This window comes from Balaenoptera acutorostrata, chromosome 8 (genome assembly GCF_949987535.1).
Source record: "Balaenoptera acutorostrata chromosome 8, mBalAcu1.1, whole genome shotgun sequence".
Classification (NCBI taxonomy): domain Eukaryota; kingdom Metazoa; phylum Chordata; class Mammalia; order Artiodactyla; family Balaenopteridae; genus Balaenoptera; species Balaenoptera acutorostrata.
Genome location: NC_080071.1, coordinates 27,332,332 through 27,404,420, shown reverse-complemented (window position 1 = coordinate 27,404,420; position 72,089 = coordinate 27,332,332). Strand labels below are relative to the sequence as shown.

Sequence of the window (72,089 nt, the reverse complement as noted above, 5' to 3'; positions counted from 1 at the left end):
TTCATAATGTTTTCTTCCTGACCTCCTGTATTTCTGAACTATGTGTTCTTTCTTGCAATATTATCACATGCTGTTTTTGTCATGCTTACTTATGAATATTATTTACAACTAGGCTATCATTTCTTTCTTTGTCTTCTCTAAAAATACAAGTTCATATCTCTCACAACGTTTAGCACAGTGCTCTATATTTCATTTTAAAAAAGCTTACTGGGTGTCTGCTATCCGGGCAGGATGCTAATTTAATGGCTCATATTGCATCATTAAACATTTGGTAATAATAGCAAATGATCACAGGGCTTACCATGTGTAGGCACTCTTTCAAGCACTTTACATAATTAACTTATTTAATTCTCACAGCAACCATGGGAGGTAGGTTTGCTAGTATTATCATTCCCATTGTCAGATGCGGAAACTGAGGCACTGACAGGTTCAGTATCTTGCCCAAGTTCATTGCTAAGTGTTGGCACCAAACACTCTGGGTCATTATTTGAGACTGACTAGAGGCTTGAGCAGATGTTTACATTAACACTTAGAGCTAGGCATCACGATTCCTGTTTTGGAGATGAGGCTCAGAGAGGCAAAATAGCGTGTTCAAGGTCACACAGCTTGTTGGCAAAAACAGGATCAAAATTATGTTTAATTCCCAAGTCCATATATTTTCTACTGCCTGTGCTTCAACATGAATAAAAGTCCTACCTTTCCCTAGGGTAACATCTCAGATCGTATTTTTCAGCAGTAGTTTTTGCCTGCCCAGCATCCATTTTCCTTTTTTCTAGTAGCACCATGTTCTTCCTTCAAGGATCTACCCCCTCTCACCCTCAGCACATGGAGGCAACACATGAATTGCATTCCTGTTATGGTCACATGTCTTCTTCTCAGGAAGGTTTGAAGTTCCTTGAAAGCAGGAATAGTTTCTTCTTCTTCCTCTTCCTCGCCCCTCTTCTTCTTTATCTCTTTCTCCTCTTTTTCTTGTAAGTACATCTCACATGCATGATACCTAGGAGAGGCTGAAAATATTTGCTGAATGAATACCTTGCACATGGTACTTGCTTACTCAGTATTTGTGAAATTGGACTGTTCAACAAGATAGCAAATAAAATGGGCCTCACCAAAGTGTTAGAATCCCAGTAGGCAGAGAAAGGTCAAGGATATGCCCCAGGTATATTCTACTTCCTTGTACCATTCAAAGACAGAGCATTTGAGTCACTGGAGGTTTCTGAAGTGGTTTTCATGGGAGAGCCCATGTAGAATTCTTGAGCATAATCTAACCTGTTAGACATGAAGGAGCAATGAAGCTGACAAATTCCATGTCTTAGAAGAAAAAAAATCAGCATTCTCCAGATAGAGGAGTAAAGGGATCATGATACCTATATCTCAATGGCAAAAGGCAAGTCATCTCTATGCAGCATTAATCTAAATTTGATTAAGACCTTTAGAGTTTCTAAAAAAACAAAGATTATGATATCCACCTATCCTCTACCTTTCTAAAACTATAGTTCAAAACAAAACTATAAACTATAAGCCAAAAATAAACATAACAAAGTCTTACAGAATTCTAATTTTTCCCACTGATGATCCCTTTTAGGCTTTCCAAAAAGGATCAGATATCAAATTCTTTCACAAAAGTTGTTGGAGGAGTCTGCCGTGCTGTGCCTCAAGCATGTTGTTTGCTTTTCTCTGGGATAGTTGTGTGTTGCCTCTAAAGATGAAGGCAGCAGTAATACAAGTACTGATCCAGTCATGAAAAGAGAACTTCTTTGCTTTGTACGGTGACCCTAACTTGAGACCTACTGGTCTAGGTAGCCTCTCTTTTCCTTGTTCAATAGTTTGATGTGCATTATTCTTGTACAAAACCCACCATTTATTTCCCATTACCCACAGCAGTATTGCCTGAGTATTTTCTGAAGAAAATAGTTTTAATAGAGGCAATGCAAAAAACTACTTTGAGGTCACCCGTGTATGGGGCATTCTATTTCATCCATTGGGAATATCAAGATATCACATTGCCTATTAACATAAAAAGATCCTAATGAGAAAAAAAGATGAACATAGTAACAATATTGTGTCTCCAAACAGCTGGCCCTGGATACCGTAATTACTGTGGAACAAAAGAAAAGTGAAGGAGGCTAGTATAAATGCAAAAGTTAGACAAGATGCAAATAATTAAAATTAATCTTCTTGGTACTATGCTCTAGTTCCTGCTCTTGACTAAAGACCCTAATATTTCAACCAGTTATTCTCTGAACTGTCAAGTCTAGCTTCTAAAGGCTATATTTTTAACTGTACATAAACATAAAATTGTTGGAGTTCAGGGAGCGGGTTAGTATGAAAGTGGAAGTATTTGCTAAGAGAAAATGTGGCATAGATCATCATTACCTCCTTGCACAGCTATCGATACTTCTCTTTGTGCCAATTTTAGTCTAAATTTCCCGTTTTCTGTCTCTATTTACTAAAACACAACACTGAGAAGAGCTGGGTCTGGAAAGGAAGTAGCCCAAAGTACAGTTTTAATAATGGCTAATATTTCCTAAGTGTTGACAACATGTAGTCACCGTGCTAAGACTTGGATCATCCCATTAAATCAAGTCCCCCTGATGTAGGTACTATTGTTAACCTAGGTTTACAAATGAGGAAATGGAGGCTTAGAGAAGTTAAAATAAACAAACTTGTCCAAGATCCCACAGCTATGCTTTAATCACTGTCCTAAAATGACCAATGAATGAAAAGGGTCTTGTTCTAGGAATTAAAAGCCCCAGACTGTTGTCCTAGCTTTTCTTAAACTTTCTGAGCCTCAGTGCTTCATCTACTTAGGTTATGGGGTTACTGTGAAAATCAACTAAGATAATGTTTACTTTAAGGACTTTGTAAATACAAACCATACAAACACAATGCATTACTATATTACACATAAAAGAGAATGGATTGTGAGTTAGGAAGTTCCCATCAGAGGACTGAAATTGAGAGAGACCGTACTGAAATATTAGGAGAAAATTGGCTATGTGGTGAAGTATTCTGATATTTGGGAAGCTGGGGCAGACAGAGGAAGATGCACCCAAGATGCCTTCTGGGAGAGTGAAAGAGGAAGTGCCTGATGGAAGATGAGTACGGGGATCTTAGAGCAAAAAAAGCCAAAAAAATCCCCGAAAAAACAACTAAAAAAAAAAACAAAAGAGAGAGAGGAGATAGTTAAAGCCCAGCCCAAAGCTACATACAGAATAGTATGAGAGAAATAAAGATGTGGAGTCTTCTCTGGCTGCTGGGTTGTCTACTTTTGCTTATTGTGGCTGCTGGAACAGAAGGCAACATATTCTGAAGAAGAAAAAACTGTACGCTTGCTCTTCCACCTATTTGTTTTGGGGACTTGTGAGATACCTAGATTATTTCTGTGGGCTTGTTTTTTTCTTATTTTTTTTCCCTTACGGGGGAACTTACAAAGTTGAATTTGACATTTTTGCCAAATCTCTTAAACCAGTGGTCCTCAAACTTAGTAAACATCAGAATCCCTGGGATAGGTCTGCCAGATTTAGCAATTAAAAATACAGAACATGCAATTAATTTTATATTTCAGTTAAAAAATGAATAATTTTGCTATAAACATGTCCAAAATATTGCATGGGACATGCTTATACTAAAAAAAATTTACTCATTGTTTATCTGAACTTCCAAGTTAATTGAAAATTCTGTATTTTATCTGGTAGTGCTACCTGGAGCTTGTTAAAATGTAGACTCACCAATTCCATATTCTAATTTTGTCAGTAAATCTGAAATAGGGCCAAGTGACCCTCCAGATGACTCCAGTGCAGCTTATTCCTAGCCAACATTCTGAGAGATACAGGTTAAGCTTGGATAATGCCAACTCAGGAATGAGAGGTTGCAAGAGGCCAGGAGGACATCTTGGGGAGAAGAGAAAGGTATGTGTAGTGTGCTCAGAGGATGCGGGAGGACCTGGTCCTTGAGTGACAGCAGAGATAAGTCTGAGCGCTGGGACTCAGATATTTACTGAGCTCCGCTATTGTGTCATTAAGTCCTCTCAACAACCACAAGAAGAAGATAACTATTATTATCTCTATCTCTTCAGATGAGGAAATAAAAGCTCAGAGTTAAGTAACTTGCCCAAGGTCACATAGGTAGTATATAGTGGCATCAAGTTTGATCTAAGATCAGTTGTTTCCACAGCCCACATTTTGAACCAGTCCTATGCAATGATAGGAAGTTTGGACAACTTTGCCAGTGCAACAATTTTTTTCCTCCCATTTGCAGCTTTCTTCAAATTGCTAAGTTAACTAAAATATAGTCAGGAATGTGACATCTGCTCTCTAGAAGTACACAAAGATCTCCACCTTCTGATGTATAGTAGCAAAAAGGCTTGGAAGTTTGTGAAAAGCTTAAGGGTCTGAGCCAATGAAAAAACTGGAGAGCCATTCGATAAGGTATTGTTTAAGACGATTTTTTTTTTTTTTTTTTTTTTTTTTTTGGTCTAGAACGCTCAGCACTAGCCAAAACCCATCATCCTAAAGGGCAGTGTGTCAGGGCATGCTCTCCTTTGGAGCAGAAACCAATAATTTTCTCACCAGGGGACCTAAGATGGTTGAATAGGCTCTGAAGATGATGTTAGGGGAGGCCCTAAATATAGGTAGTAGGTTGATGAAGGAATTGGAGCTGATTAGACTAGAAAGGAGACAACTCAAAGAAACCCTGGCTGCAGTTTTCTAACATTTGTAGAACTGGTCGGAGGGAAAGGTAATAAGCAAGGACCAGAGGTTAGATGTTAGTAGGAAAAGGATTTTTTTTTTTTAAATAAATTTATTTATATATTTATTTATGGCTGCGTTGGGTCTTCGTTTCTGTGCAAGGGCTTTCTCTAGTTGTGGCGAGCGGGGTACACTCTTCATCGCTGTGCGCGGGCCTCTCACTGTCACGGCCTCTCCCGTTGCAGAGCACAGGCTCCAGACGCGCAGGCTCAGTAGTTGTGGCTCACGGGCCCAGTTGCTCCGCGGCATGTGGGATCTTCCCAGACCAGGGGTCAAACCCGTGTCCCCTGCATTGGCAGGCGGACTCTCAACCACTGCACCACCAGGGAAGCCCGGAAAAGGATTTTGACTCAATCTATGTGGTAGAGTGCATTATCATTCAAAATATTTGCTGCTTTTCTCTGGGGTGTCTCTCTTCCTGTCTTGTTCCTCTCTGGGGGAGGATTCCATATGATTTGTGTTGGCTAACAAAATGTGAAAACTTTAAGGTCCAGCATGGATTCCCCACTATCATCTCTTTTCCTCTGCCATGAGATCTGCAATGTCCCAGAGAGGGGCTTCTCCATCAGCCCAGATCCCAGATGGAAACTGATGAGGGGCAGAGCCGTCTGACCTGTGTTAGGCACACAGTGTAAGCAAGAAGTAAGCCTCTGTTGTTAAAAAAAAAAAAGTCACTGACATTTTTGGGCCTTTTATTACTGTGGAATACCTCACTTATGCTGACAGGCAAAATAAGAAAGCACTCTGTAGAAGTCAGAGTCGTCCAAAGATGGAAAGGACTACCTGGAGAAGTGGTGAGGTTCCTGAACTAGAAGTATTCAAATATAGCTACAGACAACTTTGAAGGATGTTTAAAAAAGGGGGGGGTTGGTGGAGGCGGGGAGAGGTGGATTGAAGTATTGGCTGAGTGGTAAAGACCTTAAGCTCCCCGTCATATCTGAGAGTCTGTGCTACAAGAATAGTAAGGTAAAAGTAGCCACGAAATGGGCAAGGCCTTTTGCATAGCCATGTTTTAAATACCCTTGAAGAGGAGGAACACATTGACATTAGGGCAGATTAATATCAGTTCGTGGTTACTGAAATTTAGAGTATTAACTTGTGCTTGTTTGAGAACAGGCTTCTGGAATGTAACTAAAAGAAGAGTTAACTATTTATGTGGTTTGAAATTAACCATAAAAGACCTTCAGGGGAGGCTTAGAACACAAGAATAGCTCCGGAAAGTGTAATTCAGTCACTAACATGGGCCTCTCCCAGAACCCTGCTAACTGTTAGATGCACAATGCCAAGCCACACGCTGGGCCAGTGATCAGAGGAAACAGGGACGTGGCCTGGGATACTGCCGTTCCATCAGTCCGCAGCCCAGAGAAATGCCAGTTAGTATTAATTCCCTTCCCTCTCCCCTTTCCTGTCTGGTCCCTTCATAATCCCAAGTTTTTCTCTTGGCTCTTCTTCTACCCTTTGATGCCCCCTCACTCTTAACATTGTCTCTCTTAATAATCTGACCTGTCATTATTTTATCATCTCTCTATAATCTGCTCTTGTTTCCACCTATCATTTATTTACCTAAGTCCCCAGTGAGAAAGCTAGAAGTGAAAAAGGGTGAAACAAAGCAACATTATAAAATGAGGAAAGCTTTCATTCATGCAATGAATTAAGCAGCATGTGGAGGTGTGTGTACACACACACACTATAGTGTGTATAGTACACACTATATGCAAGCATGGCTTTGGGGAAAAAAGACGTCTATTCCAAATTTCAGATCCATTGCTTATGACATGGGGGACCTTGAACAAGTTACTTAAACCCTCAATGTTCTCAGTTCCTAATCCTTAAAATGAGGTCAATAACCACCTAGCAGGGTTGTTGGGAAGATGAAATAAAGTAAAATGTGTTACATAATACTTATGTTGCAAATACATAATAGACACCAGGTAAAAGGCTGATATAAATTACATAACATTTTAGTTCAGCTTGGATCTTAGTTTATAGTTTGTTTATTTATTTAATCTCAGGTTAAATGCCTTAAAAGCTGGAACCATTCTCTGTTAGTATTTTTCAGTGTCTACAGTTCTGTTGGTCACAAGAATGTATAATAAGTACCCGAAGACTTGGAACCAAAATCTACATATATATGTAATATTATGTATATGTAATACTGTACATTACATATATAATACATGTTATGGAGTGAATGTTTTTAATCCCTCCCACAAAATTCATATTTTGAGCCCTAACCTCCAGTGTGATGAAATTTGGAAGTAGGGCCTTTGGGAGGTAATTAGGTTTAGGTGAGGTCATGAAATGGGGCACTCACATTGGGATCAGTGTCCTTATAAGAAGAGGAAGAGAGACCGGAGCACACTCTACCCATTACATGAGGACACAGCAAGAAGGTGGCAGGCCATCTGCAACCAGGAAATGCATTCTCACCAGGAACTGAATCCAGCAGCACCTTGATCTTGGACTTCCTGCCTCCAGGACTGTGAGAAATAAATAGCTGCTATTTAAGTCACCCAGTCTATGGTATTTTGTTATAGCAGCCTGAGCTAAGACTATATATATATATGTATACGTACACATCTATATTTAACCCTCTAGTTTTGTATAGTACCTCTCCTATTTGTACAACTGAGTGAGATTTGGAGATATTGCCTTAGTATACAGAATATAGCATATATATCATATTTACATCTATATCTAATACAGGATTTAGGTTCAGCTATTTTTGTTATGATCTAAGTCCTATACAGAAGGAAGAGAATAGACACAATCCCAGTCTTTAAGAATTTTACATTATTCCAAATGACCTAGGGCATTTAGACAGACCCTTTTTACTCCCTAACAAATATCCATTCACCCGTCTTCTTTGCTGACAGAAGTAATGATTTTCTTTAAAATGTCAGTGTATCCATTCCTGCAACAGTCTAAGTCAATCATGAGAATCTTGTTTCCTGCTTTCCCAGCCCTCTTTGAAACTTGTAGTGGCCTTGAGATGTAAGGAGAAGTCACTAAGGGGGCTTCTGGGGAAGCTTTTGCCTTTTTGACAGAAAGAGACAAGTAGCTGGGAGCCCTTCTCTTCATCCTGTCCTGGCTTAAGCATGTATATATTGCTGGCCGGCAGTGACCATTTTGTGACCCTGATAGGACAACCAGGGGAAGAAAAATCAACATGCCAAAGACAGTGGTGCAGAAAAATAGAATGAAGCTACTGATTATATTGCTGAGTAACTAATCCAAAGGCAGGAACCATGTACTTCTAGACTTGTTACATGAGAAAATAAACCTCTATTTGTTAAGTCACTATTAGTCAGATATTTTTGGTAAATTGCAACCAAAGGTATTCTTAATCGATACCAGATAAAAGTATAATGTATAGTAGAATTTCTGCTGCTGTGAAATTTCAGGACAAGTAAACAGTGGAATGAAATATCATTGGCATGGAAACAATGAAAAATGGAAGGTTTTTCTGAGGAGCTCTTTCTCTCATGAGGATACGATTTATTTGCATAAACAAAATCTTCAATACTTATACTATTCTTAAAGAAGATATAATAGGGAACATAAAACTTTATATTTTGATCCTGAAGGGAGAAAGAAAAGATATACATTTCAAAACATAAAGAATGCTAGATGTGTATGGCTATCTGATGATGAAAGAAAATTATTTGGGGGAACTTTTTTAGAGTAAATATTAGTTATATAATGTTGGCAATTACCACATACAGTTTTGCCAGCTGTCTCCACATTTGTCAGTATCATGTGTTGAGATGTTTAAAGGAAACTAAGCATCAGTATATCCCATTTCCATTTTTTCAAAGTTCGCCTGCAATCTGATTTCTTCCTCTTAACGAACCCTTCCTCACCACTGCCACCACATGTCAGTCTGAATCCCCAAGCACCTTACTGCAATTTTCTCCTGAGACATTATTACCTCAGGATAAATTCAGTAATCTTCTTTACTTTCTCAGTTTCAAAAACAACTGAGTTTTACATTTCTAAGCCTATAAAAGCTTCTAATACAAGTAGGTCTTACCATAAAATTTTTTTCATGAAGGTGTTTGATCATAGTTGGGCAGTTAGTTTATATACCTTTCCTGTGGACCTCTTTTTAAATTGACTTTCCTATATTTGTAATACATTTTTGGTCATTACAAAATTTTCCAACTCAAATGGAACCTTGTGATTTGCTATATTCAGAGGGATCAGAGTCAAATTTAAAAGTTCCAAAGACATCCCTTCAACATGTATATCTATTTAGTCACAGCAGCAGTTTGTATTGTGCAACGAACTTATCTGTAAAAAGTGGCTTTAGTCTTTCTGAAATTTATCCCACAGAGTTCTGACATGGAATGATATCCTTTAAATGATCAAATAGCAATTTTAATCGTGAAAAATAGGGATGGATTTTGAAAATCCTTTACTAGCAAAAAAAAAACCCAAAAAACCTTTATTAGAAATCATTATCAAGAAAATATTTTGCATATCTGTGAATATACTCAGTGAAGTTCAGATGAATTATATAAGCACATTTCAAAAACAGAAAAAGATCATTACATAATACTTTTTTAAAATAAATTTTAATAGAATATAAAATTATTCTAAAACTAAACTTTTTTTTAAAAAGGTGATAGTGAAAATACAAACCAAAGCATTAAAACTCGTTTCTACTCAGAGTCTTTGCTCCTGTTTTGTACACAGTCATCACTTTCTCAGTGAGAGTGAAAATTAGCCTCTTTCTCCCCCATTGGCCTGTAGGAGCTGTGGGGCAAGGAATGGGCTGGTCTTGTTCACCGTAGCATCTAGCACCGTGCCTGGCACATACTGACACTCCTAAAATATTTGTTGAATGAATGATATCCTTCCTGCTTTAAACCTTCAATGGCTCTCCCTGTCTAATAATTTAGCACAAATTCTTCACCCCAACATCTAGGTCTTCTTTATACATAACCTGTCCTAGTCCAACCAGGTTAAAATAGAACAGGGCTGGCCTACAACATGCCTTAAGCTTTTAGCTGCAGGGCCTGCTTTGTCCAAAATCCCGACTTTCTACTTCCCTGCTCCTCAAAAGATTCATATCACCTGCTTTACAAAGACACTTCTTGTCCCTTTAGCCAACAGGATTTCTTTCCTTTGTGCATCACCACAGTATGTCTCTTATGGCACTTGCCATATTTTGCTTTTGATTATATGTATTGTGTTTACATTTTATCCCCCCATCAACACTGTAAGCTCCTTGGGGAGAGGGATAGTAAGTCCTTATATCACTCCCCACAGCATAGTGTACAAAGTAGGCATTTCATTCAAACATAAGTATATACACCTAGTGTTTGGACCATCAGAGTTCTTAGCTGTGAGAAGGGAGCTACTAATGGAAAACCTCATAATATTAGAGTATTCCGAATTATACAGTGATTAAGGGCACAGGCTTCTATAACAGCCTGCATGGGCTGAATCCTTACTCTGATGCTCGATAGCTTTGTAGCCTCGGGTAGCTTACATCATCTTCTAAATATCAGTTTCCTCACCTGAAACATGGTAATACTACTACCTACCTCGTAGGGCTTTTGTGCAAATTAAATGAAATAAGGTGCATAAAATGCTTAGTACACATAATACACACTCATTACTATTCACTCTTAGTATCATTATTATTTGAGCTTAAGAAGTTTGATATTTTCATGGCTGATATGCTTGCATTGCAATATTTGATAGTAGGTTAGAAAGCATCTCTGCACTGAGTAGCCCTTGATCATCCAAGGAATAACAGTGACCAAATACTTTAGGGCCCATATATATTTCGCTTGGAAATCTCAAAAAAGTTTCTGCAGTTCTCCATTTATGTTTGTAGAGACCTGTGATATGCTTCTTATCATGATATTTAATGTCCAATTATTCTTCATTAGGTTAATAGCAATGATTTCTTATAAATAACTCTGGTTACTTAATTAGTATTTATAAAGCATATTATAAATGCTTTTTAGTGAGTACCTTAGTGAGTAATGTATATTAGTGAGTACATTGCCCCATTGGAATGAACACATCATGAAATATCTAGGCCACTGTACCTTAATTTCAAAATAGGGTTTTGCAGCTTTCTTGTCCTAGTGCAAGAGACCATCAGGGGCACACACATTAACCAGCTGAGCACAAGATCTGGGAAAGTACCACTCAAGGAATTTTCAAGATAATATTACCATTTGCTTGATTCTAATTTAAATAATTTGGAGTTCTTATAAGATTAGGAAGCTTTGAAGAGTAGAATGTTGACCAAAGAGAGTAAATAAGAAAACTTTTTTTTGGCATTTACAAAATGTTCCTTCTAAAGAACAACATGTTTTTATAGGCCTGCACTGATTAAAGAAACCTTATTAGATATAAATGAGAAGCATGTGCTTCTGGTGGTATTGTACCCAGAGGATTTTAGTTAAGTAAAGTCCAAACTTTTAGAGCATTTGAAATATACCCAGTTGGGCAGTTAATGAACACTCTTCAACTTAAAGTAGAGAACTGTTATAAAACAGACAACTGATGGGAACTTACTGTATAGCACAGGGAGCTCTACCTGATGCACTGTGGTAACCTAAATGGGAGGGAAGTCCAAAAGGGAGGGGATATCTGAATGTGTATGGCTGATTCATTTTGTTGTGCAGTGGAGGCTAACATAACATTGTAAAGGAAGCACACGCCAATAAAAATTAATGAAAAAAAAAACATAAATTACTTAGCCCTTTCCCAATAAATAAATAAATAAAAAGTAGAGAACTGTTACAAGAGAAAAAAAAATCTACCAAAAAAGTTATGGAGGAGACCAAAAGATATCGAAATCTTTTCCAGTGTTCCCATTTCGATGATTCTTAAGAGTTATAGCTAAAGAAGTACAGCTTTCCTTCCATCCCTGAAATTGGTTTCTTGTATAACACATTATTTTGAATGTCAGCAATAATCCCTTGCACTTATTTAGACCAAAGACCAAGATTGAGAATAGAGTGAATGCCTATTTCAGTCCTAGAAACGAAGACATCAGTAGTGTAATAGAAGGCAAATGAAAGATAAATACATTTGTTTTTCCATCTGTTAAGACATAACTGAAACATTCTTCTCATTTTTTCCGTAATATTTTGTTTCCTGGCAACAAATATCAAAAATTCCCAATCAACCACATCTTTCACAATTCTTGGTTCTTTGAAAAAGCAGCACTAATAGTGTTTAGATTTCTAGTATATAAAATTATTTTCAGAAAAGAAGTAATACATATATAAAAAGAGTTATTTATATATATATAATTATATGCGTATGTATAGTTCAGTAAAGGAGCATGCCATCAAAACCATGGGGATGTATTATATAACCACTTTGAGAAACAACTGGGCACTATATGGTAAATTTTCTGTAACCCAGATATTTTACTCCTGGGTGTTTATCCAAGAGCAGATCTTTCACATGTACCAGAAGGCAAGTGTAAGAATGTTTTTAGCAGCACTGTTTGTGATCTCTTTCTCTCTCACACATGCACCTGGAGATTTTTCCAGTGTTCATCAAGAGCAGAATGGATAAACCTGATACAGTGTGAAAATAAATTATTTACAGCTACATGCAAAAATACGTATGAATATTGTCTACACAGCAAAAAAGTCAAGTAGCAGAATATTACACATACATTTCCATAATATATAAAGTTCAAAAATGTATAAAATTGACCATTATTTTGTTTAGGCATACAAACATATGTGGCAAAACTAAAGAAAAGCAGGACAATAATTAGCACAAAATTCAAAGTTGAGAAGGATTAGGACCTGATAGGGTCCCATGGGGAATATCAGAGTAACATTCTTTCTCTTTAAGTAGGTGGTGGGTAGAGAGCTGTTCATTGCATTGTGATTCTTTATATTTTGCACATATTTAATAAATGTTCTTTTGAAACTGCTCAATATTTGGTAAAAACAATAAAAAGCAAAAGGTGCTACACAATTACTGCCATTATTATACCTAAGCAAAATATTTTAAAAGTAATATAATTTTCAGTCCTTTATAATTCATCTACTTGTGTGTGGTCTGGGACATTATTTCCTGATTTCTATGAGACTATGGAAGTGTTTAAATGCTATTAAGAAAAAAAAATGGCAAAACTAGTCAGTCTAGTTCATTATGTTCTGTGATGCTACAAAAGGTCAAATTCCATAAAACCAGTTGACAGGCTGTCCCAAGACTTTTGCTTTGGACAGTCTTTAAAAATGAAAAGTTGTTTTGAAAATGCACTGAGATTTTATAAAATACATTTTACGTGAGGATTTTTATTTCGTTCTACATTTTCACTGAATAGTTTTATATTACACACTTCTAGAATGATTCCTTAAACACAATCCATCACTGCAATTCCATCTATCTAGTGTGTTTGTATGGGCTCTAATACAATTAAATTACAAAACTCACAATTCCATTTTTTATATTAATGAACTTTATTGTACTTCTCACTTTATGTTTTTACTTTGTCAAGAGGTAGATTTGGACCAATGGGTCCAAAAGTCTTTATAAGTATTTCACTTTCAACTAAAGTATATGTATCACTTAAAAGTAAGAGACTCTTAATTTTTAATGTCAAAATATCAATTTGGAGGTATTTTATTTCTATTTTTCTAGTTATAATTAAATGGATAAAACTATACTATTAAATATGATGAAGAATTACTTTGGAGGATTTTGTTTATGTTTTTAAATATCATGTTACCAGTTTACAGTTTACAATTACACCAAAATGTTAACAATTCATTTTTTGGGAATCCTTGTTGTATTTAAAGTACTAAATGAACAACTCATGCTCCTATTGTTAAATGGAGCACTGTACTGAGTTAGTTTTATACCTTCTTTTATCCTCCTGAGTTATCTAGAGGATCCTGCAATCCTCAATGTTTTGATTGTAGAAATCAGTGTGTTTGCTTTTTGGTATGACATTGTTTCATAGCACCTTATATTTAAAGAAAGATTCATATGAAACAAAATTAACAATTTTGGTTTTATTATATTTGAAGATATTTTAAGATTTATATGTGAAAAAAAATCTTATTGCTTAATTTTTCCACATGTTATCATTACATGAATGGAATAGAAACTGTGAAAATAGAAATTGTCAACAAATGCTTAAAGACAAGCTGAAGATGCCAAATTATTCACCCTTGGATTCAAGGCAAAATGATTTTACAACTTCTCTGACATGATGTACTTTATAGAACACAGGTATTTGGGTCTGACAGACCTGCTTTTACATTCCAGCTCTATCAGCTGTGCATCTTTGAGCTATTTACTGAGATCTCACCTGAAAGATGACAGGGATTTTTATGGAGACTAAATTAGATAATGCAGGAATAATTCCTGGTACAAAGATATTACTCAGTAAATGTTCTCCCTGCCCCACATCACAGGTCAAAGCAGGAAGTAAAATTTTTTCAGTACAAGAATATCAAGTCATTGCAACAGATTATAAGCAAATTCCTTAACATCCAAAGCACTTACCAGTGTTTTTTGTGACATAAACAACAGACTTCTGGATTCCTGCCCTACTGTCTCCTCCCACTCACGTCATACATGTTTTCCTATCCGTCATTCTTTTTCATTTGAGGGGTTTGGGATAAGGGAGAGAAATGGTGTCTCAGGGAATGGAAAAACTTACCGTGGAGGGATGGGTTGGAACTAAAAAGGAATGTGCATCATCATTACCATCTTCACTGAAGAAAGCTTGTAGAAGACATGAGTTGTGAATAACATACTTTCTATATGAAATGGCAATGACAGAATGCGCTTTCATAAGATAAGAGACCAAAGAAAATCCCATGGAGGCTGAACATTCAATATAGATTTCTTTTGCATCATTTTGTGCTTCTTACTATGGAAGGCCTTGTAGTGGGTGCTAGTTCTGAAGACAGAATCAGATATATAACAAACAACGTAAAATTATTTCTCCATATCTATACCTAAGGGTAATTTCTTTCTCATATCTATTCTTACTTATATTGAAAAACATTTTGGGGACTCCCTGAGTCTTCCTGGGGCCCAAGAGGGCTTTGGGGCTGTACCAGGCCCGTCTGCCTCAAGATGCCTTTTAGAAGTGTTTTCTGTTCTTACTTAACGTTAGGCAAGGAATAAACTTGGGGGTCTTTCTGTTCTCCAGGTTAGGGTCTATGAAGCCAGCTTCTTTTCTGCTCTCAGAGTCGCCTCAGCAGTCTGGCTCTTAGCGTCAAGTATGCATTTCTGCACATCTTATTCTGCACAGCATTCTGTGAATGGCGGTGCACGCAGTTGTGCAATATGGCATTTCTGCTCAGCCAGGTTACAGGGCTTCTTCTCAGGCATTCTCCCAACGCCCTCACCCCCAGCCCACCTTGCCTCTCTTCTCTTTCCTCATTCTGCACACATTTGATTAAGATTTGGGGTGGGAAGAGAAAACTAGCTCCAACTGAGCACATATTCTTCAAAATATAGGGTTTATGGCATATGTTTTGTGCATTCAAAGTTTAGACTTCAAAATTCCAATAAATCCAAACTTTTGCATTTCAAAAGTTTTCTCTGTATGAACTGGGAGAGTACAAAGGGAGCAGGAATATTAAAGGCGCTTGTTCTTGTTGAGAGATCAAATTTAGATGAAACTGTTAAATAACTTAAAAAACTCCCCCAAACGTAGTGGCTTAAAACAACAACAAATTATTACTTCTCATGATTTACTGGGTTGGCCAGGTGGTTCTTCTGCTGTTATCTGCCTGGGCTCAGTCACAAAGTTGCATTCAACTGGTGGTCGGCTGTGGTCTGAGCTCAGCTGAGCATCTGGGACAGCTGGGCCTCTCTCCATGGTCTTTCACCCTGGGCTTCTTCATGGCATAGCAACATTCCAAGAGGCTAAACACAGAAGGTAAAAAGTCTCTTAAGGCCTGGCCTTGGAAGTCACATAACATCACCTCCACCATATTCTATTGGTCAACACAGGTGGCAGAACGCTCCATATTCAAAGGGTGAGGAAACAGGCTTTACCTGGTGGACACCAGGTAGTGTGTGCTGTGCCCTGCCTGCATAAAGGTATCCTGTCAAAGGACAAGTAGGGCTGAAATGCATTCTGGGCTCCATTCAGCCAACTGGATGCCTTGGAGTGAATTTATATCTACTGGGAGGATGGGGTCATCCCCTTGCCAAGCCATGAGCCCATGAACTCCCTCTGCCTATTAGTGACATTTTCTAATTCACACAAAACACTGTTTAGGCTAGTAGAGGCCCAGCTGAATATCATCTTAGTGTGAATCAAATACACACTGGATCTCGATGAAGGCTAAGGTCTTTCCCACAGGATTTAGGTAGCTATTACAAAGCTGCATAGAGTTTGCAGTGGGGGGAGAAGGGAAGAGGGAAAGAAATTGGATGTCGTTCCTAGTTTACCTCCTTTGCTCCCTATACAATCCCAGGAGTGAAGCCACGTTACCAGGCCTTGGAAGGGATGTGTTCCCAAGGCTGCTCTTAAGCCTTCAGAGGATGTCCCACATGAATGAGTCCTTTGTCCTCTACTCTTCTCCTTCTTTATCATTTCTAAACCCTTTAACCCCTTTTAGCAATATCTCCTTCCCCCCTCCCCTTTTCTCTGTGGTCCATCAACCCTTCTAACAGAAATAAGCACATTTCCTTCCCTAGCAGTGATTTTGTGTGTGTGGCTGCAAATATCAGCTGCTTGTCAGGGACTCCTATTCTTGAAGCTTTGCAGAGGGGAGGAGTGGGCTGTGGTCTGTCTGCTGTGGTCTGTCTGATGACTCCCTTGGGAATAGAGAACAGGTACATTCTTATTCTGTGATTAGATGTAGAGAAGGAGCAAATGACTTTTCTGTTAATCAACTAAAAACAAAGTCACTGAAAAATATAATTTCCTTCAAAGTTTTCCTTCTAGTATGCTTGAAAAGTCAATATTTCTCTCTTTAACTTAATTACAATGATGCTATTTCTTTTGGTATAATACCTTAGACCTATTATGCTGAAAGAGCATCCCTGTCTTCTATGATTTAAGTTATTTAACAAATTTCATAACCTATTTGGCAATAAATGATACCATGCCCAGGTAGTGTCTCTCCACAATTCTCCCTTCATGATACTGGAGTGAGGAGAGGGTAGGGACCAAGGGAGGAGGGTAGTTTATTTTATGCCATTGCACTGGAATTTAAAAGTATCAAGGTGATTTGGGCTGATCTTGGAGGCTCTGTAGGAGACTAGGGTCTTCAGCTGGGCTAAAGAGGTTTTGGAGAAGTGAAGAGAGGGAAGAATATTGTATCAAAAGATATATGGATTTTCAGAGGTGGGAAGCTGAGTGTGGCATGATCAGGAGATGGTAAAAGATCTGACTTTTCTAAAATAAGGGGGCACTCGACTTCCATATTTCTGAAGTAACAAGGTTTTAATCATAATGAACATCCTTTACATGAAGCTTTGGTAACTAAGATTCTTACAAATAGAAAATGCTAAATTGTTTATTTTTTTACTGTTTGTCTTTGTGATATGATTCTTCTAGTGATATCATCATTGTTTAGGATCTTGAATGATTGATACAAAGTGGCTTAATAAAAGTCAGAAGGAGGGCTTCCTTGGTGGCGCAGTGGTTGAGAGTCTGCCTGCTAATGCAGGGGACACGGGTTCGAGCCCTGGTCTGGGAGGATCCCACATGCCGCGGAGCAACTAGGCCCGTGAGCCACAACTACTGAGCCTGTGCGTCTGGAGCCTGTGCTCCGCAACAAGAGGCCGCGATAGTGAGAGGCCTGCGCACCGCGATGAAGAGTGGCCCCTGCTCGCCACAACTAGAGAAAGCCCTCGCACAGAAACAAAGACCCAACATAGCCAAAAATAAATAAATAAATAAATAAATAAAAATTAAAAAAAAAAACAAAAAACATGTCTCTATCTCCCTTCATATCTCACGTTCCGCTCCCCCAACTTTTTCCAATAAAAAAAGATATCTGGAAAGATATATAACAGAAAAGGGTCTGGTAGTTAGTACTGATTTATCCTCATGGGAGAAATTTTGGATGTTTCAAAATTCGTCTGCATTTTGTGATTTTTCTATAATGAACATGAATAGCTTTACAGTTTAAACAATCATTTTACAGAAAATAGATAAGTTGAGGAAAAAAGTGAGTCAGGGATACCTGGAGTACTTCTCTGAGGTCAACATCATGCAGGACTGTCCCCATCTTTTCCCACAGAATATCCTTTGGTGCCACTATCAGAATTTAGAGCTGGCTAGATTGAATATAGCCTGACTCAGCATAGTATTTTTTTTTTTTTTGCTCTTATGCTAATGCTTAAAAGCTTGAAACTCTGCACTCTATTCAATCCATTTCATCAAATATTTATTGAGCACCTACTATGTGCCAAGCATTAAGGATACAAGATTAACAAGACATAATTCTGTTGCAATTTAAGTCAATAAGTGCTGTCATAGAAATTTGTACATCTTGGAAAGTCCCAGATGGTTGTTCTGATGATAGCTTACAGGGGAAAAAAATCATAAGCAAACCTCATACAAGACAATGTCCAAGAGAGTTCATACTAAAAATAATCTATCCATGTTTTCACTCATAATATTTTAAGCACAATGTAGAATTATGCTGAATCATTATTTTAAAAAAATACCCACATATTTGTGGCTCTTCATTATGATACCAGCATCATTCTCCTTTTAAATCAATAGCCTTTCAATTCTTTTAGTAGAAATTATTTCAATCTGTTTAGTCTTTGAGCCAAAACTCTCAATTTGACTTTGAGATCCTGAACTGGAGACTCCAGTTCCCACATAAGGCAAAATTGTTTTTAAAAGTTAAATCAGGCAGTACGTTTCAAACTAAAGTTGCTAAACCCTGGGTAACCATAAATTAAACGATTAACAAATCCAAAACATTTAAAGTTGGACTTAGTGAATCTGAACAATTTCACTAGTTACATTATATATTATAATTTTTTGAATTAAAATTTCAATCTTAGTTAAGTAATTTACATATCCTCATATTTGTTTTCCATTGCTATTCCTTTATCTAGAGGTTTTTTTTTTCCCCTGACAATTATCATGGCATTTACATGAATCAGTGTGTAAAGGAATTGGCAATCACATTATACCATTATCTTATTTTGTGGAAGAGAAAATGTAAGCCCAGAAGTAACTCATAGGAGTGTTAAGTTTCTTTGCATAGCGCCTTATGAAACATAAGTATATGATAACTGGTAACTACTGTTATTAGAAGCTTGTCCCTCAGATTCCTAGTCCATTACTCTTACTTGCCCGGATTATTTCTCCATATTGTTTAAAGCATTAGACTTGTACTCTGCTCAAGACACTCTGCATTATTGGTTTTTTCATGGTATTTAATGGATCTATTTATTCATTTAACAAATATTTATTGACTACCTACTAAGTGTCAGATACTGGTCTTGGCATTAATTTACATGTTAACAGAAATGATTAAACAGTGAGTATTATTTTAAACCCATATAAACGAGCATTTGTGGTTAGTCCTCTGTGTGTGTGTGTGTGTGTGTGTGTGTGTGTGTGTGTGTGTGTGTGTTTTCCTGCGGGGGGCCGGCGGGAGAGAGAATGTCTGTTTTCCTTCCTGTATAAAATCTGTATGGTTTTCTATCTTAACTGCCATTTTATGCCAAGCATGTAGTATTAAAATAAGCTTGTTTCTGAGAAGCATGTCTACACTAAGTCTCCTGGGTTTTATTTTATGATGAAATACTTATTTCCCCTTTATAAAACAAATTCTTTATTCCATAATTTTGAATAGGATGATACTTTCAACTGATTGCATTTAGTACATTAAACATTTCAGCATGACAATATTTTTCTCTGGGCCTGCAGCATTTTAATTTTATTATTAAGTAAATAACTTTCATTAATTTTAAGACTTTGCTTTCAGAATGAAATGAAATAGTACACGTAACGCTAATAGGTATGCCAGACACAGAAATATTGTTTTCCTTATTTAAATTATCTGTCTTCATCATAAAACTGACAGTCAATTTTTAGTAATTTCTGATTTTTATATTTTTCCTGTTTTTTTTTCACTCATGCAGCATTTTGGTCCTATTTGCTTGTTCTCTCTTTTTATAGGTCTCCCCTAGCTTCTCGTTTCAGTTATTATTTGGCTTTACTAGTCTTGCTGTCAATGCATTTCAGTCCTTGGATTCCAGATTGCTATTCTATATTCATCTGCTCTGTTCTGCTCTGTCAGTGAAAATTCTGGCTCTTTGCTTGGTGGGACATCAAAAATGTGATAGGCTTTGGCTCCTGCTTCATTTAGGGATGAGTAGTACAAAACAAGAGATACAGATACTCCTTGGTTATACATTTAGGATTTCTCCCAAATTTCCCAAAGACTAACACTCTAATCTACATTTAAAAGCAAACAACAAAGAAAGTGGCAGAATTTTTTTAAGAAAGAGGAGGGTGGTGTGGAATTTAGGTAGTGTTTTTAGCTACGGCTCTACGGACAAATATTATCCAGTTGGTATGGTAATGCACATAAGTAGCTCCTGAACTTTTGGGGGGAAGAGAGGGAGAGCTTAAAAATTGCAGGTAAGTACTGATATTAAAATGTCATAAACATATAATAGTTCCTTGATGCTTGCAAAGTAACCATAATATACAAAACAAACAACTAACTAAAGTTTTAAATCCAATTCATGAGTGTAATATAAAATAGTACTGTGGATGCTAAAACCAATGTCAGACTAGCTGAGTCCTAAAGCTACACCTGTTGATACTGTACTAACCAGTATTTCCAAACCTTAACTTTAGGTCACACATAACACTAATATACCAATAAATGGGAACCATAAGAGTATGTGTCAAAATACAGGAGGAAGGCCACAGGCAAACTTTATGGAAAATCTGCCAACATGTAATTAAGCATGCCACTAAAACATTTGCAGCTCTTTTCGTATTTATATTCCTGTGAACATTGAAGATAGAGCCAAATAAATTAATAAGTTCATAGGAAAGTAGAAAGGTCATTTTAAGTCCTGGTTCCGGGTGTGTCAATGTTTGTTCAGAACAGCAGAAGGAAGACAAACAGAAAGGAATTAAATTTTTTTTTGGTCTTACAAACAACGGCAAACCCCACCATCTCCCTAGAGTCTGCGTTCTCACCTTCCCAATAGATGTTGGGTTTAAGCACACCAGCAGGAGAAGCAAGCCCTCTCTAGGAAACCACAGTGTCTTTTCAAACAAGGACCGCGGGTTTTTCTCTATTGTCGCTGCTTTCCCTCTCATCTGGGAATTGGTTTGCCTTTCGATAGCAACTCAGGAAGGGGTGGTGCCCCCCAAATTCGCGAGGCTCTGCCAAATACCAGAGGCTCTTCTTTGGACGAGGGAGGCTCCTCCTTTGGACGTGAGGCGCCCCTACCAGAGCGCGCGCTTGCAGAAACGGAAACCACTAGCTGCGCTGAAGTGAGTCAAGTGATGAAATCAAGACTGCATGGGAAGGAGGCTCACCCAATAGCTCACGAACCTAAGTGGTGACAGACGCTGCTGAACCCTGCTCGTGGAAACCCTACGAGCCAACCACTGCTGCCGTCATGAGGTGGTCCTCGGAGGCACGGGGCCCCCGGATCTCCGGGCAGCGCACCCCTTCATTTTGGCAAAACGCAGAGGAAGGGAAGTGTGTGTGAGGGAAATCTAGACCCTCTGGTTCCCTAAGGACCCAGACCGTGTTCTGGTTACAAGGTGACCCCTACCACCAGGTCAGCGCAGGACTCCCCGGGGCAGACGGGCTGAGGCTCGCCTCGCGCCGAGAACCAGCCTCGCCTCCCGCGGAGAGAGGAGCCGCGCAGCGGCCGCGCCCGGCCCGGGACGGCGCCCTTGCCCCGCGCGCGGTCCTCGGTCCTCACCTGGAGCGCTCAGGTAGGGCTTGGGCGGGGCGGGAGGCCGGCGCGCAGGCGCGGGACGGGGGCCTCGCCCCTGCCGACGTCGCAGGCTGGAGCTCACCTGGGAGACTCCGAGAGGAAGCTGAGCCTCGGTTCGGCCTCTCCCTGGCAACGCCGGAGGCCCAGCGGGAAGGCAGGAGGCGGCGGCGGAGGAGGAGCTGGACTAATCGGCAACTGTAGCGACAGACACCGGAGCCGCCGCCGCCACCTGCACCTGGCGCCCGGCCCACGTCCAGCGCCCGCCCGGCCGCCGCTTCCCGCCGCCTTGCCCTGCCCACCCGCCAGGTAACTCGGCGGGCCGGCGCTCGGGTCGGGGCGGGGGACCCGTTGCCCCTGGGCAGCGTCGGAGGTGTGTGTGTGTGTGTGTCGGGGGGGGTGTCGGACAGACGCGGAGGCTCACGTGGCGGAGAGACGGGGAAGGTCCCGGTGGCCGGTTGGAGATGGTCTCGAGAGCGATGTTTCAGTTGCCCCTCGGGAGAGGCCGAAAGGGACTCCCGAGACCGGGGAGGAGGTGGCGCTCCGGGGGTTGCCCTGTCCTGCCTGTCACTCGCAGTGCCCCCTGTCGGTCTCTGTAAGGAGGCTTCAGAAGAGCCGGACCCGGGCCGAAGTCCTGGGGGCCGCGAGCTGGTCCCTGCGAGGGTGACCGAGGTGGGGGTGGGGGGTGGGAGGGGCAGGGCCGGGCGCGAGGCTGCGGGCTTCCTCTCGGGCTCACAGGTTGCTGGTCTCCTGCCGCCCCGGTGCGGGGGCCGGAGGGGCGAGCCCGCGGCGAGAAGGGCACGGCTTGGCCAGGCAACTTTCCCAGCCGGACCCCAGACCGTCCTAGGCTGGAAACCGCAGCCGCCCGAGCCGTTCAAATGGTTTCCGAGTGGTTTGGAAGGCGCTCTGCGGTCGGGACGCGGACATCCTTCTCTCTCTCTCTCTCTTTTTTTTTTCTGGTCTCTGTACTTTTCCGGGTGCGCTCCCTAAGACAGAGCTGCGCCCACTTTCCGGTTTGATCGAGAAGTTATTTTCTTCGTGGCAGGAGGAAATCTAACTGCCACTCACCAACCGCACACCATCTCGTTGAAGGACCTGTTGACTAAACGCCCTGCCTATCGCGGCTTTGGTCTGCCTGTGGCATATGAGTCAAAGGTTCAAAAAAACTTTGTTTCAGAAACCTGCCACGTCTGAACCTGGGTGTGCCAGGCCCAAATTCCTTTCCCTGCCTAATTAGGCTTTTCTGAAGCCTAAGAATTGAGGGTGAAACTGGTGCTTACCTTAGACTTTATTTCCTTTTCTTTCAAAGCCCATCAAAGCACTTCCTTCTCTCTCAAATATTCATCCAAACACCTCACTTCAAATTTATCAAATAACTATTTCTGCTTTTAGAACTCCATGGAGCTACCAATTTTTCTGGTTTTCAGAAAACCTTATTAAGTGAACATAACTTGCTGTAAAAGTTATACCACATAATGAAGACACTTAAATTCAAATTGTATTGTTAAAAAAATCATTTATTTGAGAATTTCTGGTTGTGGGAAAACCTGTTGCTTCTTTTACTGTATATTTTTCTTTGAGTTTGTGTCTAAAATACATGAGGTTAAAGTCATACCCTACAAATAGACTTCTTTAAACTTAACTCTTAATATCTGAAGTCTAGCATACATATTAGTTAAAACATTCTGAAGAGCTTGTACCAAGCAGCTTTCTTTTTGCATTGCTTTAACTAACATTTTTACATAGAAATTTTAATAATAAATGGCAATCTCACTGCCTATATTTGTTTAGTACTACCTTTGCTAATTTTTAAAAATATATTTTAAATTGCACACTTAACATAAAATGCCTTAGGAAACACATATAGTTGTTTTTTTTAAAGGTGCAATCAAAGTTAAAAAGTCAACCGCAGCACAATAGGACATAATTATTTATGATACCTTTAACCAGTGCTTTCTGTTTTTCTGAAAAGAGCCTCACCTGTCCTCTTAACCTTGTCTCCATACGGAGAGATATATGTGCTAAATACTATTTAAAAATTAGATGTAGGTATTGCTCTCTGAGTGTAGGGTATTAATTTAATCTTCACTGATTATTGGGCCAGATGTTATTAGATTACCCTTAATTTTAGGGAGAAATGTAACATATTTGCATTAGCTAGAGTAACAGGGTGTCTCAGTTAAACTATCTGTAAAATAGGAAAAATAATACTTCCCTAGATTAAGATAATGAGGACTTAAATCAGGAATCTCTTCTAGCCCTAGCCTTCTTAGGATCCCCTTCTCACTTTGGATATCTAATCAACCCATCCAGTTTGCGATAAACTGAAGCTGAGAGAGATATTCTAACTTCAGTTCACCCAGCAACTTAGTGGTAGACATGGCATTATTATTTGAGTGGCTTGACTCATGACTCATGTTATCTGTACTTTTCACCACCTACATTCTCATTTATCATAAGATGTTTACCTTGTTGTCTTTCATATAGTTTGTAAGGCCTTTGTAATTACAGAATAGTCAATTGTTCTTTGTCCAGCTCTGATTTACCTTAATTTCTACTTGTCCAGATGATGCCTGACTCCAGGGAGATTGAGTGAGGCCATCATTCTTCACCTGTCACTGTGGATCACACGTGTATAGAAGATGCCATGTGGACTGAGATTTTTAATCCTTTCTTGGTATTTCAGAGCCACGGTTAATTTTTTTGAGTCAACTCGGACAACATAATTTAGTCTTCTGATCTTTTATTATATTGGCTTAAAATATATTTTAGGAGGCAGCAACCCAGGGTCATCCTTCCATTTGCAACACTCTAGATTTTTGGTTGGCAAGCACACTTCCTTAACATCAGTGTTTTTTAAACTGTTTTTTTTTTTGGACTGCAATCCTCAGAAATGCATTCTATTCCTCAACACAATACACTCAAGTATGTGTGTATATAAATGAAACAAGGTTTACAAAACAATACTTAATCCTACAGCATGGATGTTCTCTATTATTTACTTTTAAAAAACGTTGGTCTTAAAACACTACATTGATTTTCATCGATTTTCTGACCACAATGGGCTGGGACCTACAATAAAAATAGCGATAGCCTATTGAATTTACATTTTTTTTAAGGCTGATTTTTCTGCCAGTTTACTGTGTCTTACACACACACACACCCATGCATTCACAGGATAGAAAATCAAACTGTACTTTTAAAAATATATAAAATTATACTATAATCCTTATTAAACATTTATTGGAGGGCTTGAGACTCTAGGATCTGGTGCTAGACTAAAACTCTCAAACATTAAGAACTGTGTGAAATCTTATTGTACATTATTGTATCTTAAATGGGTTCTCAGCATATTATAGTATGTTTGGGGATAGGAAAAACTGAAAAGGTTTTTCTGAAGGGATTTTGAAGTTACCAGGTATAATCTTGATAATACCAAATATTATCAAGTGAAAGTTTGAGAGAGAAAAAATTCTGTCCAGCTCTATTATAAGTTCTAAATTTTATGGCTGAGTTATAATGCTGGGTGGAGTCTGAAAAAAATCATTAAACAGGCAAGTTTATTACTTGGTTTGTAGTCTGTTAATATATATTTTTCTTTCACTATGAAACAAATATGAGACATATTGTGGGAATCATACCACTCACCCCCCAAAAAAGATTGAGAAATTAAGACATTAGATCCCTAGGACCTGTAGGGATGTAGGCTTGGAAGCTCTGATTGGATGATTAAGCCTTCCATAGAAGCTTTTAATTTTAACATGCCTTCAGATTCCTGGTAAAAGGAATTTTTCTCCAAAAGAAAATATTGATGTATTTAATATTTTGGAAATGATCAATGCCCAAATCATCTTCAGACATATTCAATTTTCTGGTCCATAAAGTGTAAAAATACATTTGGTATGCCAGATCTTTTATGATTATAAAATCTGATTGAGAAGGAAGTATTTTCAATCACCTATCTAATTATGCATCTAGTTAGTATCAGAATAATTAGTTTTATATGATTTGGGTAATCTTAACACAATTAATATACTGCCAATAGCAACAATGAATTCAAATCAATGCCAGGAAAGGCAAAAGACCAAAGTGCATTAACTTATGGCTAAGCAGAGACAAGTAGGACTCTGAATTCTAGGTCATTAGTGACTACTGGAAATTCGATGAAGTCTCCTTCAGTCATTCTCTGGGTTGGGCTCATATTTTTTGGCACTAAATAGAGATTATTTTCCCAGCTACACTTTTTTCCCTATAATTGTTTCAAACTGCCCAAACTAGTTTGCTCATCTCATCTATCCCATTGCCTGCTGGACATCTTTAAGATGTCATAATTACCTGAGATTTTACATGTGTAAACAAGAAACTTTATCCCATCAAAACAGCAACAACAACAACAAAAAACAATGTTTTACTTCCTGTATTTTATTTATGAGTATTAGTACATTTACCATTTCTTATCCACAATTCCAAAACCAAAAAATCTCTGATAGCAAAAATTTTTTTGGTTAACTCATTTTTCAGCAAAACTTGAATGCATTTGCTGTAAAACCTGAGAGAACTGTCAGGAAGCTATTTATCATCTACTCTGCTTGGAGGATGTGTCTTGCTGCAGAAATAGTTCTGTGTTTGATTACATGGTACCGTCCCAGGCCCTGCTGGGGGGTACACTGTTATATTGGGTGTGTAAACCATATCTCCTTTCTAACATCCAAAATATTCTGAATTTTGAAACACATTAGGCTCCTGGGATGTTGGAGAATGGGTAATGGATCTGTACTATCATCCAGGTGTCATGCCAGAAATCCAGAGGTCATTTTTTACTCTTTTCTTTTTTTTTAAAATAATTTATTTATTTATTTATTTTTGGCTGCATTGGGTCTTCGTTGCTGCACGCGGGCTTTGTCTAGTTGTGGCGATCGGGCTTCTCATTGCAGTGGCTCCTCTTGTTGCGGAGCTCAGGCTCTAGGCGCATGGGCTTCAGTAGTTGTGGCATGCAGGCTCAGTAGTTGTGGCACACGGGCTTAGTTGCTCTGTGGCATGTGGGATCTTCCCAGACCAGGGCTCGAACCCATGTCCCCTGCATTGGCAGGCGGATTCTTAACCAGTGCGCCACCAGGGAAGCCCTACTCTTTTCTTAACTTCCACAACTATCAGATCACCGGGTCTGCTCAAGGTTTTCTACCTATTTTCACAAATTCCTCTCCTACTTCTACTGCCTTAGTTCAGGGTTTCATCAACTTTTGACTTTGGTACCACAGTCACCTGCTACCTGATATCTCAGTGGATAGTGTTAAGCTTAAATCCATCCTCAGCAGAACCCCTGAGGTGATGGATCTCTTTAAAAATGTAAACCTGAACTTCTCTCTCCTCTGCTTCAAGTCATGTACTGACTTTTCATAGCTCACAGGATAGAGAACCTATGGCCCTTAAAATGGTCCCACGGTATATGACCCTTGTTTAACTGCGGATTTATACTCCGTAAACCAAAATTTTTTATTCCAACAACAGATTTCATTGTTTTTTTTCTATTGTTGTTGTTGTTACTCTCCACCGCTGAGAGCTCCTTTCCTCTTATCTTTATAATTTTTTCCGGTTCTTAAGAGTCAACTGAGGTCTCACCTCATTGAGGACACTGCACAACCCAACCAACGTTCCTCCACATACACCTGAGCTGGGTGAGGTATCCTTTTATCATGTGACTTACATATGTGATATAATACAGTCTGCTTTTTCACCTGTGTACACACACACAACTTGTAGATTATTTGCGGAGCATGTAAAATTTCTCTTTCCTCTAAGACTATTGTAGAGTAAAAATATTAGAGTAAAAGTGGCACAGGAAGGGGAGAGGCATTGCGCAGCAGCATATTTGCCTTTTTTATGGGCAGCAAACTGGGAAGTAGGAGACTTGTTTCACGGTACTTAATTAATTAGGCTATTTAATTTAGGTTGCTGTTATTTCCATCTCATTCCTTTGTGATGTTATTTTTGTGCCTCTGTTCCAAGATCTGGGTTTTACCATTTAGAAGTGAAAAGTTAACTTTGTGATTGAAATGTCTTACAGCTTTTGTTTGCCAATATTCTACAATTGAGTACATTAGTATTGGTGAGAAGTTTAGGAGGTCAGCTTTTACCTGAAGAATATAATTTAATTAGACTAGACCAAAAAAAAAAAAAAAAAGGCAAAAGATTCCTTCCTAGGAGTCTCCCTTCTCCAAGTTCTGTCAGTTTTACCTCTTAATTAATATTTCTCAAATCCATTTACTTTTCTCTATTCCTAGCACTATCATCATCTTTTGCCTGGACTTTGGCAAGGTCCTCCCTGTTGCCTATCTGAACTTCTTTCTAATTGATTCTTCACACTGCACCCAGAGGGATCTTCTCAAAATATTTGGTCTTGTTACCCCCTGCTTAACAGGATAAGTCAAACTCCTTAACGTGGCCTAAAGGCCTGGCATGATTTAGTTCCTGCCCAGAGCACACCTCTCGCATCATCACTCTCTGTTCTAGTTCTATTAGCCTTTTTTTTTATTGCCAAGTTCCTCCTGCCTCTAGGTCTCTGTAAGCGTCATTCTCCCTGCCTGGAACTCTCTTCCCTCCCGTTTTGGCCAATCTAACTAAAATTTATCTTCAGATTCCAATTTAAGCTCTTACTATGACTGGAATTTTTCATGGGTCTTCTCCCCCTTCCAACTATGGATTAAAGTGAAGATTGTAGCCTAAAGAAATAAAGTCCTACTTAGTACCTGGGAGTATTAACTTAAAAAAAAAAAGTTTCCTCACAAAAGGAGCAGACTTTAATATGTGGCTTATATGTTTAAAAAATATTTTAGTTATTAACACCTTTATATTTTTATCAAGTAACAGTAGTTAATATTTATTGTCTTAAGAAGTATTAGTCCTTAGTTACTGTTTTACTACTGAGCAGTTATGTGCCAGGCATATTTTAAGCAACTTACATCAATTAATCATTTAATTTTCAAAGCTGCTCTATGAGGTGCATATTATTTTTCCCCTACTTTAGAGATAGGAAAATTGAAAGAGTAAGTAATTTGCCTCTATCTACAAGGCTAGTGAAATGTCAGAGCCAAGATTCAAATCTAAGCAGTCTCATTCCAAATCCTGTACTTCCCCCTGACTTACATGTAAATAAAATTAAGTAAGGCTATTAAACATTTTACAACAGCAACAGAAATCCACTCAACCCTCATCTCCCCCAGTCCTGCTACGTAAAGACAACCACTTTCACCTCTTTTAGATGTTTCTTTCCATATTTACCTTTTGAAATAATCTGCTTATACTGCTATTTCTTAATGTATCAATATTTGACATTACCTACTGACTGTCCATTATGGTAGATAAATATTAAGCTTTTTCACACACATACCCCTTGCCCTACCTTTCTTTTTTTTTTTTTTTTTTTAAGGATTTTCTTTTTAATTAATTAATTAATTTATTTTTGTCTGTATTGGGTCTTCGGTTCGTGCGAGGGCTTTCTCCAGTTGCGGCAAGCGGGGGCCACTCTTCATCGCGGTGCGGGGACCGCTCTTCATCGTGGTGCGCGGGCCTTTCTCCATCGCGGCCCCTCCCGTTGCGGGGCACAGGCTCCAGACGCGCAGGCTCAGCAATTGTGGCTCACGGGCCCAGCTGCTCCGTGGCATGTGGGATCTTCCCAGACCAGGGCTCGAACCCGTGTCCCCTGCATTAGCAGGCAGATTCTCAACCACTGCGCCACCAGGGAAGCCCTGCCCTACATTTCTTGACTTCCCAATAGATGTCTCAATATAATTCTCACATTTCGTTTGCATTTTAGTATGTATTTATTATTGTGTAAATCTTGTTCACTGCTGAGCCAAGCACGTGTATTATGAATATGGTTCCTTACTTGTAGAATTTTTTAAAATCTTGGAGTTAATAATAAACTCACTTAAGAAAAAAGAATGTGCTTAGTTTTTCCATATATGAATTTCTATTTCTATATAATCCAACCCTTTCTCAGTAAGATTTTTCCACATAATCAGACCTATCAGATTTATGGGTCCCTTCCTGGAGCTCTCTGTCTTCTTGTTTCTATTTGGACTATTGCTTTCTAGTCCTGTTCCACAGCAATTGTTTGGGATTTTTCTTTGCTGACATTTCTGACGGAGTTCGTATTTCTTAGATACGTTGACTTCTGGTGTTTATTTACTCCCTAATGTGTATGGAACACCGCCCCCCACCCCCCCCCCGCCCCCAGTAACCCTTTTCCTTTCGCTGTTGCCCTCTGATACACCGTTTTCCTCTCTGGAGACAGCCAATTTTTTTTTTTTAACAAAAACAATATGTATATATTTTCTCTGTTTTTGAAATGCAAATAAAGCTTGCTTTTTAAAATTTAATTATTATGGAATTAACACCATATCAGCATATAAAGTTGCTTCTTTGTTTTTAACTTGGCATACTATTCCATCATAGGACTCTATCATAATTTATTTATCTAGTTCCCTTTTGGTAGATTTGTAGGCTGTTTCAACCTTTTGATATTAACAAAAAGTGCTTTAATGTGCAAGCTTACACGTTGTCATTTCACTTGAGTACTAGCATATCAGTGGGATAAATTTCTAGAAGTTATTCTCATACCTGATTGATACCTTGACGGAGACTGGAGTAGTGTGAGACCTTGCATGTTTGATAATTCTGCGTCAAATGGGATAAGAGTAAAGGGTAAAAGAACACCTGGTAGTAAGTGGGCCCTTCTGGAGGACAATTAATAGTGCAGAGAGGGTTTCTAGTGCAAATTGTTGTCTTTGAGCTTTTGACCATGACCTTTGTTTTTTCAGAAATGACCCATCTTTTTGAACTTTGTCATCACCTCCTTTAGTGTTCATGGCTTCTTGCTCCATTATTTTAGCTCCAGGTCTACCTCTGCAGATAATCCAGAGCAGAGAGCATGTCATTAGCTGGTCTTTTTCAACAAGTCAAGAACCCATATTTAACACACTTTATAATTTAACAGCATTCCCAGCCTCCACATTGATTTATTTGTTGAGTTCAGCTAACTCTACCTTCCGAATCCTATCCCAAGCCTCCACACCCCTTCTACTTGTTTCTCACCTGGATTGCTCTTAATAGTTTCCTAATCGCCTCTAGCCTCCTCTCTGGTCTTCCCCCTGCCCCTACCCCCAGGGAAAAAAAATCCATATTCAGCACAGCTTCAAGAACAATCATTCTAAATTTCAGTTCTGATTAGGTCATCACCCTGCTTAAAATCCATTAAGGCCTCTCCCCTTTGCCTAAAGAATTAAGTACAAATCCCACAGAATTAGGTACCCCTCCCTTCCCTATGTGGAGCTTGGCATTCAGCATGTGTCTCATAGGCCTCAGTGTGTGGTAATTGTCTAGGTATGGTCCTGATGAAAATTATCCTACTTGAGGCCGGCTGTTGAAAGAAAAATTAAAGTTTAGGCTGACATTGGTTTATTTCCAACTGAAACATATATTAAAAGGGTCTTTTCATACTTTAACCATGAGAAGTGGGTAATGCAGAAATTTCAGATGGTAACTGGATCAGTGGCGGGATATTGTGTGCTTCAAATTAGGCGCATGTCTACCCTAATCTTAAAGGCAGACATTGCTTTTGTGCATAAATAAAAAATAATGTTATGGATTTGTGGAGAATATATTTTGTTCTTTTATATCTGGGGATGTGGCAGCTAATGGAGGAGGGATAAGTAAGGGAAACATATAAATGTTGAGATGGGAGTCTTTTTGAATTTCTAGACTGGGGATTGGCAACTACAGCCCTTGGGCCAAATTCAGTCTACCACCTGTTTTTGTAAACAAAATTTTATTAGAACCAGCTATGCCTTTTCACTTATGTATTGTCTATAGCTGCTTTTGCACCACAAAAATAGAGTTGAGCAGTTGCAATAGAGACCATATGGCCCACAGAGCAAAAAATATTTACTATTTGGCTCTTTACAGAAAGTTTGCTGACACTTTCTAGAGGGGAATGCAAGTTGAGAGGTGGAGAATGAGCATTTACTCAATGAGCTGTGCATAAACCTATAGAAAGGTGAATGCAAAGTGATAGCAATTTGAGCAAGCAATCTTACTCCCCTGCTCCCCTATCCCTTAATGCTGTGAGGCCTCAAAAGGAGAATAAGTGGACAGACATTGTCTACTACTAGTGAGTTTTGGGATTCCTTCAAAGAAGGAATGTTTTTTTTTTTTTTTTTTTTTTTTTTTTAATTTTTATTTATTTATTTATTTATGGCTGTGTTGGGTCTTCGTTTCTGCGTGAGGGCTTTCTCCAGTTGCGGCAAGTGGGGGCCACTCTTCATCGCGGTGCGCGGGCCTCTCACCGTCGCGGCCTCTCCTATTGCGGAGCACAGGCTCCAGACACGCAGGCTCAGCAATTGTGGCTCACGGGCCTAGTTTCTCCGCGGCATGTGGGATCTTCCCAGACCAGGGCCCGAACCCGTGTCCCCTGCATTGGCAGGCAGACTCCCAACCACTGCGCCACCAGGGAAGCCCAAAGAAGGAATGTTTGACTGGAGTTATTGTATGCAACTTGCACACCTATCTTCCAACTATATTCCATGACAAGGCCCAGTACACACTTCCTTCATTAAAGTATTGAGAAAAAACAATGAGGGAGCCCCTGTGAAAAAATTCTGTAGCTGCTCTCCTTGGTAGCCCATTGAGATTGGCTCCCTGATTTCAGTGGAGATGGTGGGATCCCATAGTAGCAGAAACCAAGTGGCAGCACTTAACTAACACAGATGAAGTAGGTTACCTGTACAATAATGGAAAGCAGGGACATAGGTGTAATCAGAAGGCATTGGCCCACAGATGGTTCTGTGGGTAAAGTCTAAGGTAAATTCATCAGCAGACTTCTCGTGGCAGGTAATTAATGAAATAGATGGCAGTCTCCAGTGTCACTTTGTGTATATAACAGGAAAAAGTCTAGGTCTGGTAGCAAAAAAGTTGACTTTAGTTGCCACAGTTGAGAGTCATGACCTTTCATCCAGTTTCCAAACCCAAGTCAGTTCACAGATCCAGAGCCATTTGATTGAAGTGGAGGCCTGTTCCCCTTGAGGAAGAACACTGCATCACTGCCTCAAGCATACACCATAAGCCCTCCGTTAAGCCTTCCTCAAAGGAACCTGTAGCCATTTGTTAGATTGCACTTTGGGGAAAAGGAAATAATCAGACCTTTCATACTTTATTCCTGAGGACCCAAAATATCCTTGTGGTCCACCAGTCAAAATGGGGACTTAGAGTGGCCAAGGAATAGATGGAGTCTTAGCTCAAGCCTGACTCACAGTGTGCCCAGGCGGTCAGAAGATCCACTCTGTGCTTATTTCCCCAGTTCCTTAAAGTATATTTGGAATAGACATACAAGATAACTGGCAGAATCCCTGTATTTGCTCTCTAAATCATGGATCTAGGACCACTGTGGAAGGAGAGCTAAGTGGAAGACCTTAGAACTTCTCCCTTCTAAGACAGTAGATCAGAAGTAATGCCATATCTTGGAGGGAATTGATGAGATTAATGCCACCATCAAAGATTTGAAGTAAGACTTGTGATGTTTGTCATGTCTCCATTTACCTCACTTATTTGGCCTGTGTAGAAGTTGGATGGATCTTAGAGAATGACTGGACTATCATAAACCTAATCATTGGCTGATTCCAAATACTATACAGCTGACCTTTGAACAATGTGGGGATTAGGGGCACCAACCCTCCGAGCAGTTGAAAATATGAATATAATTTATAGTCGGCCCTCCAACTATGTAGTTTCTCTGTATTGGCAGTTCTGCATCTGCAGGTTCAGCCAAACTCATATCACATAATACTGTAGTACTTACTATTGAAAAAATACACGTGTAAGTGGACTCATGTAGTTCAAAACCATGTTGTCCAAGGATCAACTGTAGTTGCTGACCCAGATACAATGTCTTTACTTGATCAAGTCAACACAGCCCCTGGCTTTTGGTGTGTGGCTATTGACTTCATGAATTTACCAGGACTACCAAAAGCAATTTGCCTTTTTTTAAAATTAATTATTATTGGAGTACAGTTGCTTTACAATGTTGTGTTAGTTTCTGCTGTACAACAAAAAGTGAATCAGTTACACGTGTACATATATCCCCTCTTTAAAAGCAATTTGCTTTTATTTAGCAGGGCCAACCATATATTGTCACAGTTTTGCCTCAGGGTTAGTTAGTTAGTTAGTTCTTCTGTTCTAGAAATCTTAATCATCCCAACATTCCACAAAACATCACACTGGTCTACTATTGATGATATCATGTTGATTGTCTCCAATGAGCAGAAAGTAGCAAGTACTTTAGATGTCTTAGTAAAGCATATGAGAACCAAAGGGTAATAATCCAGCCCCACAAAAATTCAAGAGCACTTCAGTAACATTTCTGGATATTCGGTGGTCCCTATGCTCAAAAGGCCCTTCTGGATTTAGGAGGTGACATATACTACATTTGAACATGCCCCTTCAACCTATCTACAGAGTAACCCATAGGGCTGCTAGTTTTGAATGATGATCAGAGCAAGAGAAGGCTGTGCAGCAAGTCCAGGACACAGTACCTGCTGTGCTACCAATTTGGCTTTAAGATATAGCAGATTCAATGATTCTCTAAGTGTCTGTAGCAAATAGTGAGGCTGCACAGAGCCTCTGGCAAGAACCAATAGCAGAATCACAATGCAGTTCTCTGAGATATTGAAGAAAATCTCTGACTTCTTCAGCTAACTATTCACCCTTTGACAAACTGCTTTTGGCTTGCTACCAGGTAGATCCTGAATACATGACCATGGGGTGTCAGTTTATCATGTGGACCAGGCTTCTCATCATTAACTGGGTGTTGTCTGACCTACCTGGCCACAAGGTTGGCCATGCCCAGCAGCAGTCTGCCAACAAGTGGACATGGCATTGTTGGGGAGGGGGAAATATCCCCCTCTACTCCTCTTGAGTTCTGTGGCTGGACTAATAATAAAACTGACACGAGAGAGATTAACAGGAATAAAAGAAACACATTTTAATTCATGTGCATGAGTTCTCATAGCAAATGGGACCTAAGAAGTGGCCAGAGCAGGCAGCTTTTATACTTTTTAGACAAACAATAAATTTGTGAGGAATTGACAGGACAAAGAAACTTAGGCTTTGGGTGCTTAGTTAGTGAAGAATCTAAACAGAATTTGGGCTTGGAGTAGTAAGTTAAAGAAGTAACAGAGTGTTTGTTTTTTTTTTTTAAATACAGGCTTCTTGGCCCCAAATTCCCTGTCTCTGGCGATAAAGGTGTCCTTCTACCTCCAGATGCAGGGAGTGCGCTGTTCACATGAGAGATTTATTTCCTGCTTTCTGGGAGACAGGAAGGTCAAAGTGTCCTTCTTGCATCGGATGTATGCCACTGAGGCATATTTTGGGGGAGGCCTGCCCTGGGCCCCAGTAGTATGTAAGAGACAGAGCTTGGGCAGCTCTGGAAAGTACAAGTAAATCGTACGAGCAAATGACTCAGACTCCTTTGATAGCAACTCCTGTTGTATTGCCTCTTTTCCTCCAACCCGTGCCTTTGGCCTCTTGAGGATTTCCTTAGTCTAGTTGATAGAAGAAGAAAAACCTCAAGCCTGGTTTACAGAGGAGTCTACAGGTTATGCTGGTACCATTCAAAATTCCAGTCAGCAGAATTTTGAATAGTAGATATGACTTGTATACAATATCTGGAATGAGAGAGGGCCAGAAGTAAAGATATATAATGGGCCATGGGCAGTTCCTAATGGTTTGACTGTATGGTCAGGGACTTGGGAGGAACAGGGTTGGAAGATTGGTGACAAGGAATTTTGAGGAAGAGGTATGAGGATGGACCTTTCAAAAAGAGTAGACCCTGAAGAAATTCATGTCCCATCTTTTTTTTTTTTTTTTTTTTTTTTTTATAGCTACTTTATTTATTTATTTCTTTATTTTTGGCTGTGTTGGGTCTTCAGTTCGTGCGAGGGCTTTCTCCAGCCACGGCAAGTGGGGGCCACTCTTCATCGCGGTGCAGGGACCGCTCTTCATCGCGGTGCGCGGGCCTCTCACTATCGCGGCCCCTCCCGCTGCGGGGCACAGGCTCCAGACGCGCAGGCTCAGTAGTTGTGGCTCACGGGCCCAGCCGCTCCGCGGCATGTGGGATCCTCCCAGACCAGGGCTCGAACCCGTGTCCCCTGCATTAGCAGGCAGACTCTCAACCACTGCGCCACCAGGGAAGCCCATGTCCCATCTTAATGCCTACCATAAGACATCTACTGCTCTTAATAATCAAGTGGGCAAAATTACACACTCTGTGGATGTCAGTCAGCCTTTCTTCCGGCCACTCCAATGCTTATTCAGGGAGCCCACGAATAGTGGCCATGGTGGCAGAAATGGAGGCTATGTGTGCATGGGTTAAGCAATGTGGACTTCTTCTTTCTAAAGTTGACCTTGCTAGCACTACTGCTGACTTCCTCCTAGTCAATGAGAAGACAACATTGAGTGCCTACAGGCACCAGCCAGCCACTGGGTGGCAGGTTGATTATATGACATTTTCCATCATTGAGAGAGCAGATTTTTCCTCATTAAAATAGACAAATATTCTGGATATGGATTTGCCTTTTCTGCCAACGTCAACAGCACGGAATGCCTGAGGACAGGGTAAATTCAGAATGGGTAGTGGAAGAAGGAAGACATAGATATCAGTTATGGCCTTGTGGCCAATTAGATAAATGAGGATTGTAGTAGCTTTGCACATTTTTCCTTTGCTTTTTATATGTATGTGTTTATTTGTATATGCTACTAATTTTATTCTTTTCTTCCCATTTTCTTTCTTTTTTTTTGGCTGCACTGGGTCTTTGTTGCTGCACGCAGGCTTTCTCTAGTTGTGGCGAGCAGGGGCTACTCTTTGTTGCGGTGCACAGGCTTCTCATTGAGGTGGCTTCTCTTGTTGCGAGCACGTGCTCTAGGCGCGCAGGCTTCAGTAGTTGCAGTTCGCGGGCTCTAGAGCACGGACTCAGAAGTTGTGGCGCATGGGCTTAGTTGCCCCGCGACATGTGGGATCTTCCTGGACCAGGGCTCAAACCCATGTCCCCTGCATTGGCAGGCGGATTCTTAACCACTGGACCACCAGGGAAGTCCCCCCATTTTCTTTTTAAAAAAATATTACATAGAAGTTGTTAGAGGTTACAGTTTAGTCTTTAGGTGACAGAATATTAGGTGGGACTGTGACAGAATTTGAGAAGTAACTCACATAGTCACAACAATGCATACAATGGCTGTTGGCGCTCTGTGTCTCCTCATTTTGAGGTCTCCCCTTCACTGGTGAGAAGGATGCTTGCGTCTTGTTAGGTGGAATATAAATTCATTCATAGGTGTAGATGTGGCAGGAGATAGTAAATAACAATTACTTTGTTATTGTCCAGGAGTTCAGATGTGTGGCAGAGAGGCTGAGTCATCAAAAGGGCAGACTGTGCTGCTTATCAATTTATTTTCTCTCAGCTCCAAAGTCATTCTGTTTGCCTGCTTGTAATGATGGAGCTGGGCCCTGTAAATATTTCTCCTGAGCCTTTTCAGTAGAGGACACTGGAGGGACACTGAAGGTAGAAGGAGCTTCTCTTCCTGGTTTCAGGGTGGCTCACTAGCCAGGTTCTTGCTGGGCATACTTTTCCTCTACTGCCCCACATGGTTTTCTCCAGTGCTAGGTAACTGCATGGCACAGCTTCCTCTGGAGTTGGCACCTTCTTGCCCCCCGCACTTTCTCCAGAGATTGACTTGTGTACTGGCTCGAGCCACAGACATCATGGACTTATTCCCAGCCGAGGTCACCGCTCCCCATACTCTTTCCTTAGCCCTACGCGTGTACACACTGGGAGCCCCACAGGACTGGGTGTCTAGGGAGCCCGCTGCCCAGCTTTTATCTCAGGTACCAGCCTGGAGCTACACTGACCCAAGATGCACATGAAAGTGCACTAGACTCCTACAGAGGACAGCTTTTCAACTCCATCAGCAGCCAGCAGTTTTCCTCAGCACCTAGCAAGTTCCAGGGTTTGCCACCTCTCTCTGAATGGCTTCTTCCAGGATCCAGAGGGAGTATCACCAGTGAGGCATCTCTGTGACTCTTCCACCATCAGGGAGCCAGTGCTCTGCCATCTCCATTAAGATCTCTGGATCTCAGCCCTCAAGAGGGGATGGTTCTTCCTTGGGTCTTCATCTCAGCCTTAGGGGTGGCGGTTGCCCCTTACATCTACCACTCCTGTGTTCTTTAGCATTCCTGTTAACTCTTACTAGCCAATGCCCTGTTACTCCAGTCCTCTCTTAATAGTAGATAAAACTTTCCTTGTTCAAATCACTATGTAGTTTCTTGGGGATGGCTAATCCCAAAGCCATCAACTATGTTTCAAGGTAAATAGTTAGACGGACAGATCTTTCAAAATGCAGTGCTTCTGCCTGGGGGAAATATCAGTTAAGTGGACAATCTGTGGAACCCCTGGAATCACTCCAGTAGAGGAAAAATTCCTCTACCCTCTAGTATGCTGTAAATAATATAGTATATCTTTTATGTGTTATGTGAAATTCATTCATAGGTGCAGATGTGGCAGGAGATAGTATGTGAGCCTCCCTCCCCACCTACCCTGTTACCCCCATGGGTAAGTGTAGCTCTGTAATTACTTGTTTGTTCCAAACTGTAAAGATAGATTGGCTGGTCCACAAATCAAGATCCTGTCTACAGCCTTTCACCTAAGATAAAGTTAATGGAGATATTTATCTGACCAGGTGTGGCCGAGAAGTTGAATGTCAGACCATGCCCTTTTCCTTATTAACCTGTGCCTTACAGTTGCTGGAAGTCAAATCTGTCACTAGGCTTTTTGTCTCATAACCTGAAGATACCTAGGTTCAGAAGTCGTCCTACTTTATGACAAAAGTCATCCTACTTTATGACAATTTCATGCATTTAGTTGGCTGCTGGTGGCATTTTCCAGCCACCCAGAGCAGCTTTACTTGATCTTTAGCTGGGATCTTTGAGGTATGTCCGCTGCATGTGGCTTTCTCAATGCGGTTTGCCTTGCATCAGTGTCTGTCACTTGTCATACATCCGGAAGTTACTTCCTCTCAGAATTGTTGGTGAGGATGTGAACGTGAACTAAAACATAATCAAAACTAACAAACCACAGTAGCAAATCACCATGAAATTTGATCCCACCAATAAATACAAACAGAAATGACTTCCTACCACTGCTCCATTCCCTAACATTTTCACCAGCAGATGAGGGGCACTTAAAATTTCTGCCCAAGCACTTAAGGGTTTATTATCAGGGCAAGTTTTGTTTTGTTTTGTCTTTAAGTTCAGTTAGAAAATCCAGATGATAATACATAGGAAAGACCCAATGAGTATTAATTCACAGTAGTGTACTTTTGTTAATCTACAATCTACACTGTGATTTGAGGGTGTAATTTTGTAATTTCTTGCTTTGTGTAGTTATTCTTAACTCTTTACAGCATGCTTTAACTCAAGTTGTAAACAAGTCTCACATAACAATTAGGCTTTGTGCCAATTAAATTCAACTGGAACCAGACCTTAAATCCCTGGAGTTGTAAAGGTTTATTGTCACAAACACAGAAACAAGAAATGGAGAGAACCACTGTCCGCTTATTTTAGTAAATGTTACTCTCATGTGCAGTTATTAAGTTCTACGTTTCACTGCTTTAGAAGATTTTTTTAGGTGGAATTTAAAAATTAAACTAACAACTAATCTTGCAGTGTGTGCTTTTTCACGTGAAGGGACAATCATGACTATAATGATGGATGATGGATCTTATCTTGATGTTTTCCCACCTGAATCTTCATTTAAACAATATCCCCAGATGATTTATTGCCACATCATAGTTTAAGAAGCCATGGTCCAGATACCTGGAAGCACAGTTTTGTAGTTATATTATTTTAATTTATGAGATTTTGTTTTTTTTTCTGTTCAGATGGAAGCATATTTTTACTCCTGAGAACAATTCACTGATTTTAACCCAGTCTCACAGACTGTTAGAATTGTGCATATTGTTTTAACCTTTCAAAGTATCATTTTGTGTATATCTTTATTTTTTTTTTTGTAATGTCTACATATATACTAAGATATAGATTAATATTTTTTAAGACCAGAAGTTCTCTGAATTTTAATTTTTTTCTAACATTAGACATTTATAGGGATTTGGAATTTAGAAAATCTCCGAATTTTAATTTTTTTTCTAGTTTTAAACAACTATTTCATGGTATTCCTTTCTCTTCTTCTGCGAATGTGATCTTTTATAATTAGCAATTGACCATTTTGGATAGGTGTGTTTAAAGATTTTAGAAAGAGTACAAGAGGAACAAACCCTTTGTCTGCTAATCATTTCTAATGTGCAAATACAACATTTCTAATGTGCAAATATCCTGAGCTTGCTGTTGTGCTGAGTTTTTTCTTTTAATTCTCAAACTTAATAATCCAATTAGAAGTTGGTTTTGGAGAGATTTGCTTTGTTTCGCTGGCTGTCTTTTTTTCTTCTTTTTAACATCTTTATTGGAGTATAATTGCTTTACAATGGTGTGTTAGTTTCTGCTTTATAACAAAGTGAATCAGCTATACATATACATATATCCCCATATCTCTTCCCCCTTGCGTCTCCCTCCCTCCAACCCTCCCTATCCCACCCCTCTAGGTGGTCACAAAGCACCGAGTTGATCTCCCTGTGCTATGTGGCTGCTTCCCACTAGCTATCGGTTTTACATTTGGTAGTGTATATATGTCCATGCCACTCTCTCACTTTGTCCCAGCTTACCCTTCCCCCTCCCCGTGTCCTCAAGTCCATTCTCTAGTAGGTCTGTGTCTTTATTCCCATCCTGCCCCTAGGTTCTTCATGTCCATTTTTTTTTTAGATTCATATATATGTGTTAGCATATGGTATTTGTTTTTCTCTTTCTGCTGTTTTTATATTGGTCTTCAAGTTTGGCAAGTAGTGTGGTCTAGGAACATGGTATTATTCCCAGGAATAGAAATAAAGAATCCTAGTTAATTAATTAGGATTATCTCATTAATTAATTAATTCGGATTATGTCTTTTATTGTTCAGAGTCTCAGTTTTTCCATGTTTATGATGGGAATAAAATATTTTAAAAATGATTTTACAACATCATAATTTGGAATATAACCTCAATGCCTCATTTATATCAGCAGTTAATCCCTTAGACTTTTCAGGAATCCTTGGTTCATTCTTGCTTTGGATTTTTTATCTTATCCCTCCGTGTCAAAATAACTTGCTTAATTTACATCAAGAGTTTATTTTGAAAACCTGTCTTTGGAGTATTAGAAATTAATAATGTGGTTGCCTTTGGTTAGATGCAGTCCTTTTCTTTCTTTTTTTAATTTTTAATTTTTTTTTATACTGCAGTTTCTTATTAGTCATCCATTTTATACACATCAGTATATACATGTCAATCCCAATCGCCCAATTCATCACACCCCCACCCCCACCCCCCACCGCTTTCCCTCCTTGGTGTCCATACGTTTGTTCTCTGCATCTGTGTCTCAATTTCTGCCCCGTAAACCGGTTCATCTGTAGCACCTTTCTAGGTTTCACATACATGCGTTAATATATGATATTTGTTTTTCTCTTTCTGACTTACTTCACTCTGTATGACAGTCTCTAGATCCAGATGCAGTCCTTTTCTTATCAGGTGCTAATTTTGCCCAAAGTCCTGTTACCTGAACCAGTGATGCTTAACCCTTGCCACCCTTTAGAATTATATGGAGAGTTGAAAATAACAACAAAAGCAGGGCCTAAGCCCCATCCCTAGAACAACAAAAATAATTATATACTTTAAATGTGTACAACTTGTGCATCATGTACACTTCAGTAAAGCTATAAAAAAGTTTTAAGAAGTCTCTTTTTAATAATACATAGTGATCCAAACAGCTGGAGTTCCTTCCTCTCAATTAAAAGCCACGATTGTCAAAAATAAATGAATAAATAAATAATAAAAATAAATAAAATCGAATTCTGTAGAGATGGGGCCTAAGGCACTGCAGTTTTAAAGAGCTTTCTGTTCATGTGTATCCAGAGTTGAAGACCACTGATGGAGATGCTTAATGTTGAGTGTAATTTATCATTAATGGAAGGCTGATATTGTACATTAGCAGCAAAGAAAAGCCATACACAGTCCCTGGGGGATCTATGTTGGAATCTTCAACTGATCAGCAATCAATAAAAGAAAATTATTCCCTTAGAAATAATCTGAAAAAAGCAAAGCATCATGTTCCTACTTTAGTAGACTCTACCACTAAGCAGTCTCAGTTTTTAACCTGCCATTGTCAAAATCTACAGTCTCATCCGCCTCGATCTTTATTTCCAAAAACATGCTCTGAAAATAGTTTTTTTTTTTAACTCATTTGTCCAGAAAACCTCACTTGAGGTGATGTGAGGCTATCTGTAGTTTTTTTCTTGTAGGTTTTCCCCTTACTTCCTTTCATTTATAGCATCGATTCCTGACTCCTTTATAAAGACCTTACTTCAGACAACTTCAGTGAAAATCTCAGGACTTTACATCAGACCTGAGTTGGAATACAGTTGGGGAAATGCTGGTCTTCCACTTAAACTGAATGACCTTGGCCAAGCCACTCAATCTATTTGGCTCTCAATGTTTGTCAGTAAAATGGGAATAACATAAACTTTGCAAGATTGTTGGAAAGACTAAAAGAGAACTTATGTAGTAAGTGTTAAAGTATCAGGGACCTAATCAACATTTAACAAAAGTTAACTATTTCTGTTATTTCTGATAGTAAATGAAATCTTGGTCTTCTTTTATCCCTTTTCTAGTCAACAAACATTTATTGGGTACCCATTACGTCACCAACATTGTGGTAAGTGCCAAAAAAAACAACCATGAGTAAGGGAGATACTATTCATGTCCTTTATGAGCTTGTCTTGACTCTCTCATTAGAGATATCCTATACTAAAACCTAACTGAGAGCTTCCCTGGTGGCGCAGTGGATGAGAATCTGCCTGCCAATGCAGGGGACACAGGTTCGAGCCCTGGTCTGGGAAGATCCCACATGCCGCGGAGCAACTAGGCCCATGAGCCACAACTACTGAGCCTGCGCATCTGGAGCCTGTGCTCCGCAACAAGAGAGGCCACGATAGTTAGAGGCCCGCGCACCGTGATGAATAGTGGCCCCCGCTTGCCGCAACTAGAGAAAGCTGTCGCACAGAAACGAAGACCCAACACAGCCAAAAACAATAAATAAATAAATAAATAAATAAAAGACTTTAAAAAAAAAAAAAACCTAATTGAGTGACTCCCTTAAATAGATAAACATGCACACAGTATAGGATTATTACCCTATTGATGAACTCCTCTAGTTTATAATGCATCCTTAAAAAAGAACTCTCTTCCACTGGCCTCATTAATTCAATCCTTCTTTCCAATTCCCCATCCTACCCACAGATATGATTTCTGGCATAAAATGTTTTGGAAAACCCATCACTACTGTAGAAGGATCTCATTCTGGGGCTTCCCTGGTGGCACAGTGGTTAAGAATCTGCCTGCCAATGCAGGGAACATGGGTTCGATCCCTGGTCCAGGAAGATCCCACAAGCCGTGGAGCAACTAAGCCCATGAGCCACAACTACTGAGCCTGCGCTCTAGAGCCCACGAGCCACAACTGCTGAAGCCCGCGTGCCCTAGAGCATGTGCTCTGCAACAAAGAGAAGCCACCGCAATGAGAAGCCCACACACCGCAACGAAGAGTAACCCCAGCTTGCTGCAACTAGAGAAAGCCCTCGCGCAGCAATGAAGACCCAATGCAGCCAATAAATAAATAAATTAATTAATTATTTTTTAAAAAGAGAAAGATCTCGTTCTGTCATCTCCTTCTACTCTATACTTTCCTGGGACTCTTTCCTGTTCTATGTTGTGTTAAAACATTCTAAGGAGACCAGCTCATTCCTTCTCAAATTCCTAATCTAGCTTATCCTGGCTACTGAGGAAATTTAGTATCACTAAATAGCACTGGAGAAGGGGATTTTTGATGGTTGTCTCAGAGACAGAAAGGAGGATGAACAAAGGTTAATTTATATCTATTTATCTGTTGTCAAGCATGAATATTTTATGCCAGAAATCATATTTGTGGGTAGGATGGGGAATTAGAAAGAAGGGTGGAACTAATGAGGCCATTAGAAGAGAGAAAGGTGATCAGGTTGTATTTCATAGGTTGGGAAACCATTATCCTATGAAAACTCAACATTTTGGCCATCCTTAGCTCCCTGGAACCTCTTAGATCATTGTTGCCCCGTTAGTCTGAAAGTGTCCTGAATCCTAAGCCCTAGGATCTTGGGGGCATGACTACAACTAGCCTATTGGATTCTCTGCCAAAGTTCATTTCTGGTTTGCACTAAAGCCCATTGGACCAGGTCTCCTGAAGTTTACTTTTAAAGATCAACCACTGTCAAACAATTAACATCTCTCAAGGGTAAGATGTAGATTGTATCCACTTGACATGGATACATTATCTGACAATCTATTCTCCCTTGATTCTCCTTTGTTTTGTTTTCTCATTCCTTTTGCTCTTTCTTTCCAGTTTCTCTTTTTTCCTCCCCTAACCCTTAATTGTAGCTGTTTCTCTGGCCTTCTTTACTTTATATACTGTAGGTGAACTCTTTTGTACCCCAAGACTGTCAAAGTTCATCTTTAGCACAGAGCTTTTCCCTAATTTTCAGTCCTATGTATGTTTTTGCTCATGGGAACTCACCTTGGAAACTGTACCGGCACCTTAAATTTGTCATGACCAAAACTGAACATCCCATCCCAAATCTTTCTTCCTATATTCCCTGCCTTTGTCAATGTCATCACTCTACCCATCCACCTCCCATTCTTCTCTTTCTCTCACCAAGTCCTATTCGATCTCATTTCTTGGACTCTCTTGAGTCAGCCCTCTCCATCCTTCCTGCTCCCCTCAACTCTTTGGTATACATTACCTTTACTGGGGCCGAGGAACCCGTGATTTTTCTAAAACATAAATATGATTACAATCCTTCCTTAAAATCATTCAGTACCTCCCATTCTATTCATTCAGGACAAAATTGGTAGATTCCAAATTCACTGTGTGAGCTGGTCTTTAACTGACCTTCCAGCCTCAGCTCCTGCCCTTTCCTGCCTGTGCCCTCCACTTCTGCTGTACCCAAGGATTGACCACATCTTTTCTTGCAGTATGCCTTTGCATCTACCATTCCCTCTCTCTCCTCTCTCTTGTCCACCAGCCTAAAAATTGCTTATCTGTCAAGATTCTGCTCAATGGTGTCATTGCTGGGAAATTTTCCCTAACATTTCTCTGTATCCTCCATGTGCTTTCATAGTCTCCATCATATCACGCAGCTTTGTGGTTGCCTGTTGAAGTGCCATTGTTCATACTGGCCTCTGCTCCTTGAAGCTTACCTTTAAGGTACCTTCATAGCCATAGCCTAGCACAACATTTGACACGTAGGAAATGATATAACCACAATTGTGTGGTCCGAAACTCCTTACATTATATCTTAAAATGATGTTAAAATCTTAGGAGGTCACTTTCATCCTTACATGAGGCTCTTGAAGCAACAAAAGCTCAGAAATATTGAAATCTCATTTTTATGGGCAAAACATCATAAATGAGGTCTCTGTTGGAACCAAAGTGTCCAGTCTGTACTGAAAACATATAGAGCAGTCCAATTAGAAATAGTATGTAGAACTAAGTTTTCAAGTTCTGCCTATTTTGTCTATTCAGCTTCAAATTTTTTGCTGAAGACCAGAGAATCCGTCTCAGAACTTGGTTTTCTTATTTTAAATTTAGTGATAACTTTGGAAAAGAAGTTAAATAAAGTGTTAATTTTTACTCCTCTAAAGGACATTTTCCTTAAAATGTGTTTAGGGTTAGGGAGCAAAGGCATTTTCCTTGCCCTTTTGTCTCTGCTAATTACTTGACTGACTATAATGGTGCATGGTATGTAATCATGTACTGAACCCTTCACATTACGTTTTTTTAGGCATCGTGAAGAAAGTCCGTCTTCACTGTGATTCAGGCAGTAGTGAATGTCCTCTTTTACTTTTTGTTTCTTTTGCTCCTGATGGCCCATACTAGGGTTTGGTAAACATGCTGCTCTGTTCTTAGGATCAACTGCAAGCAGCATTTTGTCACACCAGATACTGCTTTTATAACTTAATGATCTCTATTGCCTCTTTAGAGACAATTCCAAGTGATGCTCACTGCCACTTTTTTTTCTGTTTCTTATTTTTTTTTTGAATTTGTGTGAGCTATTGAAAATAGCTGTTATATAATAACACATTATCTTAATTTTCCAGTCTTTATTGGTTCTGTTAAACTCAACAAGTGCTATCAGGTGAGCAAATTTGGGAGAATGCCAGTTTACTTGGTGATGAAGCTGCTTTATCATCTTAATTGATTTAGTTGAAGTTCATAGGTTGATGGTGAACTTCTTAAAAGCCACAGTTTTAGATGTATGCCTGACAGTACCTGTCAGTGTACCTTTGCTTTCTTATGGATTACCCCTTTCTTTACAATCAGCTTAATGAAGTTCTATAGCCCCTTGGTTATTGAGCTAAGATTTTTTTTTTAAAAACTCAAAATATATTTATAAAACTCATTTATGCATATTACATGGCAGATATTAGGCAGAGTTAACAATGTATTTTTTACTGGAGAGAAGTCTCTAATATTTTATAACCCCAATAGATTATAGTTAATGATAGCAACTGTGTTCTTCCAAAAGTGTAATTTTCTTGAGGGCAAGATATCTTTGTATTGTTATTAACCATAAGAGTACATTGTTTATAGCTTATGTTCAGTTGTTGGCTGAGTGAATGAAGTGAACCATGCCTATAGGAATGAATAGCTACTAATCTGTCATTTCTGTTTATAGGTATTGCAATTTAAGGAAACCTTCTTGCCAGCAAATCTATGATAAAAAATATACGTAACAGAGGAAACTGTAACTGTTATTTGTCAAGTGACAAGCTTTTAATGTCAGAATGGCTCACCTAAAACGACTAGTAAAACTACATCTTAAAAGACATTACCATAAAAAGTTCTGTAAGCTTGGTGCAGTAGTTTTTTTCTTTATAATATTTTTGATTTTAATGCAAAGAGAAGTAAGTGTTCAATATTCCAAAGAGGAATCAAGGATGGAAAGAAACATGAAAAACAAAAACAAGATGTTTGATTTAATGCTAGAAGCTGTAAACAATATTAAAGATGCAATGCCAAAAATGCAAATAGGAGCACCTGTCAGGCAAAACATTGATGCTGGTGAGAGACCCTGTTTGCAAGGATATTATACAGCAGCAGAATTGAAACCCGTTCTTGACCGCCCACCTCAGGATTCTAATGCACCTGGTGCTTCTGGCAAAGCATTCAAGACAACCAATTTAAGTATTGAAGAGCAGAAGGAAAAAGAACGTGGAGAAGCAAAACACTGTTTTAATGCTTTTGCAAGTGACAGGATTTCTTTACACCGAGATCTTGGACCAGACACTCGACCTCCTGAGTACGTTGAAGAATATTCATTGTTTAGTGTTTATCAGGAGTGTTTTCAGGGGAGGGGCATTAGTTAAGGAAGTTGCTTGTTCTTTAGCCACTTTGAGGCAAAGAATCGGCAAATACCATTTATTTAACCTGTCTTAATTATTTTTTGCTTATTGTTATTGAGGCTAGATTTCTATATCTGTGTTTAGTGAGGCATTGCAGATGTGAAAAATTATCATCTTAGAAATTAGAGAACTGAATTCTAGATCTGACCTCTATAGAACCACAAGGAAATCCTTTATTCTTAAATGCTTTAGTTTTCTCATCCATTAAGGAGGAAATATGGGGTGGATTTTATGGGAAATGTGGGAGGTGGAGTTGTTTCTGTTCTTCTGTGTATTGCTATAGAATAGAAATATTAAAAAATGTGCCAAGATTTTGGAGCTATGATAGTTTATGAGCTAAGTCATAGACTTTGTGGCTACTTTTAGTGCTATAACTACATTTCAGAATGTCCTGTGTTTTGTAACCTTTCTTTTAAGAGACAGTATTGTTTTAATTACTAATTCAACTCTGATTCTTTCTCTGGAGTTTTGTTGAATAAGCTCTTGTATTTATAGAGTTTTCTCCCTTTCGCTTCTGAGAGGCCAACATTGCTTTTCATTGTTACTTTGTTTACATGTTTATCTCAAATATACAGTATTTTGATTAAAATCCCCCCCAGCCCCCGATTCTACTGTGCTGTCTCTTTGTTCTTAGTTAACCATCTTGTTATCTTTGAGGTAGTGTTCAAATGCTCTATTTGAACTGAAATAGCTAAAATGAATTTCAGCACTTTCAAACAATCTGTAGATTTGTTAAAAGTGCAAGATAGACAAACTGTAAGCAAACAGTGCTTACATATTTCACTTTCTAGTTATAAGAGAATTAAATTTATAAGTGAACCTGAAGAAAAGTACTTTAGTAGACTTAGGTCTATTGCTTCCTTCATATTTTTCTAGGTTTATGATCATGAATACCTGCTCCATCCTCAATATTGAAGCTGTGTAGATTAGATTTCTGTTGCTCTATTCTAATCTGTGTGATTCAAGGTTAAATTGCTCATCATTTTAAATGAATGTGTGAAGAAACGAATGTAAAATATTCTGGTTATTCTGACAGGGCATAGTATAGTTCCTTTTTTATGCTAATAGGTTAAAATGCAATATGGCCCTTTACTGATTTTGGGAGCGGTCTTGATTGAAAAGCAATCCCCATCACAAATCAAGAAGCATGATTTTTATTCTTTGACATGACAAAGGGAGCTCAGGATAAGCCTTTTCTCCAATATAGCTTTGAGAAACTGCAGTAATATTCAATAATGATAATCAATATGTAAGTGCAAGATAGCTAAGCACACAAAGAACCTTTTTTTTTGGACAGGAATGTGTACCTAGAACTGTGAAAATTTAATACTTTTATACTTTAAATTTAACTTATATCATCAAGGAACACATTTTCTGAAGAACTGCTAATCTTTTACATGCTCATTAGAAATATAGATCATTTCTCCCGAAGCCAGATGGTCTTGTGACTGATAATTTAAGCACATTTCTATATGCCAAATTTTTCAAATGGTTTGACTGGGGATCTGTAATCACTTTGGCAAGTTATTTGAATTTCACTACTTTAAATGACATGTGAAACAACTTTTAAACATAAGTTGAGCATGCTAATTGTTTCAAAATAAATGGGGTTTATGAAATCATACTGTGAAATTTTATTATCACTTGCATTGATGATATAACATGACACTTTTACTTGATATTAGTACTTATCAGTTAAGCAAATAAATCCTTGCTTAAACTGAGGGAAAGCCTTGTGAGATTAAAGAGATAACACTTTATTAGTGTGAATTTTTGTAAAGTGTCATACTTTAAATCTTCAAAACCTTTTTATAATTCTATATTAATACTATATTAATTAATCATGTGGCAAGTAAATATAGGAAAAATTTTTTTTTAATCTCAAAACTCCCTCCCCAAAGTGCTTATAAGACAAAATTATAAAGTTTTCTCCTAAAAAAGAAATACTATAGTATGGAGTTTTTCATAATTTTTCTTATACTTTTATGTTGGCTTATAAGACTTTATGTATTAAAAATACAAGCTTATAGTTAGTCATTTGTTTCTGTGTAATTTTAACTCAAAGATAGATAAATAGGTAGTTTGTGTTTGGACTTCATTTTTAATTGATAGTTTATCCAAAATTCACTTTAGAATAAATCATTTGCTTTCATCTACCAGTGAGGATGAATGTGATTATTTTCTTCTAGCTATGCATGTATGTTAACACTTTAAACTCATGATGGTCCTAGAGAGCAAAATCAGTTTCACCTTCCTCCTCTTTTCCTACTCAGTGGTGTTGACACCCTCTCAATATTTTATCCCTAATTTAATTCCTTTCTTATCACTACAAATATTTCAACCTAAAGACGTCCTCTCTGGAAAGAATTTGAAACACATTCATACTGAGGTATGGCTGTAAAAGTAGTAATTAATGAGAGTTTGTAGAATATCTCTTTTAGGCTGGCTTTCCCAGGCCTCTAGTACCATTCTGGGGGCTCTGGTTTCCCCATTGGCCCTGGCAGGGCAACCAAAGTGTGCTGGGCTCGTAACTCCATGAGTGAATGATTTACTTCCTTATCTTTGGGTTTGAACAGCACTGTTTGATGGTTCACACACTACTTATAGTGGCTTTTGACTGTGTAGGAGGATTTTATAATCTGTTGTCTAAAATTGTACAACCATTTATGGTTATCAAAGATCCAGTTATTTTACTTATTTATCTTTACCATAGACCACACATGTTTTATGTCCTAGCTTCACTCTGTTTGATTTTACAGTGTTTTGAAGCCCTCTCCTATATGTTATTTCATTTGATCCTCACCTCAACTCAGCAGGTGAGGGACTGTGGTCATCTCCATTCTCAAAGGCTGGAGATTGTACAGACCTACACACACCCCAATGGCTTCATATGAAGATTATTTTCATTGAGGATGACATTGCTCTCAAAATGAATTCAAGATAAATTTATAACTAAAGTTTTTAGTGAATGAGTAATACCACTAATCAGTCAAAAACTATTTAGGAAAAAAAAAAATAAATAAATAAATAAATAAACTATTTAGGGTCTCTCTCCTTACTGGAGCAAAATCTTTAACACAGCATGGCATGTTACATATGGTAGGTACTTAAGTTTTTGCTGAAGGAAATAGGCTTTATAGTAAGCAATTTTTTCCCCTTTTGGTTCAGTTACAGGTTAAGGAAATTGATTAAACTTAGAAAATATTACATTCCTAGGAAAGTATCTAATTTAAGGTAATCTCTACAAAGATGAATATTCATTTAATGATTAAAAATTTCACATGTTAAGAAAAATGCATGATTTCTACAAGGAAAGAAAAAAACTTGGTTTGTATTTGAGCAGTTACAAGTATTTGCTATTTTTACAGGTTGTCTCACTTCTAGGTTATTTTTCTTATTTAAAATGTTATTTGTATTTAAAATTATATTATGGAGAAAGCTTACAATAAAGCATGTTTTAATTCGTGACATGTGATCAATATCAGTGGACATGATCTCTGGGTGAGTGGTCTATTTGTAAGAAATTTTGTTTTGATCTATTTGCCTTTATATAGCATTAAGATCATCTTACATAAAAATAAAGTATCCACTATCATTTCTATTGTTTTAAAGGTTTAAATAATGATAACTTAGTAATGGTAGAGCTGTGAAATAAAGTAATAAAATTCATAATTGTTCTTCTACTTTGACTTTTTCTAGATGTATTGAACAAAAATTTAAGCGCTGTCCTCCCCTGCCTACCACCAGTGTCATAATAGTTTTTCATAATGAAGCATGGTCCACGCTGCTTAGAACTGTCCACAGCGTGCTCTACTCTTCACCTGCCATATTGCTGAAGGAGATCATTTTGGTGGATGATGCTAGCATAGATGGTAAGAAAGTACATGCAAATTAGATTGTTTCCTGAGTAAATCCATGTGGCGTTGTCCAAAGTCTATTTGGGTATATTGTGCTCTCTGTATGCCACCTCAGATCTTGAATATAGTGTCTTGGATGCTATATATGATGGATGAAGGGAGAATCCAAGGAAGTCCATATTCAAATATTTTGGAGTTCAGAAATGTGTGAAACACCATTATTTATAACTTTGTAGTCCTCAATGTGAGACTTTTATTGTAAGACATAGTGGTTAAGAGCACACACTTGAGCCTTGAGTTAGGCTGCCTTGATTTGAATCCCAGTTCTGGTCCTAACCAGCTATGTAACTTGGGAAAGTTACTTAACCCCCCTATACCTCAGTTTCGTTATCTGTAAAATGGGGGAAATGCCATATTTCATCAAACTTATTGTATAATGCATCATTAGTTTACATACCAGTAGAATAAAAGACCCTTACAGCCAATTAAACGAACATGTCATTGCTTGTAAGAAGTATATAATTATATAGCTTAGAAATGAGGGAATACATAAGTAGTACATAACTCCTAGAGTTGTTTTAAAGATTAGAAGAATTAATATAAATAATATATTAATTAATAAATAATATCAAAGAGTAGTTAAAAATTACTGAAGAGCTACCACATCCTGTTTTATTTTGGCGCTTTTAAATATTCCAATACCATTTACAAAGCTAGCCAAAATCTTTAATGAATTTTCACTTAATTTTATGTCAATAATCAGTTGCTAAGTTACACATTTTAAATTGGACTCACAAGGATAATCAGACAAATACTATAATTTGCTGAGTTTTCAAACATTACAAGTATTTTAAGTACCAAACAGATACAGATTATTTCAATGATTGCAGAATTTATTCCTGAATGAGCCCAAGTTTGGAACTAGATTCCTTAAAGTCAAATTCTAGCTCCAGCACTAATGAGCAGTTTCCTTATATCTGTAAACTGAGGATAACACTCTCTCATCAAATCCAAAGCACCATCTACCATAAGGTAGATCATTACTTTACAGACCGTGAGAAAAAAAACCCCACTACCTATTAGGTGACATGTCATCAATTAATTATAAGATGTATCCAGACTTTAGACGTGGTTGTAAGTGAATAAAGCATAACATTTTTAACCTAATGTTTCAACCATTTTAATCTTTTCCTTTTCTTTCCTAATCACTGTCTACATAAACATATAATGTTTATCTAATTATATCCATGTCAGAAATCTAGTTTTGAAATTTGACATTTTCATGTAACATTATTAGCCTGTTTCTGTTACCTTCAAAACTTTAGTTTTAATGACAAAAATGGACTAGATACATTTTACTTAACCATTCACTTTTATTTACCCCTTAGCCTTACTATATGTAATACTACAATAAATATCCTTGTGCTTATGTTATTTTCCTTTGTTTTTGAATTATATCCTTAGATAAGTTAGGAGAGGTAGGACTGCTTGGTCAAAGGGTCTGAGTATTTTTTATAATTCTTTATAGCAATCAACAATAGATTTGGAAACGTTTTCTTGGCGAGGGCTATCTTTGAATAGTAGTGTAATTTGTCTTATTGAATCAGTCAAAGAACTATCTAATGAGTTCCCCACTGTGGAAAATGTGTCCCTAATTACCATAGAAGAGCTTGTGCAGTAGAAACCATAGTCCCTGACTTCAATTTGCTTAAGGAAAAGCAGCATAAATATGTAGGTAATCAATTAACAGATAGCTAAATCCCAATGATAGCAAACAAAATATAATTAAGATTTTCAGAGCATAGACCATGTGCTAGTTAGCCCTTGTCTTAAATGTTTTATTTGTACAATAATCTTTCATTGTATCCTCCTAACAATTCCCTGTGAGGGTTAGTCCTATTAGCTCCATTTTTTCTATTATCTCACTTTATAGGTAAAGAAACCGAGGTACAGTAAGGTAAAATAACTTGCCCAAGGTCACATAGCTAAAAGTAATGGTGCTATAAATCAAACCCAGGAAATCTGATTTCATGGCTTTGTGTTTTTAACTTCATAAAATTAGGGTGTGGATGGGGGCTAAATTTAAAGGGCAGGTAAGAATTTATAGGAAGTTCAGAAGTTGTGGGTGAATAAAAATTTCTTAACATATGGACAGTGGGAGGGTTTATTGAAGGAATCTGTAGTGACTCCGTTTTAAAAATCAACTCCCATTAAGACCTTTAAAATGTTTCTATTTTATAAGTTGCTGCTCTATAAGTCTATGATTAAAGCAGAAATAGCTATGATTATATTTTTAAGACAAATTACAATCCTACTTGTCTTTCAGAGTATTAATTCTGAGGTACTTAGAAGGTGTTAAAAAAGTTTATCTGTTACTCTGAGACGATTTTTCCACAAAAGTTATTCCTGGACTCTTACCTCATTCATGAATGCTTAAGCTTTAAATAAGCAACTCTCTTATCTGCACCACTGGAGAATTTTTAAAAATATATAATTACAGATAAAGTCAAAGTCACCTGCAATTGCTTCTGAAATCTGGCAAAAGCAAACATCTACCCAGGATGTTTGCTGGCGTTCTCAATATTCCCAAATTTTTTTTGAGTCTGTGCTATGGGTCCAAGAAGGCCACTTGAAGAACTGCATTATATACTCAACAAAGAGTCAAGAATTCAATGGTGAACAAGCAGGCTTAAGACGTTGTTTAAAAATATGAACAACACTTGACTGACTTGATTGATGTGTTTTTCTTTTACCTGCTATTTTAACTCTTGCTTAGTATGTATGTCATCCAAATTGGAATATTGAGTATCTTAAATTATACACACCCATGACTAAAATTTTGCCTGTTTCCTGATTTACATACTCTTTTCTTCCTTCATATTTTTACTGGAAAAAATTCTGTGTCAGGAGACTCTAGAGCTTTCAAAAATTTTTTGCTGACTCTTTGTAGAAATATTCCCAAACTGCTGTAGCCCTGGATTTTCCTACTCATCTTTCTCTCAAGATTTTGGTCTTAAATTATTTTGACCACTGCCTAAATATCAGAGAATTTTTTTGATACTTGACATTTTTCTATATATTTGCAGATTTAAATGCCAATTTAAATAAGAATCAAATATCTTTTTGGCCAAATGCAGTTTCTTTCACTCCTTTGTCCCTTTTCTCTGGCCTCTAAATGAGTCTTCTTAACTCCTGGAGTCTATTCCTTTGGAAGTCTCCCCCCCAAAACACATTGTGTTTACTCATATGACATGGGCAGGATAACTATGTGTGGTAATGTCACGCATTATAATCGTTCAAAAGTTAAGATCTGTATATATAATTTTTGTTTTCCAATAAGAGTTGAAGATATAATTTTTGTCTTAAGGATGGATGTGTACAACTGTTAAGATTATGCATGTGGAGGACTCATTGCCCTGTGGTTTCTTTATTAGCTTTCATATATATGAAAATATACTTAGAAATGAGTTAATCTTGATTTTTTTTTCTTACAGAGTACTTGCATGGTAAACTAGAGGAATATATAAAACAATTTTCTATCGTAAAAATAGTCAGACAAAAGGAGAGAAAAGGTCTGATCACTGCAAGGTTGCTAGGGGCAACAGTAGCAACAGCTGAAACACTCACATTTTTAGATGCTCACTGTAAGTATACATGTATAGACATAGTTGTAACATTTTCCCTCCCCCTCCCTCTAATTTAAAAGGTAAGGAAGCCTTTTCTTTAAATGCCTAATTGCATTTCCTTTAACATCATTTTCAGCTAGTGATTATAGCAGTGACAGCCCAAGCAGATTACAGCTCTGGGTAGGAAATTCCTTTCCCTTATTCAAAGATCTTACGTCCTTTGGTTTGAGGCTCCTTAACTTTATGGCCTCCAGTGACCAGCTTCCCCAGTGAGTTATCCATGCCTAGGATTTTTTCATATGCTCATTTTGTCAAAAAAATGTGGTTTTCCTTATTATTCTTGATTACTACACTTTGAAGTGAGTGCAAGTTTTGTTTGTTTAAGTGTAGTCAACCCTATCATTAAACTTGGTCCTAGTCCTAACACTTTTACTTTTTATATTTCAGTTCTTTTTTTCCCCCCCCGAAAGATTCACACGCTCCTTTTTGTGCCAAGTGAGAGGCGCCCCTTTACAGCTTCTGGTATCTTTCCCATGAACATTGTTAGTTTTTGTTTGTTTTTGTTGCTGCTGGGGTTTTTTTCTTTGTATTTTAATTTTTTTTCAGTGTCAGTGATTTTAAATAAAGTACTTAGACAGTATTTTTAGAGTCAATGTTTAATGTACATGTTAGGTATTACTAAAATGTCACTTATTCCCTCGAGCTCTAAGTTTAGTGAGTTTTACTCTTTGTATGAGCGTTTAGCTTTGGATTGGCCCGCCTTTAGGTTATATTTGACCAAGCAAATGGTTTTGATCATACGCTAATTGTTACAGAAGGGCTTTTGGATTTGCTTGGGTCTCTTTAGAGCTTTCACATTCAGTATTCTCTTAATACCTCGCATTTAAGAAAGGTCTACAGGTAATCCAGGAGAGGTGTTTTCAAAAGGAAATGGCTGCTTCTCCAGCATTCCCTCTCCTGGTCCAAAATTACAGTACTGTCACACTGGGCATTCTTCCCCTCCAGGCAAATGTGTCTGATGGTCCTCCTGGACCATGACTGCCAAACTCCACTGAACGATGGGAAGCCCTGAGTAGCACTGTACATGCCGCATCTCCTGAACTCTATGTGTGATGTGAGACAGCCTGGCCTGGGGCCAGAACCCAGACCTTTCATGCCACTCCTCCACTCTCTTTCATTAGGGCTGGGCAGGTTTGAATGGTGCTTTGTCTCCAACTGCTAAAATCAGAATATTCTGACTCCTTTACTTGCTTTCTCCTAAGACCCTGTCAGAGAAATGAAGATTTCAGTTACTGTACCTTACTCAGGGAGACAAGCTTAAGTAAATCAGAACACTTCTGGAGCTGGGTGGTATGGATCAGCAAAACGTTATCCTTGATTCATAGCCCATTTTAAAGAGAAATACACAGTCTGAAACTTAAATATATCAGTATCATTTTGCTTCCATTGTAAGGTTAAAAAAATCAGTCATTTCCTAACTATGCTTAATCTTGTCTTATATTTTTCATCCTACTCTTATCTCACAAGAAACCTTTAAGAAATCTCCCCTATATAAATGTTCAAAACACTAATGACTTGGTTATTCTCATTTCTCTGTAAACCCTCTTTCAAAACACAAAAGGAAAAAAACCCTGAGTGTTTTCATTGAATTAATTAAAATTGTATTCCTTCTAGGTGAGTGTTTCTATGGCTGGTTAGAACCTTTGTTGGCCAGAATAGCTGAGAACTACACTGCCGTCGTGAGCCCAGATATTGCATCCATAGATCTGAACACGTTCGAATTCAACAAGCCTTCTCCTTATGGAAGTAACCACAACCGTGGGAATTTTGACTGGAGCCTTTCATTTGGCTGGGAGTCACTTCCTGATCATGAGAAGCAAAGAAGGAAGGATGAAACTTATCCAATTAAGTAAGATGATTGCTCTCAAAGTCTTATATACAGTTCAAGTATTTGAATATGTATACATTCTTTGCTTTTTACAGTAATTTCTGCAAAGGTAATTCACATTAACAAAATAAAGAGTACACATATTCTGTATGGAAAAAATAGGAAAGTCGTTTATATATTTATGTACTTGTTTATACATGATGTTACTGAGTAGGAAGTAGAATTAAGTGAGCTCTTATGTCTTCCTTATAATCATTACTTAAGAATCTTTTTTTTTTTTTGGCCGAGCCGTGAGGCCAGAATCTTGGTTTCCTTACCAGGGATCGAACCCGGGTCCCCAGCAGTGGAAGCACGGAGTCCTAACTACTGACCACCAGGGAATTCCCTTGAGAATCTTTTAAGTTTGGTTAGAAGACACAATAATTTTGTTCTGCTAGAGAAGGATACTTAAAGTACTTCCTCCGCATCCCCCAAAACTTGACTTTGAAGATAGCATTTTTAGTTTTTATTAATCTATATAAAGACTTGAAATTGTCATCTCTCTTTAATTTATTTGTACATTTGATTCAGTTGCTCTTAAAATATGTTTTTTTTTCTTATTTGGTTTTTATAGCAAAGTTTGACAATGGATTATTTTTCAGAACACCCACTTTTGCAGGAGGACTTTTTTCCATATCAAAAGACTATTTTGAATATATTGGAACTTACGATGAAGAAATGGAAATTTGGGGAGGTGAAAATATAGAAATGTCTTTCAGAGTAAGTTTATAAATATAGCGCTCATACTAAACAATGAAATATATATTTCTAGTTGGCTGATACAGATTATCATGGATGAATGTAGTCTTTACTTTTTGTGCTTTCTAAAATTTAATTGTTAGAAATTTTAGAATAAATATATTTCCTCTTAAAGTGTAACTAAATATATTTATTTATTGCTGCCAGTGTAACAAGAAGTATCAGTTAAACGCCTGTGTCCAGGCAGTAACACCAATTAATGCACTTGTAGCTACTGAATTCCAGCCAAGATAAATATAATTAAATCTAGTGCTTCAGGAAATTGGTTGATTGATTATCAAGCGAGTCAGAATGGAAAAACATTTATGTATAATTTTAAAGGACATTGAACTTAACTCTTCAGATTAAACGAGCTTTTTTTCCCTATACATATTAAAAGTTAATATGAGAAATAAAAGAAAGGTTTTGGATGGTCTCCACATGTACATATTTGATTTCATGAGTTCATTTTCTACAATGATTTTGTCATTCACTTCTTATCACTTAGGCTGGAATGTAGTGGAAAAAGAACTGAACTAGGAGTTGGAAGATTTAAGTTTTGGCTCTGGCTTCATCACATAATGGCAGTGATGATCTTGGCCAAGTTTGAGCTGCTTAAGGGCAGGGGTCTTGTTTTATTCATTTAAATATTCCCAAGCCCCAGCACATGTTGGATCTCAAGCAGTCTGTTGAACTGAACATATCACCAAGCTTTCTCACTTGTTTAAAAAAAAAAGAAAGAGAGAGAGAATACAACCACTGCCCTAATATTAGCACATATTATTAAACATGACTTTTAGATTTTTCATTTATGGCAGAACAGACTGTCAAGATATTTAAGTGAGTAGGTATTGATTTAGCGATTTGCCATTTTAGAGTTAATGCAAATAAGTTTTTTTGACCCTCTATCTCTAAATAGTATGAAGTTTTTATAATGATCAAGTTTAATAGACTGTGCTTTGGTAATAACGATTGTCTGGAATTTGTTTCTTGGTCACAAAATTGAATATACAAGAGATAAATAGAGTCTGGGCTCACTTACTCCAAGTCTGCTGTGGAAGTCAAATGCAGAAGAGCCATTGGTCTTCTGTGGATACTAGAGAGCTTGCATAATTTTTGCAAAAAAAAAAAAAGAAGAAATTGTGGACTTTACTTTTATGAGAGATCTGAAATCACTATTTTGTTAAAGTAATTTCTGAAGATGTGGGGTTGTTTTGTCTCTTGTGTCTGTACCATTTAAAAATAGTTCTTTATCTTTGAGAACTTAAGTTGAACTGGCAGTGAGCAGAGACTATTTGTAAAGCTGCAATAAATCTCTTATTTTGTTTTTATTAGTATCTTAAAGGTGAACTTAAAAGCAACACTTTGATTTTCCTAAAATACTGTAAATTTAAACAAATATCATTAATTATCAGGTGTGGCAATGTGGTGGGCAGTTGGAGATTATGCCTTGCTCTGTTGTTGGACATGTTTTTCGCAGCAAAAGCCCTCATACCTTTCCAAAAGGCACTCAGGTGATTGCTCGCAACCAAGTTCGCCTTGCAGAAGTCTGGATGGATGAATATAAGGAAATATTTTATAGGAGAAACACAGATGCAGCAAAAATTGTTAAACAAGTAAGTTAGGACTAAATAATTAAATTACGGTAAAAATCCACAACAAGTTCACATGTCCTTTTACCTGTTTGGGTCAACTCAAGCATAAAACATTTTTTTAAAAAGTTATTTTTAAAGCTGGGCTTTTGAGCTCAAAAATATATAACTCATTGATGTCAGTTTTCTTTTCTTTTTTTTTTTTGAAAAAGTCAAGTAAACTGCATTTAAATAGTTGAGACATTCTACCTGATGTTACCCTTTTAATATGGAAGATATTTAGTTTTTGTAACTGCTTTGGTTCAGTATTTTACTCAAAGAAAATAAGATTAAGTGGAACTGCTTTTAACTGGTTTTAGGTGATGTGATTAGCACCTAAATCAAGGTGCTAAGTGGCATTTTGAACTGGAGAGCTAGACAGTGTCAGAATGGGACAGGAGAATGAACCAGAAGTATCAAGCTTTCTTATTTCCAGTTCTGGTTCCACTGCTCCCTGGAGGGGTGACTTTGGCAAAGCCCCTTGAGACTGTGAAATGGTTATGGTGCTTGCTTCATAGGGTGGTTGACAGATTGGCCAGACATGAAGCATGTGCTCCACCACGTTTCTTCTCTCTCCCTCCCTGTCTTGAGATAAAATACTTGCCTGTCTCCCAGAGCAGCTGTGAAATAAGGAAATAAGTGCTAACAAATGCATGGCACTGTGGTTGTTATTGACCTGTCCTAGATCAAAGCTCTGCAGAATCATCATGCCTAATGCATTAGAACTGAGTCCCAGCAGTTTCAATATTGGATGTGGTAAATAAGCTAGACAGTTTAAGGACATGCTTCGGCGAATGGCACCCAACTCTTTGTAAGAAACAGTGCCGATTTGCAAGCAGGTATATATTGGGATTAAAGGGCATCAACATTTCGAATGTCATAAAGAAAGATCTGGTTACCTCATTTCGCTTTTTCTTTGGTCTCTGGTATCTCCCTGTAACACGTCAGTACCATGCAAAGTCAGAGCACTACTGGGTCAGATTGCTAACTTTTTACCCAGGGCCACCAAAAAAATTGGGCAGATTGTGTACTGCACAAAAGTACTTGGCTAACCAGGCGAGTGGATGCTAAATTCAGCTTATGCTCTCTTGTCACCAACAAAGGGGCAAGTGAGCCAGCAAACCCGTGTTTTTAACATAGGGCAAGTAGACCCATATGGTAAAATGCGTAAGCTACCCAGAAGTCCTTCAGAGTTTCATACTTTTTGCTAAAACACCTGTGTTCAAAACATTGAAGGTGGCAGAGAAAATATTTTCCTTAGTTGAACTGATAAGCTTGAGTATTTACTTTTTCATATATTTAGGCACCCACTGTAATTTTCCTTTAAAATTTTGCCTGTACCAAATACCTTTTCAATTTAATAGTGCTTTTTTTTTTAAGTTTTCTTAGTCCTTTTAAATAAGGTAAAGGAAAATAAAATACAATTGATTAAAAACCTGACTTTTTCTACTAAAACATTGTTATTGTTAGGATATTATTAGAAGATGCTGTTAGGAGTAAGCAACACCCTTAAAACTAGAAAAAAATATTCCCAACTGCGTTGCTTTTTGTGGTCTTGACTGGAGAAGAGTTATGTTACATCATGCACCGTTAGCACTGTTTCTCTATACCTGCTTTCTCACACCACACTTTACAGACCACTTTTGCGTATAAAACTAGGATCAGTTTTGGATGCCCCCACTACCATTTTTTGCCTTCAGCATTTCGCTAGGGATCTTTGTCCCATGACAGAGGTTTGTGGCACAAAGGAAGAATAAAATAGCACTAGGTCGGCACTGCAGTGGTCCCTGATTCTCTTTGAAGCCAGAAGTGAGCAGCCAGACATACTTGTTGCCTGAATGAATGGTGACTGTAGTTAAATCGCATCTTACATTTTGGCCCAGAATTTTTTTTTTTAAAGACCTAAATGTAAATACAAATAGTAGCATTCGAAGTACTTTATCAGTGCTGTTTTAATTAAGCATCCGCCTTCACGTCTCATCTTTCTCCAGAAGTCATTTGGTGATCTTTCAAAAAGATTTGAAATAAAGCACCGTCTTCAGTGTAAAAATTTTACATGGTATCTGAACAATATTTATCCAGAAGCGTATGTGCCAGACCTTAATCCTGTTATAGCTGGATATGTGAGTATTTTCCTGTTCCTTTTTACTTGGTAGACTCCCTGCCACCAATATTTATGTGGTTCAGAAAAATTGCTGAAATATTTTCTGTTTTATTGCTTTTGAGATTTTATATTATTATTATTAACACCACTTCCTGAAATTAATTGCAAAAAAATATAAACCACATAGATTTTTTTAAAAATTTATAACTTGAAAATTTCCCTTTAGATTAAAAGTTTTGGTCAGCCTCTATGTCTGGATGTTGGAGAAAATAATCAAGGAGGCAAACCATTAATTTTGTATACGTGTCATGGACTTGGGGGAAACCAGGTGAGCACTGCACTAAAAATCCTCCCTTCTCTTTAGTACCTACAAACGGAAGTAAGTTGTTGCATGTTTTTCAGAATTCCTAAATCAATTTTATGTTCAGGTAAACTGGTATGTGAAATGTTTTTAGATTAAGTTTGGCAATTCATATAGAAGTTGCAGAGTACTTTATTTTGATTTTCACTCTGCCTCTGTAAGCAGTTTGAGGTTGCTTACCCATTTAGTAGAAAGGCAAATGAGAAAATAATAGAATAATGCCATTTGAAATGAAAAACAGGATCTTCTATGTGAATCTTTGATGTTGCATGCCTATTAGCATGGTGATTTTGCTAAATTATATGTAAAGGCTATATTTAACTGGATTTGACAGCAAATACCATCATGTTCATACTGTATTTTTGTGGTCCATGATATTAAAAGTTTGATGGAGATACACACACACACATATACAGATACATATACGTATATGTACATATATGTCGATGATGTGTATATATATTCATATCTTAAAATTTTCCTTATACACTATATATTAGAAGAAAAAATAATTATATAAATAGTTACATTCTTTTGGAAATAACACTGGACTATCCAGTAAAAATTAAGGTTTTGAGCAATGAGAAATATTTCCTCATTTGTAAAAATCCTATCCCTAAATGTAAATACTTATAAATTTATTTCAGGCCTCCTCTAGCATTACATCTATTTTATCATAAAACTTGAAGATATATTTTATACATTGTTTTGTCTGTTTTTCTCCTATCATTGCCATAAAGATGTTTTTATAGTTCTGTCTCTAAAATAATTTTTAAATTATAAATAGCATATAGCCATCTTTTAGAAATTTGGGGATGCTGAAATAATTCACATATTCCTTCAACAAGTATTTGTTTGGTGCCTCTAATGTAACTCACACTCTTATAGTAGGGAAAAAGACAAAGTCTCTATCTTGTGGAGCTTGTGTTCTAGAAGGAAAGGAAAAAATAAATATGTAATTTTAGGTATAAAGAAAAATAAAGCAGAGTAGGGGGATAATGTGTGTGCAGGGGTGGTAGTTATTTTCGGAGGTTCAGGAAGACGTTTTTGAGAAGGTGACCTTAGAGTGGAGGCCTGAGGAGTTGGGAGAGGAACCATGTTCCAGGAGGAGAGCATCTTGGCAGAGGACGCAAGGCCAGAGGCCCAGAGGCAGGTAAAAGGAGCAAGCATAAAGCCAGTGTGACTGGAGCAGAGTGGTCCAGGAAGAGAGGGGTGGAAAATGAGATCAGAGACATGAATTAGGGGCCAGGTCATATAAGGCTTTGCTGACCTCGTTAAGGAACTTGAATTTAATTCCAAGTGTGACAGAAGCCACCTGAGGATTTTGAGCTAAAGAATTATATTTTCTAGTTTATATTTTAAGAAGATAACTCTGGCTTCTATCATCCTGAAATAGCCATTGATTTTATTTTGATTTATTTCCTTTAAATGTTATTTTCAATCAAGCATTGCATTTAAACTAGTTTGGGAATTGTAGTTCCTTGAGTGCTAGATGTTTTTGAGATATCATCTAACTCGATCATTTCCTCATGTTCCCTTCTACTGTTTTGACCAGATAATGATATTTTTTTTTATAGCATAAAACTCCATTGTAACAGTATTAGACTATGCCAAATGAAAATAAGTATTTTGATAATGTGACTAAATTGACTAATATACTGGTGCAGTGCAGTTTAATTCATTATGTCTTTGTAACACAATGCTTTGCCTCTTCCCCTTTCTCTTCCAGTGTAGTTGTCCTGGTTCTAAGCTAAAATTCTCTCCAGTGTTCTCAGTTAGACAATAACATACTCTTTGGTTGTCTAAGTATCTTCAACTATTCTCCATTCCTTATAACTTCCCTCTTAATGGTTTTTAAAAAATAATATGAGTAATGTAAAGTTCTGGTCAGCCTTTCTTTTCATCTTTGAAATCCTAAGGTTTATCTTTCTTAAAGAAGTACAGCCAGAGTGCTGTTTTCGTGATCTAAACCCATTTTTTTTCAATGTCTCCATCTGAAGAGCTATCAGTTATAAAAATATTATATTTGTGGAGTGAGATAAATTAAGTATGAGGCTAAGACCAGGGGAACTCAAGATTAATTCAGCTAATGTTTGTGGAGTGCCTACTCTAATATACATAAAGGGTTTAGAACAGTCCCCGCCTAGCACATAATAAGGGCTCAATAAATATTAGTGCTAAGACTAATTATTTCACTATTGAAAATCAATTATGTTCACTCATTTTTTCTTTGGAATGTCAACATTATGAAGTATTTGATGTATAATGGATGTTATTACTAGATACACTGCCTGACTTTGGTCTATGGTGAAGTCAGCTAGCTACACACACAATTCCAATAGAGTGCTATGAAAGTTATCTCTGATGGACTATGGGAAGCCTGAGAAGAGTGTAATTTTGTGCATAGGACAAATTCAGGGAAAACTAAAGAAAGAAGGTAATATTTGAATTGGCTTTTGAAGGATCAAAAGGAGTTGGCTAGGCAGAAAAGGATCCAGAAAGATATTCTAGGGAGTAAAGCAAAGTGGAGTTATGGATACATATGTTCTGCATTGGTAGAATTGTGTGAAAGGAGCATAGTGTATAATTGGGACAATGGTTGATGTTAGACTGAAAGTGGAAGATTTCACGTACCAGTTAAGAAGTGTGGACTTTATCTTAGCAACAGTAGTGATTGTGAATCATTAAGCAGGGAATGTAAGGGATCAAATCAATGTTACAAAAGACCAACTGGCAGCAGAGTGGACTGAATTATAGGAGCAGAAATTGGAGGTACCTGGAGGTATTGCAGTAGAGATTTTGAGTGCCTGAACAAAAGAAGTGAGGATGTGGAAGTAAGGATGGGTGGGATGGTAACATCTGAGAGGAAAATTCAGTAAGTCTAAGGGGCTACTTAACTGGACATGTGGAGAGAGAGAAGCATCAATAATAGTAACAATAGCTAAAAATGTATTGAATGCTTACCATGTACCAGTTATTGGTCCAAATGCTTTACATGTATTAAACCATTTATCTTCATAACCCTATGAGGTAGGAGCTATTAAATTACCCATTTTACAGGCAAGGAAACTGAGGCAGGAAAAGTGTCATCGTGTGCCCCCCGCCCCCCACCTTCTTGCAGCTTGCAGGATCTTAATTCCCCAACCAGGGACTGAACCTGGGCCATGGCAGTGAAAGCACCGAGTCCTAACCACTGGACCACCAGGAATTCCCAAGAGTACCCTGTTTAAATGTTTCTAGTTTAAATGAAAATGCCATTAATTGAGATGAATAAGAGAGAAGAAACACTTGTGGTGAGAAAGAGGTAGTTAATGGGCTTGCTAAACGTTTCCAGGCTCTTTTCTGTGGCAAACCTATTCTAGCCTCCATCCTACCTGATAGCTTACAATTTCTGATATGGGAAGGAAGACAGTACCTTCGTAATTAAGTAACTATCTGTTGGTGATAGGCTGGAGAAAGGCTATAATATCTTCTGTCCCAAAAACTCAGGTTACGATTCTGATACTTACTTCATTGTATTATTTTGGTGAAGTACACATGACTCCATTATTCAGTGAGTTGCTGATTTTTTTTTTTTTGGCCGACAATTTTGCAACTGAGGATATAGAGTGCTCTCATCAGTAACAGCATTCTTCCTTTCACAGTACTTTGAATACTCTGTTCAACATGAAATTCGGCATAACATCCAGAAGGAATTATGTCTTCATGCTGCTCAAGGTGTCGTTCAGCTGAAGGCATGTGCTTACAAAGGTCACAAGACACTTGTCACTGGAGAACAGATATGGGAGATCCAGAAGGTACCTCAGTACAATTAATTCACCCCTTTATGTAATCATTTTGATTAGCTCTAATTGCTTATCTGGGAAAATACATGAAACATACTATATTAATATTATCTGTCAGAATTTCTGTCTTTGTTAACTTTGTCATTTTGTATGTCTACCCATGTGGTAAGAAAGAAGATATCTATGAATTAAATACTCTTAGGAGCAAAATAGTTGTAAAATATCTTAGAGCATGATTTATGCAGTTCAACATGTCTGTGGATTATTAATAATATTTGTTCGTATATGTTTTAGAATTTCTTATGATGCTTCTTGTGACAGTCATACTTGTGTTTTCCTGGCAGAGAAGAGAAAAATAATTTTTTTTTCTTACCTAAAGTGATTAATTCTTTCCTTCCCTATTTTAGTACTTTTTCATGAATCTAGAATTGAGAGAATATGTGAAAGGTTTTTTTTCTGTTTTTAAACCTATGTTTTAAAGCTTAGCTGGAAACTAGCAGTTCTTAGCTGAATATTGTTTTGTGTAATTCTATAACACTATAAGATGACTTTTATGACAGGATTTTTTAGAGTTTGTCACTTATAATTATATCAATGAAATATTTTTTATTTGAAAACTTGATTGAGACCTTTTTCTGCATACCTCTCCTCATTTGTATAACACCTTCTGTGAATTGAACAGTGGTGGCATAAATGATGTTGCCTACACCAAAAACCAACAAGATTTTATCAGACATAGTAGATATTAGAAAGATTAAAAGTTAACGATGGTGTATATTTGTTATAAAGTGTTTTTATATTTCTCCGTTAACTTTGAGTTTTGAAACTTAATGTCTGTTGTATTTCTTTTTATTCTAGGACCAACTTCTATATAATCCATTCTTTAAAATGTGCCTTTCAGCAAGTGGAGAGCATCCAAGCTTAGTGCCATGCAATCCATCAGATCCACTCCAAAAATGGATTTTTAGCCAAAATGATTAAGTGTTCCTTAAAATTAAGGAGTTGAAAAAGGAGATATTCTTTCTCATAAAACTGTGACTAGGCATACACTGTAGTTTTTGAAAATTATGCAAAAGCAGCTAATTGTAACTTATTCCAAGTGCATTTTTCTTATTTATATCTTAAAATGTCTATGTAGCACCGCTACAGAAGTCCCTTAAGTTTCCATTTCAAAGCACAATAGCTAGTAATACCAAAGACTATTTTGAAACGTCCAGATGCAGAGGAAAAGATGTTTACAGTATGATGAAAATAATTTTCCGAGTAAAGTGATGTTTGTGTGCTTGGTACGCTTGGGAATATGCATAGCTACATTCACACACTCACAATTTAAAATTTTTCTTCTAGTTTTTTTGGGGGGAGGGAGAAAGATTTGATACTGTATTTTTTTAACTACATAGAAATGGATCAATGAAGGTCAAAAATTGGCCTTTGTGTAAAACCAGGAAATTTTTTATAGAACTAGAATTTATTATATAAAAATGCAGGTAAACTTCTTTTGCATTTTGTTAACTTATCTGTCAAATATTTCCTTAAACATGAAATTAAGTGAATAAGGAGAAGACTATTTTTAACACTTCAATTTCTTGGCAAATTTTAAAATATTTCTTAGTCTAAAGTTCACTTGACTTGAAGCAAAAGACTTAAAAAAATAACTATACTGTGTGTTTTCCCAAAGAAATTTTTAAAAAACCTCTAAGTCGCTATCTGTTAAAAAGGTGTCTTTTTCCTTTCTGTTAGTCTTTTTTCCTATCAAAATTCACTAATCTTGAATGTTTATGAAATTGAATTTCAAATGCAGAATACTTGACTCATTTAAAGCAAAAATTTTTTTGTTACTGATTCAATTATAGATTGTCTTTGTAATGAATTTTTTCACCAAAAAACCTTATTACTATCTATGGAAAACACAATAAAACAAATTCTTATCACTATTGTAACTATTTAAGTTTTTTTTATTTTTTGGATAAAACATATAATTAATAATAGCTAGGGGAAGCATGAATTTTGTATCCTGAATTTCTAAGCACCAACTGCAGAGTCATCAGATATTTCTGAAGGGAAAAAACATTTAATAGTAATGGCATAAAAAATGGGGAATGGAGAAGATTCTGTGTTAGATATTTAGAAAATTTTGTACCAATTTCTGATAACTTTCCTTAAGCATATGATAGAGTAATTTTTTTAAAATGTGATGCTTACTGAGAAGATTTAACAATTTTTGGTCACTTTATATATAGATCTATTCTTATTGAAGAAGTAATGTATGATTGGCTTTATGTTTTAAACCTGTCTTCAGTTGTACATAAGAAAATATTTTTAAATTATTGGCTCCATCTTCTCATTGTTTGTACTTTGAACTTACATTAAAAAAAACTCTGCACTCTTTAATTTATTACAGTGCCAACTTTTATTTTAATTCAACTGATATTTATTGTGTGTCTAACTTTGTGCCAGAAGTTATGGTAGGCATAGTAAGACTAATATTGCCTTCGAGCTTAGGTCTTATGGAGCAGAAAGACAAATAATTTTGAAATAGCACAGTGAGTGACATTATGATGTTATATTTTATGATGCAAATGACAGTTCACTATTCATATTGAATATTTCTTTAGTAAGTAAAGGTATTTCTTTATTACTTTTTCTAATACTAATATGTATTCTGAAATATACACTAGAGCCCACATACATGTATAATTTCTGTTTCTCAATTCATTAACTCTAGAGTGAACATCCAGGAGCAAATATTGCTCTTAGAGTTCATTGTATCTCACAAAACAAAACAAATCCCCAAAGGTATTTTATAAATTATGAGCTTAAGTCAAGCATATTAAAAAAAACAACCAAAAAACAAATCTGAGCTCCCTCTGTGTATTAGTCATGTATTGTCATGTTAAGATCCAACCAAAATCTATATAGATTAGGTTGATTTTATTATGTCTTCATTATATGCATTCACAGGGAGAATCCTTTTTACCTGATTTGGGAGCCTCAGGCTGTTGCTCAAGTGTCATATAATTCATTTCGTTAAGAATTTGCCCTTCACGTAGAAGGTAGTATCTTTTAAAATCTGAATTTTGAAACAGTGCTAGCAGGAAGTTATTTATGGAATCTGGTTGCCATCTACCTGAGAGATTTGAATGCACTCAAGTGTGAAACTGTGGAACTCTTGTTCAATTTGAAGCTACCTGGGAAATGGTCTAGTGGCTGCAGAAGACCTGGTATGTTGCCTTCATTCCAGAGGACCAAACCTACTCAGGTAAACCTTATGGGTGTAAAGCCGTGACGTGACCACACAATTAACCACAGCAGAAAATAAGCAGTAAACTAAAATTGCTTATTACTACAGCTGTTGGTAATGAACTTTTAAGTCCCTGTATTGACAGAGAATTGGCCTTACTGTTGATAGACAACTTAATTAAATACTATGTGAACCATCAAAATATAAGTTCAAAAAGATAGGAGCTACTATTTCTGAGAAAATAAGGTTGGGTGCTTTGAAGAAGCTAGAAAACAGTCAAATTATTTTTAAAAACGCTCCTAAGTTATGTGTAGATAAGAATTAGAAAAGAGAAAGCAAAAATCAAATTGCTTCACAATTGACCTTAAAGAAAGCAAAATGAAATATCTTCAGATGATACATTTTTAGTGTGGTTATGCAGGGAACTTGTTGCATAATTCTTGTAAACCAGTTCATATTCTTATTTATTTAATGCTTCTTGTATACCATTCTGTTATTTCATGAATGCAATTTTTCTTTTATTTTGCTAAGAATATTAATGGAATTTGAAAATTTTTGTGTTTTCATCTACTGTATTGACTGTTTCCTCTGAGCTACATTTTTCCCATATTGTTTTACTTTCTGCATTTCACAATGGATACTTGCCTTAAATGTCTGGTGATTCTTTATTGTCTGTTTATCTTTAACAGAGAATCACTGAATACTTATTGGAAAACTTTGTAGTATGGGGAGGGCTTGTTGATTGTGGTCTTTCGTAGTAGATGATGTTATTGGGACTCTTGTACTGAGAAACAAAATGGCTGGTTAGATCCCCAGAGAAGAATCTTCCAATCACCTTCCTGGAGGGTATAGACCCAAATGTCGTTGGGAGAAGAAGACTGGGGGTATGTTTTCAATATAAGCCTCCTGTCCTCAACTGTGCTTTGTGTTATGTTACCTGTTCTAGATACCCTCTCTGTTTTACCCTCTCCAGTGAGTGAATCTCTCAGCTTCCGCTTGAGTACAGGAGAAGAACTAGGGGTCTAAATGTCTGGCAAATAGACTTTTAGCTAGTCCTCCTCTTTCGACTCTATTTTCTCCCTCACTTCCAGAGGCACCTAGTACCACCAGTTCTTTATTATTTCAATGGACTTGCAGTGTAAAATGGATTACTGCTCTGTTTTCTCCACTGCTAGCTTTGAATTAACCTTCCTTCATTCTGTTGACACTCACTACTAATTGGTTTGGTTTCCAAACTCCGAAATTTTGTCACTGAAACTCTTCTCTTTCTTCCTATGAATTTATGAATTTTCTCTATATCTTTACTGTCATTTTCATAGGAGTTTGGATGTTACCAGAAGAGAATGAGGGTCAAATCTAATAATGAAAAACTTCCATTCATTCTTCAATGACCTCCAATCTACTTCTGTCACTGACAACTTCCAAGTTGCCAAATCCAATATCCCTTTTCCTGTCCTCATACAACTAAGCACCGCAACATTTGAAATGATTGACTACAACCTCGTTTTTTAAAATCTTTGAAACCCTTTTGTCTCCAGGCTTCTCTGGCACCACATGCTTCTATCTCCAGTCCTACTGCCCTTCTCCAAACCATCATATCTCACATGGAGTAAGATGATCTCTTAACTAATTGCCCTGATTTTTTTTTTGTCATTCTGACCCAGTCCGTGCCTCTTTCCTGCCTCGTCTATGACCAGGTTTCTCTGGCTCATTGTGCTCCAGACACAGCAGTTGCCTCTTCCATTTGTCTCATGTCAAGCTTGTTCTTGTTTCAGAGCCTATGCTTTCTTTGTCTGGATGCTCTTCACAACGGTATCTTTTACATGCTTCAGGTCTCAGATCAAGTAACACATTCTCAGAAGGGATTACCTTCATAAAGTAACTCGATCACTACTGCATCACCCTGTTTATTTCTTTTCTTACATTTACAATTGCCTGAAATTATTGTCTTATTTTATATGTGAACTTGTCTTTTATCTCCACTAAGTGTCAGCTTCATGAGGGCAAGGTAAGAAACAATGAAATTCATGTCACATTACAATTTAGGTAACGTGTACATCTTCTACATGAAACCACTCTGTATTTTAAACACAGAGTGGGTGCCAATGAGGAAGGGCTATGAGCCTAGGAGTGGACGATGCGGAGGAACAATGGGCAAAAATAAAAAGAACCACAACAAAGAAAGGATTTTGCTTGGACTGATGAAGATAGATACAAATTTTTAAAAAAATCTGGATAGGAAAAATTATCTGAGTCTATACATTATTTCTTCAAAAGATGTTTTACAGAGAACATAGATTTATGTATAAACTCCTATAGTACAAGAATAATGGAACCAAAAAATAACAGTACTAATTCACATAGCAAACAGTAAATTTATGAAATTCATTACCTAAAGAGTTTATGTATGTGGAAATTTTGCGTAGATATAAAATAAACTCAGCAAAATTGATGGTTGATCAATTCACAATTGATAAGGAAAGGTAAGATGTTTAGCATGTTCCCAAGCTTTGAGGGTGACACAAAGGCTGATAGGCATGTCCCCAAACCTATCCCTTGAGCACATCAGTCACAGATATGTTAGCTATGAGAGTGTTTTTTTCTATTTAACAGTTTCTTAATTTTAAGGTATTCCTTTGGAACCTCAGCTATCCATTGTGTAAATTATGGAGACGTCTATTTTTTTTCCGGTGTATATTTTGAAAATGTCTCCCCTTTTAAAACAACGTTAATTGTGAAAAACACTTTTCTTTGAAAGTATGAGAGGAATCCAAGGTGTTTAAAAAAGAGTTACTTTCAATGACTTAAAAAAAAAAAAAAAAGACAAAATAGGGGCTTCCCTGGTGGCGCAGTGGTTAAGAATCTGCCTGCCAATGCAGGGCACACGGGTTCGAGCCCTGGTCTGGGAAGATCCCACATGCCGCGGAGCGGCTGGGCCCGTGAGCCACAACTACTGAGCCTGCGCGTCTGGAGCCTGTGCTCCGCAACAAAAGAGGCCACGGTAGTGAGAGGCCCGCGCACCGCGATGAGGAGTGGCCCCCCGCTTGCCGCAACTAGAGAAAGCCCTCGCACAGAAACGAAGACCCAACACAGCCAAAAATAAATAAATAAATAATTAATTAATTAAAAAAAAAAAAAAGACCAAATAACTTGTACTTATTTGTAAAATTTTGTTAACTGGAAGGAGCATTATTTCGTATTCTGTATTAGAGTGCTTTCATTATTTTATTTTTCCATCAGAGTTCTTAACTCTGGATGACTTCTGTGGAAAAGGAATTTGTTGAAAGAATACTGAGTAGGTTCACAGAATCATTTGGAACACTGGAGGTAACGCTAGAAAAATGGGCAGGACAAAGCAAAGCGTGTAGCTTTGAAGCTAAAATCGTGCTGCAGAAGGACGCTGGTGAGGATACCGTTTCCACTACTACCGAACACCAGAGGAACGGTTTGCCCCTCTTAGTCACCTGGCATTGGCACTGGCCACTGCTG

General features: G+C 37.7%; 1 protein-coding gene across 3 annotated transcripts; it reads left to right on the top strand.

Annotated features, from left to right (window-relative positions):
- The first annotated feature begins 21,249 nt into the window (after positions 1 to 21,249).
- Positions 21,250 to 67,711, top strand: GALNT3 (polypeptide N-acetylgalactosaminyltransferase 3). Of its 3 annotated transcripts, none has more exons than XM_057551978.1 (11): positions 21,250 to 21,663; positions 46,604 to 47,227; positions 51,030 to 51,202; positions 54,682 to 54,831; positions 56,488 to 56,722; positions 57,343 to 57,460; positions 58,894 to 59,094; positions 61,101 to 61,232; positions 61,440 to 61,541; positions 65,219 to 65,371; positions 66,218 to 67,711. In XM_057551978.1, the coding sequence occupies exons 2-11, from the start codon at positions 46,713 to 46,715 to the stop codon at positions 66,338 to 66,340; spliced, it is 1,902 nt and encodes a 633-aa protein (XP_057407961.1). In that variant the 5' UTR covers positions 21,250 to 21,663; positions 46,604 to 46,712; the 3' UTR covers positions 66,341 to 67,711. The 3 variants fall into 3 exon arrangements, with proteins under 3 accessions (XP_057407961.1, XP_057407962.1, XP_057407963.1); XM_057551979.1 differs by lacking the exon at positions 21,250 to 21,663 and adding an exon at positions 21,845 to 21,971; XM_057551980.1 differs by lacking the exon at positions 21,250 to 21,663 and adding an exon at positions 27,323 to 27,337.
- Positions 67,712 to 72,089: the final 4,378 nt, after the last annotated feature.

What these genes read in the sequence shown, in the direction of transcription:
- GALNT3 (XM_057551978.1), top strand. Translation starts at nt 46,713, where the DNA reads ATGGCTCACCTAAAACGACTAGTAAAACTACATCTTAAAAGACATTAC. An exon ending in CAGCAAAAATTGTTAAACAA is followed by an intron (nt 59,095 to 61,100) that starts GTAAGTTAGGAC and finishes ATCTTTCTCCAG; the next exon opens with AAGTCATTTGGTGATCTTTC. An exon ending in ATGGACTTGGGGGAAACCAG is followed by an intron (nt 61,542 to 65,218) that starts GTGAGCACTGCA and finishes TTCCTTTCACAG; the next exon opens with TACTTTGAATACTCTGTTCA.